This window comes from Anolis sagrei, chromosome 6 (assembly GCF_037176765.1).
Source record: "Anolis sagrei isolate rAnoSag1 chromosome 6, rAnoSag1.mat, whole genome shotgun sequence".
In the NCBI taxonomy this organism is placed as follows: Eukaryota; Metazoa; Chordata; class Lepidosauria; order Squamata; family Dactyloidae; genus Anolis; species Anolis sagrei.
This window is the reverse complement of record NC_090026.1, coordinates 36,242,453-36,314,541: the sequence shown is the minus strand read 5'-3', so window position 1 is coordinate 36,314,541 and position 72,089 is coordinate 36,242,453. Positions and strand designations below refer to the sequence as shown.

Genomic DNA, 72,089 nt, shown 5'->3' with positions numbered 1-72,089 from the left:
ACCCATGTTGGTATTTCTCTTTGACCTCACCTGTATTGGAGAAAAGCTTCTGTGTTATCTGTGCAAATATAGATCTCCAAACAATATTCCACCTGTCTTGGTTTATTCCCTGTGAATTTCCAGAATCAGCCAGATTTTTGGAAACTCAAGGAAGGAGATGGTTTTAAAAAAAGATCCTAGGAAATCCTTATATCAGCTTCCTACATATCAGCTTCCTTGTCTTCTTACACTCTATACCTCTAGTATCCCAGATATAACATGTGGTGAGTGGAGGATGAGGAAAAAAATCTGTGACTGGATGCTGTAGCAGGAATATGACTGTATAACCCAGAACCATAAAAGCCTGGTATTTGCCATCTGGAGGAGTCATAAATTAGAAGGACTATGTGTTGTAGTTTGGCAAGCATCAGATGATTTTTCTGAATGTTCAGAGGATGAGGGGGATAATGGGTTCAGTGAGTGTTCGGAGACAATTGCAGACAGCAGAAGTTGATGTTTGGAATTCCTCACCTGGTTCCCTGGCAGTAGAGGAAACTGAAAGTACTAGTTCCCTTGAAAAAAGGCCTTGGGAAGCTGAGGAGCTTCGAAGGGAGTGTAGATTAGACCTGAGAATGCAGGGCGTGAAAAACAGGCGAAGATTATTCTCAGAGAATTCGCAATAAGACTTTGAAGTCCAGATGTGTTCGGCATGATGTCATAGGTGCCTGGCAGGCTTAAATTAAGTGGTTTGGTTCCAGGCCTCTCAGAGGAGACAATGTTGCTAATGAGGATTCTGTCTCCTGTTCATGATTCCAAGTTCATGCTTCCTGTATTGCCAAGATTCCTCTTTCATGTTCCTGTTTATGCCTATGAACCTTTGGAGAAGTTATCTTGGGGGGGGGGGGGGGGTCCTGTTTCCATATTCATGAATACACCTTCGGATTAATTCTATGATTTTGGATTCCCTGGTTTTGGTGTTTACCCTGGCATTTTTGGATTAGTGCTACTAACTCTGGTTTCTTTTGTGTTTTATTTTATATTTTTATATTGTGTTTTATTTTATATCCTTAGTATCTCTTTTGGATTTGCCCCTTTTCCCTTTTTATATGCTTTCTTTAACAAACATTCCTTTATTGGATCACTGGACTCTGGTGTGGTGCTGGGTGAAAGGAGTGTTCCAGTGTTAGGGTGCAACGCTATGGTAGATTGAAGAAGTCCCTCCCAGAGCTCAGAAAAGTTACTTTTTGGAGTATAGCTCCTACAATCCTCCAAGCAGGTATTCTGATTGGGGATTCTGGAAGGTGCATTCCACAAAACGTGATGTCTCCAAGCTCTGGACTGTCTATTATGGGATTTCCAATTGTGGATTCTGTGTGTGTGTGTGTGTGCGTGCGTGCGTGCGTGCATGTGGTTGTGAAAATTCAGGTATGTATGATCTCAGTCAATATTTCATTTATGGAAACAATACAATTTTTGGTGACCTATTAGATGCAAAGTAGTTCCCAGAAATACAATTCTGATGCAGTAAAAAGTAGAGGATTTGAGATGTTTTAGAGATCTGCAAATAGAAGTAAGTGATATCTATTTGGTCCTGCTTTTTTTTCCCTTGTAATAATTTGTGGTGTCTCTCCCTACAGCTGATCCCAGTGCCTTGTGGCTGATGCAGGGCTGGCTTTTCCAGCACCAACCTGACTTTTGGCAACCAGCTCAAGTCCGAGCCCTCTTGCAGGGTGTGCCTCTTGGCAGGATGGTGGTGTTGGACCTCTTTGCCGAATCCAAGCCTGTCTACTCTTGGACAGAGTCCTTCTATGGGCAGCCTTTCATCTGGTGCATGCTTCACAACTTTGGTGGGAACCATGGCCTTTTTGGCACAGTGGAGAGCATCAACCAGGGTCCCTTCAAAGCCAGAGGTTTCCCCAACTCCACCATGGTGGGCATTGGCTTGACCCCTGAAGGCATTGAACAGAACGATGTGATGTATGAGCTGATGACGGACCTGGGCTGGTGTAAGGAGCCAGTCAATCTTCAGCAGTGGGTGGCCTCGTATGCCACACAGCGCTACGGCGCCACAAATGCGCAGGCGATAGAGGCCTGGCAAAGACTGCTGCAAAGTGTCTACAATTGCTCGGGTGTTTGCATCAACCACAACCACAGCCCGCTGGTACACCGTCCATCTTTGCGAATGAACATGGACCTATGGTACAATCAGAGTGACGTTTATGAAGCTTGGAGGCTACTACTGAGTTCAGCCAAAGAGCTTGGCTCCAGCAGCACCTTTAACTACGACTTGGCAGATGTCACGCGCCAGGCCATGCAGCAGCTTGTGAGTGACTATTACCAGGAGATCAAACAGGCATTTCAGAGCCACATGCTATCTCGCCTCCTTACAGCTGGTGGTGTGTTGGTCTACGACCTTCTCCCAGAATTGGACAATCTCTTGGCCAGTGACTGGCGTTTTTTGCTCGGCCGCTGGCTGGAGGATGCCCGCTCAACAGCCACCAGTGACAGAGAGGCAGAGCTGTATGACCTCAATGCCCGCAACCAACTGACCCTCTGGGGGCCCAGTGGCAACATTTTGGACTATGCCAATAAACAGCTGGGAGGCCTGGTGCTGGATTATTATGGGGTGCGTTGGAGCCTCTTTGTTTCCACCTTGGTGGAATGCCTCAACACGGGGACACCATTTCACCAAAACCAGTTCAACCAAGCCGTCTTCCAAGTGGAGAGGGGATTTATCTACAATGGGAAACGGTACCCAACTAAGGCTGTCGGTAACACACTGGAGATAGTCACAAAGATATTTCTCAAGTATTACCCTTCGGCCATGAAGCGTGGACATTTGAGATCTATGTGACAGAGGCTTCCTCTTTATAGTTCTTTGGACCAGTAATGCTACCAACTGGACAGGCCTTTCCTTGTCTTGGTGCTGTGTTTCAGAGCTGAGGCTCCCCAGCTTGTCACAGTACTTTCTTGAATGCACATATTATTTTCCTCTATTGCACTGGGATTGGGGAGGCAAGGGGAGGGGATGCTAGCTGTCAGAAAGACTTCAGAGGTAAAACCTAGCTGGAAGTACAGCTCTTTGGCCTGGAAAATTTGCATCCAAGCTCCCAGTGTTTGTGATTGGTGATTATGCTCAGGAACTCAGCACATGCTCTTAAGAATCAGTGGTACTTGTGATCCACATGCTCTAGAGCTGGCTCAAATTGAGCTCAGTACTCAGAAGTGGGGTATGCTGCTTTAGATTTGGAGGGCTATGGGTGATAACAGTGCCTTTCCTCATACCATTGGCATCCTAGCCTGATGCTCTTCCCTCACCACATTTCATTATCCTTTGCACTCAAGCTCAGTGTGGTTTCTTTATGCCACTTCCCCAGCCTCTAAAATACATCTGAAGGAGAGGACTTTTGTAAGTAAGTCAAGAAGTATTCAAGCATTTGAGAGTCTAGAGCAGGAATGGGAAACTTATGGCCTTCCAATGTAATTAAATGGAACTTTCTCTCTTTGCTATTGGGCAGGGCTGATGGAAGTTGTAGTCCAACAGTCTCAAGGACTATACATTTCTCACACCTGAGCTACTATGACCTTAGGGGGCTTGAAACCAAAAAAAGGAGGTAGGAAAGACAAGACACCGTTTCTTCTTGCTTGCCAGGAGAAAGACTTAAAAGATACCAAATTGAAAGCAGTGCTTGCCCTGGGATTCATTGGCTGAGCTCAGGGACAATTATAATAAAGGTAGGCATGAAATTGTTATGCAGAATGCTCTTTTCTGACAGGACAACCTTACAAGATGAGAGGAGAATAGTTGGCATTGTTGGGAAGGAAACACTTAAGTAATTCCTCTTGTGATGATGACTCTATGACTGACTTGAGGTGGGGTTTGGGACCTTCCGCACAGCACTTCTGGGTTTTTGGTATAAAAGGCAAATACAATGAAATTGTAATATCAACATTTTTATTTTTATTGTTTTATATATTCTTCAATCTGTCTTAACTCTTCAATGTGCCTTGTGGTCCTTAAATGACAAAGAGGCAAGTTTACATATTGGATGTATATATTTTGTTCACACAAGAAATGTTTAATCTCTGTAATTATGTTTGATTTAATATCTATATAAAAGTGTTTTTACCTGTGGTAAGAAAGACGCATAATGGGTTATTTTTGTACTTCACATTTTTTAAAAGGTAACGTGTATCTTGTGAATTCCAGAAACTATGCAGTTTATCATATTTACTGTATATATTTGAGTATAAGCCAACCCAATACAAGCTAAGGCACCTAATTTCACACTTGGGAAAATTTTGTTATTGTTCATTCGTTCAGTCGTTTTCGACTCTTCGTGACCTCATGGACCAGCTCACGCCAGAGCTCCCTGTCGGCTGTCACCACCCCCAGCTCCTTCAAGTTCAAGCCAGTCACTTCAAGGATCCCATCCATCCATCTTGCTCTTGGTCGGTCCCTCTTCCTTTTTCCTTCCATTTTCCCCAGCATCATTGTCTTCTCTAAGCTTTCTTGTCTTCTCATGATGTGGCCAAAGTACTTCATCTTTGCCTCTAATATTCTTCCTTCCAATGAGCAGTTGGGCTTTATTTCCTGAAGTATGGACTGGTTGGATCTTCTCACGGTCCAAGGCACTCTCAGAACTTTCCTCCAACACCACAGTTCAAAAGCATCTATCTTCCTTCACTCGGCCTTCCCTATGGTCCAGCTCTCACATCCATAGGTGACTATGGGGAATACCATTGCTTTAACTATGTGGATCTTCGTTGCCAGTGTGATGTTGGGAAAACTTATTAACTCATATATAAGCTGAGGGTGGGTAAATACTGCTGGTCACCTTCCTTCTTTCCTTCCACAGCCATAGTAGGAGAGGGCCTCACCATTGTGGGAGAATCAACTGAATGCCTTTAGTAAAAGGATATACATTTGGGATATCCATCAGAGGGAAGCTACCGAAAGCAAATTACTGGAGCACGTAATGCCAGCAACATAGCCTCTTATTGTTAATTCAACATACAGACACAGCACACACATAAATATTGAAGGGAACATGAAACACATGTGGAGATGAGTATTAAAAAGAGCCCAATTATTTTTGTAAAAGTTAATGAGCCACAGAAAATTCCTCGTAATCCTTTTATGATGTGGGGCATAGCAATGCTTGGGAAAGTTATTTTAAGTTGTAATTCTCTGAGTTTAAGTGACAGAGACACATATGCCATCATAACTCCCTTTTAGGTCAGGAAAAGTAATTATTGCAATGTACATATTTTTAGCAATAGTTATTTTAAAAAATCCTGAATGTCATATTATACAGTTTGCCCTAGCTGTGCCTCAGTCATTTCTAGCCATAGCTTAACCCCTCAGGCACTTTACTATGGGCAAAAGGGGTGGTGCAGGTATGTTTGGTCTGCCCTTGTGCACCTTTTCTAGGTGTGCAGGGCTAGCAAGAACACATCCAGGTGCATTCAGGCTAGGGAATTAAACCCACTCATTGTTATTGTGCAGTTGAGCAGGAAGTGCGTTGAAGGAGCAACCTGCACCTTCCTCATTGTTAGCATAGATTTAGTAGCGGAGACTTGTGTTTTGCTACTGTGCTTATTAGATTCTTAACTATTGTGACACTGGCTGTGATGCTAGGAGGAGCATGTAAGTTGCAGTCCTAAAGCATAACTTAAATGCTCCCTGTGTTAGGTACAAGTGGGAGACTTATTTCAACTCAAGGGCAGGATCTCGGGGCCATATTCCGCAAGTGGGTGGCATCAAGGTCATGGGACAGAGGCAGAACAATATGGTCACACCCTGGTAATTCATTTGTGCATCGAACATAGGAAGTGCAGTTCAATCCAATGCATGTAAATGCAGGAGGAAAACATAGTGAGAAAATGCCTTAGACTGTAAAGCATAGCAACTAAAACAGTGGTTTTCAACCTTCCTAATGCCATGACATTTCATGTCATGGTGACCCCCAACCATAACATTTTTTTTGTTGCATCTTCATTACTGTAATTTTGCTACTGTTACGAATCGTAATGTAAATATCCAATACGCCAGATGTATTTTCATTCACTGGACCGAATTTGGCACAAATACCCAATACACCCAAATTTGAATACTGGTGGGGTTGGGGTGGATTGATTTTGTCATTTGGGAGTTGTAGTTGCTAGGATTTGTAGTTCACCTACAATCAAAGAGCATTCTGAACTCCACCAACGATGGATTTGAACCAGACTTGGCACACAGGACTCCCATGACCAACAGAAAATGCTGGAATGGTTTGGTGGGCATTGACCTTGAGTTTTGGAGTTGTAGTTCACCTATATCCAGAGAGCACTGTGGGCTCAATGATGGATCTGGACCAAATTTGGCATGGATGCTTCATATGCCTAAATATGAATACTAGTGGAGTTTCACATAGACCTTGGCATTTGGGAGTTGTAGTTTATGGGATTTATAATACAATCAAAGAGCATTCTGAACCCCACCAATGATAGAACTGGGCCAAACTTCTCACACAGAAAACCCATGACCATCAGAAAATACTGTGTTTTCTGATGGTCTTTGGATAAAAAAAACCATCAGAAACCCAACCCTCGGGTTGAGAAACACTGAACTAAAAGGTGCTTAAATTGGGCAGCAACTGCAAGATAGCAAAATGGCCAAGAATGAGGTGGCGGGAAAGGCTACCCACCCCTGTTCTAGAGCATTGTGGGTGATCAAAATTAACTTGCAACTACAAGATCACAACAGAGACAATACATTGATGGTTGGCCAGAATTCCTGCGAAATGGGTGGGGGGCACCTTGCTCTCTCTCACCTCCTCCCAAACTGGACAATCTGGGGAATTGTTTACTGCTCTGGAAAGTTCTGCCATGGGCCAAGAGAGAAGAGATTCAATGACTAGAAAAGTTGTTCTTCAATTGCCTTTCCTATAATGTCTCACTTCCTGCCTGGGCTACGGGTGCTTTGTTTTCAGTTCCCTGTAGTCAAAGGAGGGCAGAGTTAAGGCTTATGGAGATACATCTTCCAAGCCTACGCAAACAAGAGCTCTCCAAAGTGTATATTTTCAAGTGCCATCCTAAATGCACTGCCTTCGTTTTAAAAATAAGGAAAATGCATTAGCATCTCTTTAAGAATAGCTGTGGACCTAAAGAAAATAAAAGGCAGGCCTTTTAAATTCAGAAGAACAGGCTTGAAGCATTACATGTGGTTGCAGGAGTGGTAGGAACAAAAGCTGGAGTACATATAACCCCCAGATGTACGGAGTATGAACCCTTTCTCAAAATCAGAGCATCTGCTTGGAGGGATGTGAATGGTCCCTTCCCCTACTTGCTTTATCTATAGCTATGAGGTGGTGATTCTGTTTACTCCCTCCCTTTCTAGCGACATAAAAAGGAGAAGGTTGCATGTCTCCCTAGACTTCGTATTCAGAAAACATACAGCAGAAGAGGTAAGGAATCTTTTTTATGAGTTCATCCATGGGATGGGGTTTGACTTAGGCCACTTCCACACAGCTGAATAAAATCCCACATTATCTGCTTTGAACCAGAATATATGGCAGTGTGGACTCAGATAACCCAGTTCAACAGATATTGTGAAATTTTCTGCCTTGATATTCAGGGTTGTGCCTTGATATTCTGCCTTGATATTCTGGGCTGTCTGGAAGGGTCCCGGGTTAACCCAAAATATCAAGGCATAAAACCCCACATTATCTGCTTTGAACTGGAATATATGGCAGTGTGGACTCAGTTAACCCGGGACCCTTCCACACAGCCATATAACCCAGAATATCAAGGCAGAAAATTTCGCAATATCTATTGAACTGGGTTATCTGAGTCCACATTGCCATATATTCAGGTTCAAAGCAGATAATGTAGGATTTTATTGTGGAAGGGGACCTCAGTTTAAAGCAGATATTGTGGAATTTTATGCCTTGATATTTTGGGTTATATGGTTGTGTGGAAGGGCACTTTGTTCAACTGGAAGCCTCTGGCTTTCTCTCAACAGAAATTAATGGTGTGAGTGGGAAGAAAGTCTTAAGCAACTTCCCTTGGTAGTAAAGTTCTCCACTACAACATTTTAAAAAGACACTGCAGGATTAACAAAAAAATTAGGAGAACAGGATGTGAACAATCAGCTTTGTCAAATTTAAATTTTATTTTTCCCCAGTCTGAATGTCCTTCAGATGTTTTGGACATTATTTATTTATTTGATACACTTGTATACCGCTAATATCTCAGCCTGTGCGGCGACTCATTGCGGTTTACAACTTGTTAAAATACAATAGTCACTTAAAAATATAAAATAAGATATCAAAATACAAGACATAAAACATACATAGTATGAACATACTTAGTATCGGGCCACCAATACAAGTCGAAAACATCTCATAGTTAAAATCGTAGTTCAGTTCGTTATCCTTGGTTGCAAGTCCATGGTCAAGATAACCTTACATCGGAAATTAGTTAAAAACTTGCTCGAACATCCAAGTTTTTAGATTTTTCCGAAATGCCATTAGCGAGGTGGCTGATCTTAGTTCAATAGGGAGGGCATTCCAAAGCCGGGGGGCCACCACAGAAAAGGCCCTATCTCTCGTTCCCGCGAGCCGCACCTGTGAAGCAGGCGGGATGGAGAGAAAGGCTCCTCCTGAAGATCTTAGGGTCCTGGTGGGCTGATAGGCCGAGATACGTTCGGATAGGTATGTAGGGCCAGAACCGTTTAGGGCTTTAAAGGTCAAAACCAGCACTTTGAATTGGGCTCGGTAGCTGATCGGTAGCCAATGGAGCTGGTACAGCAGAGGAGTTGTGTGCTCCCTGCGCCCTGCTCCTGTTAATACCATGGCTGCCGCCCGTTGGACTAGTTGAAGCTTCCGGGCCGTCTTCAAAGGCAACCCCACGTAGAGAGCGTTGCAGTAATCAAGGCGGGATGTAACCAGAGCGTGGATTACCGTGGCCAAGTCAGACTTCCCAAGGTACGGTCGCAGTTGGCGCACGAGTCTTAACTGTGCAAATGCTCCCCTGGTCACCGCCGAAACCTGGGGATCCAGGCTCAGCGATGAGTCCAGGATCACACCCAAACTGCGAACCTGTGTCTTCAGGGGGAGTGCGACCCCGTCTAACACAGGCTGTAACCCTATACCCTGTTCGGCCCTGCGACTGACCAGGAGCACCTCTGTCTTGTCTGGATTTAATTTCAATTTGTTCGCCCCCATCCAGACCGTCACAGCGGCCAAGCACCGGTTCAGGACCTCGACAGCCTCCTTAGTAGCGGGTGGAAAGGAGTGACAGAGCTGGACATCATCTGCGTACAGATGACACCGCACCCCGAAACTCCGGATGATCTCGCCCAGCGGCTTCATGTAGATGTTAAACAACATGGGGGACAATATTGAACCCTGAGGAACCCCACAAAACAACGGTTGTGGGGTAGAACAGGAGTCCCCCAGTAACACCTTCTGAGACCGACCCTCGAGGAATGACCGGAGCCACCGCAAAGCAGTACCTCCGAGGCCCATTCCTGCGAGGCGTCCCAGAAGAATACCGTGGTCGACGGTATCGAAGGCCGCTGAGAGGTCGAGAAGCACCAACAGGGACACACTCCCCCTGTCGAGCTCCCGACGGAGATCATCCACTAAGGCGACCAAGGCTGTCTCGGTACCATGTCCCGGCCTAAAGCCAGACTGCGCCGGATCTAGATAATCCGTGTCTACCAAGAATGCCTGGAGTTGTGAGGCCACCACACGTTCCATGACTTTGCCCAAAAAGGGAAGATTGGAAACAGGCCGATAGTTTACCAATTGAGTGGGGTCCAGTGATGGTTTCTTCAACAGCGGTTTTATCACAGCTTGCTTTAAGCTGGCTGGAAAAATGCCTTCCCGAAGGGAGGCATTAACCACCACCTTAACCCACTCGGCCAATCCCCCTCTGGCCTCCTTTAGAAGCCAGGATGGGCAGGGGTCTAGGATGCATGTAGTAGCTCTCATTCCTCCAAGCACCTTGTCCACATCCTCGGTTTGAACCAATTGAAATGAATCCATCAAAATCGGACAAGCAGATGCTCGTGTTACATCCTCAGAGACTGCCGTTAATGTGGCATCCAGTCCAGAGCGGATCAAAGCGACTTTGTCTGCGAAGAACCGAGCAAAAGCTTCACAGCGAGCTGCCGAGTCATCAGGGCACCCATCCTGGATGGTGGGTTTTAAAAGGCCTCTGACAACCCGGAACAGTTCAGCCGGACGGTTCTTTGCAGACGCAATAGAGGCCGCGAAGAAGGTCTTCTTAGCGGCTCTTATTGCCGCGGCATATGACCTTAAAAAGGACACAAACCGTGTTCGGTTTGGCTCGCTCGGATCCGAACGCCACACGCTCTCTAGTTCCCTCTTCTTTCGCTTCAACACCGCCAGCTCCTCAGTAAACCAAGGGGCTGGTTTAGCTCGGCTACTTGAGAGGGGACGTTCTGGAGCGATCGTGTCTATTGCTCTAGTCATCTCCCCATTCCAGAGAGCGACCAGGGCATCAACAGGATCACCAACCGAGGTGGCGGTTCCCATTAGTTCCACATTAGTTCCCATTGTCAAATTAGCTGGGATTGAGAAGGACTTGTAGTACAAAAAAAAAATCTGGCAATTCAATTAGACCTTGTATTTTAAAACAACGAGATTCCAAATGTATTAATTTAAATATTTATCATTGTTTATCAATATTTATGTATGGAAATGACAATAGTAATAGTACCAGCAGTAGTATTAATTACTACTACCCTGGACATTCTACAGCTATATAAACCTTACTTGCCTAGTTTCCAACAGAACTCACAACCTCTGAGGATGTCTGCCACAGATGTGGGTGAAACATTAAGAGCGAATGCTTCTGGAACATGGCCATACAATCCAGAAAACTCACAGCAACCCAGTATTAATTAATTATAGTTAAAGTCCAGAGTAGAATAGTATTGTATGTCTATCGCTGTAATACCGTCTAGTGAACATAGTGCTTTACTGCAATGATAAAGATTCTCAAGTGAGGGTGGACTACAATTTCCATCATACTTCATAATTGCCTATTTTAGCAGGACCTGACAGAAGAGTCTAACAACATCTGGAGGACTGTATGTACCACACTCCTGCTTTACAATGTCAGTACCTTAGAAGCTTATAGCCACAATGTGGACACCATAAAAAAACAGGGAAGCAATTGTTTTAACTATATGTACTTCTTGGGAGGAGAGCAATGACCAATCTTATTAAATAGTGAAGAGTAGAGAATCACACTGGCAACAAAGATCCGCATAGTTAAAGCAATGCTATTCCCCATAGTCACCTACAGATGTGAGAGCTGGACCATAGGGAAGGCTGACCGAAGGAAGATAGATGCTTTTGAACTGTGGTGTTGAAAGTGTTGAGAGTGCCTTGGACAGCGAGAAGATCCAATTAGTACATACTTCAAGAAATAAAGCCTGACTGCTCAGTGGAGGGAAGAATAGTAGAGGGCAAGATGAAGAACTTTGGCCACATCATGAGAAGAAATGAAGGCTTAGAAAAGACAATGATGCTGGAGGAAATGGAAGGAAAAAGGAAGAGGGGCCGACCAAGGGCAAGATGGATGGATGGTATCCTTGAAGTGACTGGCTTGACCTTGAAGGAGCTGGGGGTAGTGACGACCGACAGGGAGCTCTGGTGTGGACTGGTCCATGAAGTCACGAAGAGTCGGAAACGACTGAACAAATGAATAACAACAACAAACTTCAGGCTTACTTTCTGTTTATTTGTAGATTCCCGTCCACACATTTTGGACTAAGTAGAGAACAAAGACTTGGGATGGAGGCCGATTGCTATTTTTTTTAGGATAGGTGCTAGGAATCAATCCTATTTGTTTCATCAATTACCCAATGGTTTAAAATATGACTTAAGGAAATTCACTTAATTGTTATTTCATGCATTCTAGATATGAATCTTCACATCAGCAACTGGTGACAGCGCTTAATCACAGATTCTAGGAACTGTGGTTCACAAAGTAATTCTTCCTAGCTCAGCTTTAAAATATGTTTATGATCATGTGAACCTAGCCACTCTTTTCCTAAGAAAGATTGGCCCAGGACACACATTTATCTAAATTTTGCTCTTTCTTGTATCTACTCCACTTATCTAAAAATAGTTTTCCTTCTCTCAAGACAGAGTGTATTTTTCTCCTCGTTGCAAAGATATTCTAGGGATGCCTAGAAGCTTTGTGGCCTTCTGTAGAGCTGAGCATATTTGTAGTTTGATCCCTAAATCAAATTATAGTTTGGCCTTTCCTTTGCAAACCCAAGGCATGATCTTGAACTAGATACCAGATCAGCCACAATGACCAATATGGTTGTCTTTGTGACTTGCCTTCTTCTCTTCTCTAGTTACTCTTTCCTCAGAGGCAGCTCTTTTAGGAGGGATGAACCTGCATCTGCAACTCGTGTTCCTCAGCCTGCTGTGTCTTTATGCACAGGCTCAGGCACTTAAAAACCCCAAACAGTATGAGGAGTGGAAGGCACTGGACCAGCCAAAGAACAGAGATCTGGTAAGAAAGCTCGTTCCACATGAGAGGGGTTACATTGGCTTGAATTGTAAAATATGCAAATGCAGGCTTTGGCCAAGATCCTATATTTACCATGCAAAGTTCCACAGGAGGAAATCTACAGCTTTCTTCTCACCAGCCCAGAACTCTCCATTTTACCAAGATAGCCATTAAAGCCTTCTACAACACATTGGCCATAGGCTTCCCAATCCCGGTTTACCATTTGGTGGGACAAAGGGTGGTGCTTACTAGTAAATTGGTGCAGACTTGAATTGACTTGAAAGTCAATTTTTCAGAGTACAAATCTCAGAATTCCTCAGCCAACATGGCCACTACCCATACTGGCCAGAAAAATTCTGGAAGTTGCAGTCCTTACTCAGAATTAAGCTTTGCCCATCTTATCACCTAACAATTCCTAGAAGAGAGGTGTGTAAGATTAGAAATAAACAAGCCATCTTTGTGGCTTTACAGTTCCTGCTTGTGTGTGAGCCATACCAACTATTTTTACTGCAAATTGTCATCAATTACTTTGTTCTCCAAAACAGGATGCCCACTGCCTTTTCATCCCCATACTCTGCTGTCCCTTTTTGCCCTGTTGCTCTTCTTTTGTTTTCTCAAGAGATACTTCAGTTAAAAGTCAAGAGCCTTCTGAGCTCAGATTCCGTGTTTCTCTCAAGATCCTACTTCCTTTGAGTCGGAAAATGCCTCACAGGGCTCTGGGGGCTCTGAAGCATCTATCTACCTTACAACAACAACAACAACAAGAAAGCATAATTGTGCTTCAGCTTGATGCAAAAGCAGGGGCTGGATGTATCAACAGGTAGAATGGAGATCAGGTCAGAGATGAAGTGGAGGGACAGTGTTCCACAAGACCTGTTTTGTACACCGAAAACTAGCAAGTTGTGCAGCAGAGAATGCTTTTCAATCACCACTCTTGAGTCAAGCTTCAACTGCTTTGTACTCTTCCCCAGGCATAAGGTTGATAGAAAGAAAACAGGAGAGGCATCCTTAGTGGTTGTATAGAAGAGGTAATTTCAGCAGATGTCTCTTGTCGTGCAGTCATAGAATCATAGAGTTGGAAGCGACCTCATGGGCCATCCAGTCCAACCCCCGGTCAAGAAACAGGAAAATTGCATTCAAAGCACTCCCAACAGTTGGCCATCCAGTCTCTGCTTAAAAGCTTCCAAAGAAGGAGCCTGCACCACACTCCGGGGAAGAGAGTTCCACTGCTGAACTGCTCTTACAGTCAGGAAGTTCTTCCTAATGTTCAGGTGGAACGTTTTTTCCAAGCCATTGTTCCACATCCTAGTCTCCAGGATAGTTTCCCCTTCCTTTCTGCGTTTCCCCTTCCTTTCTGTTCCCTCACCCATATTGTGCTTCAGTAGTTATATTTATATTTTTAATGTACCAAACATACCAAGTTTGTATGAAAATGTGACACTATTTTCTGTGCTGGTCAATGACCGAAATAAATGATTTAGTCTCCAGGACAGCAGAAAACAAGCTTTCTCCCTCCTCACTAGTCAATTAATAAGCAACCCCTGCTGAAATGCACTCCTCTACACAAATCTTTTAAATACCGGTTTTCACTTTGGCAACCCAATACGTTTGGTCAGCAAACCATCCTGATCAGGTCCACAGAAGTAGTAAGATGTATCCTCAAGACCTTGGTGCTTGGTTTTGGATTTGGAGTGAGAATTTTGTGTCCATATTTGACTGGTTGAGACCCCCAGAGCCCTCCCATGTCTCTTAGCCATGCCATAAAGATTCAACCCTATAATGGATACCTGAATCTCCTGAGGTGGGATGATTCTTCATTTTAAGACAGTTTGCAGGAGACCCTTTCCCCTTTTTTTAACAGGAGGAGTGCTTCAAATAGAATTGGAAATGATAAATTGGCAAGTGAAGCCTGCAGGTTCTGGGGAGGTAGCAAATGGAGAAGGCATGCCCACCTTTGCTTTATGTTGATATGGTCTCATACAAAGCCATTATGACCCAACAGAATGAAGTGGTTATAAGGCAGAAGAGTCTTAAATAATAGACTCTACTATTCCAGGTTGAAAGTGAGAGATACCGTTTATGCATGTTCCAACATTAAAACATTTTTGAAATAGGAAAATCTGAACAACAGAGGTGAAACAGACTGGAACATTTCTTATTGATGTACTATATTATTTTGTTGGATTTAATGTAATCATAGTGGTTTTTTAACATATGAAAGTATTCAAAAAGTGCACACTTGAAGTGGTGCTATCTACTCTACCACCCTCGTATTCTGCCATCTAATACTTCTATCTCTGTATACCAAATTACAAATTTTCTTTATTAACAGGACAGAACTGTGCATGCTTCCAAATCTCATAATATGGTATTCCAGCCTCTTTGTTTTAAGGCCCCTGGTGGCTTATGGGTTAAACCCTTATGCTAGCAGGACTGAAGACAGACAGGTTGTGGGTTCAAATCTGAGGAGAGTGTGGGTGAGCTCCCTCTGTCAGCTCCAGCTCCCCATGCAGGGACAAGAGGGAAGCCTTGCAAATGGCCAATTATCTCACAGCAGAAGCGACTTGCAGTTTCTCAAGTTGCTCCTGACACACACACACACACACACACACACACAGTCTTTTTGTTCAGACACTCCAGTCTGTATGACTTAAAAACCAATGCAAGAGATGGATATTTTGAATCTAACCATTGGAACATTTAGATCCATATTATCTACTCTGACTCTGAACAGGTTCCCAGCGTTTCAGGAATCTCTTCCTGTCCAATCTGAAATTACCAGGGACAGAAGCGATTGACACGCAAAGCCTGCAATTCCTTACTAAAACCCCTTCTACACTGCCATATAAAATCCAGATTATCTGCTTTGAACTGGGTTATATGGCAGTGTGGTCTCATATCATCCAATTCAAATCAGATAAAGTGGCTCAACTGCTTGAAATAAATGGCAATGTAGATCCAGCCTAAGCTGCAGCTTTTCCAAAAAAAATGACAGTTCTCCAAGTGAAACAGTAGATGGCTCCCAAGAACTTGTTCTCCCTCCTTTCTTCTGTTGGCAGTTCAGAAGACTGTATTGTATTGCCTCTTTGGCTTGAGGGGAAAAGAACATTGGATTTTAACTCAAAGCACACACACAATAGCAGTTCCTTTTATGGCGAAGAATGTTATGGACTTTACCATGCTACACATTCCAACCATGCATATAATTGGTTAGGATGCATAGTGTGGAGAATTCTGGTTCCACAATGGTTGCCTCCACCCGCAAATGTTCGTGTCCAAACGGAAAGATTTTACTGCTTCATAATATCAGTGGCAGACTGGCTAAGTTGTTTTGGCCTTAAGGCAACTTTGCTTAGGACTGCAAATGCAGTAAATAGAATGGCATCATAATAGAATAGCATTGTACATCTGGAAGGGGGCTTACAAGCCATCAGGTCCAACCCCTTACTCAGTGCAGGAAGTCCAACCAGAGTATCCTCAGCAGGTCCACCTCCTGCCTCTTTTTCAAGACATCCAGAAAAAAAGGATCCCATCATCTCTGTAACTGATTGGTTCTATTGCCAGTGCTCTACTACCATCAAGATGTTCCTTCTAACGTTCAATTGAAATCTACCAATCTGTAATTTTAAACTATTAGACATGGTTCTACTCTATGAGGTAGTAGAGAACAAACCTACACCCTTCTCTCTATGGCTAACCCTTTCAATGTTTAAAAAGTTCTGCCTTATCATCTCTTCAGGTTAAAAATGCTGGTCAACATAGGCCCCTGCTACACTGCTACAGTGTTCCCTTGCTACTTTGCGATTCGCTTTTTGCGGACTCGCTGTTTTGCGGATTTTTGCCTCCTGGCAACGATGGAGTGTGGAAGGGGATAACTAGAGTGTTTCATATGATTTCCCATCATGTAGTTTCTCCGTGCCCTGCAGTCATATCTCAGCACTAAAGGCATCAACGTGGGGAGAACTGCTCCAGTGTTTGTCTGGGTCTCAATGAATCATAGCAACATCAGGATGGATGAGGCACAGGAAGAGCGAGATTTGGTGGTCCAGGAGCCCATGGCAAATGAATGAATAGAGAAGAACAACAGGTGAGTGTCAATCACAAAGTTCTTCTGCACTATATATTAGGTTCAATATGATATGTATTAGATGATGGTGTAGGGAATATCTGACCTTCCAGATGATGATGATGGAGGAGGACTCTGGCTCCCATAAGCCCCAGCCATCATGTCCAATGGTAAGGAATTTTGGGAGTTGTAGTCATACATCTAGACTGTCAAACCTGAAGATCTAGAGATGGATTCTAGCAGTGTATATTAACCACAGTTACTCACAGCTTGTTATTTAAACATATATACACAGAGAATTTTTTTTGTTTGAAAATTGATAGAAATCCTAGCTGAAGCAGCTGTTCCCAGATCAAGATGAAATGAGATTATTCCTTCTTACTCATTAATGGAGAACCTTTAATTTGCCTACTTGCTTCTAGCCAAAAGTTAATGTGGAGAAGAGTGGAGGTGCCACAACAACTGGGATGAGGGAGGTAGTTAGCTAAATGAACACATAGACTTTCTGGAAAATCTTTTAAAGTTGCAATACCAATTAAGCCTTGTTTATTGTAGCAAGCTACTGTTCTACTTCGCTGAGCTGGAATTTTCCAAAGCAGCAAAGCCCTCCCAAAACTGGATAAATTTGTACCCTCATTCTCCAGGCCCTGAGATCTAGAAACCCTACTTAAAGTACTGTGATTTTACCTTAACTGTTATGGCATTGTCATTGAAAAATTGGACCCCAGATTATGAATTACGAGGTTTGGCTCTATGGGGACAGGCAGCGCACTCATTTTGCCTTTCCCGTTTTGCTCTGTAGTGACTCTTCATGAATTTGCTTAGAATGTTGCTATACCACACCTTGGAATCCAGGAAACAATCCCTCAAATTACTACAACAATCCTTTACAATGAATTGGAAGAACTTGGGGGGAACATATAATGGGGTTGTGTCAGATCCCCTTGGTTCTTTTCCTCTTTCACCAGATACAATCTGAGTTATCTGTGGGAGCAATTCCTCTCCCATGTCCTCAGACCTATTGAAGTGGCTGTCATCCTAAAACACCCATTATTTATACTGGAATATCACCACTATATCATGGAGCCCCTGGTGGCAAAGTGGGTTAAACCCTTGTGCTTGCAGGACTGAAGACCGATAGATCACAGGTTCGAATCCGGGGAGAGCGCAGATGAGCTCCCTCTGTTGGCTCCAGCTCCCCATGCGGAGATAGGAGAGAAGCTTCTCACAAGGATGGTAAAACATCAAAAACATCCAGGTGTCCCCTGGACAACGTCCTTGCAGACAGCCAATTCTCTCACACCAGAAGTGACTTGCAATTCCTCAAGTAGTTCCTGACACAAAAAAACAAACAAACCATTGTATCCTCCGAATCCCAACCATTAAGCCCATCATGAGCCCAATATTAATTGCCACACTACATTCCTTTCTCAGGGGCAGATCAATGAATTGACAGGCTCTTCAAAATAAACCAAGGACAATTTATTAAAGTTTCCCAACAAAGCAAGAACCAAGCAGTGATGATGACAAACAGAGTCCTGGATCATTTAGGGAATAGATCCTAACTAAACAGTTTCTGAGCCAAGAGTCAGCACAACTTTGAATAGCTGTCAAATACAGTAAATATGCTCTGTGTTCACAATGGTCTGTCAGTTCTTTGGAGTGCTTTCTTCACTGACATCCTCTCTCACCATTGAGAATAAATAGCTGATTTTGCCTTCAACCTGTCTGTGTCTAATACGGCCTTCTGGGAAGCTAGACATGCCAGACCTCCAAAGGTTCATGTGTATGTTGAAATCACATAACAGCAATGTCATATGGATATGCAGTTTGGTGAGGCACTAGAGATTTCTGGCTAAGATTTCTAAATAGGCTTCAGAAAACTGCAAATTCCAGGATTCCATAAAATGGAACTGTTGCAGTTAAAGTGGGTCATAGCACTATAACTGTGTAGTGTAAAAAAGTCGTTAGATTCCAGTCTCCCAATGAAATTCAGCAAATGAGACACAGTGGTTGCACAAGTTTTTCTGGAAACACCATCTAAGTGGGAAGAGATGAATATTCTCATTGCATCCTGTTTGTTACAGCCCTGTTGCCTACTAGAGCAATTCAAATGTATATGATTAATTCAGTAAAGTTCATAACATTAATATCAAACCACAAGAAAGGAGATTCCATCTGAACATTAGGAAGAACTTCCTGACTGTGAGAGCCGTTCAGCAGTGGAATTCTCTGCCACAGAGTGTGGTGGAGGCTCCTTCTTTGAAACTTTTAAACAGAGGCTGGATGGCCATCTATAGGGGGTGCTTTGAATGCAATTTCCTGCTTCTTGGCAGGGGGTTGGACTGGATCACCCATGAGGTCTCTTCCAACTCGATGATTCTATGATTCTATCATAAAACTATGAAGAAAATGGGATTTTGTTTTCAAAATGACTAAATCCCTAAGAATGGCAGTTGTTACACATTCAACAGTTCTTGCATTGCAATGGGAAAAGGAAAAGATTGTGGCTTCACTCAAAAAATGTTGTGGCTTGAGACGGGTGGAGGGGAGCACTGTGGTGGAAATAAAAAAGGGGAAAATGTTTAAGCAAAACAATAAAATAACATGTTAAAGAGTGTGTTGTACAAAATGTAACAGTAATAACAAATGTATAACAAATGTAGTAATTGTGATAAATCAATAAAAATTATTATTATAAGAGAAAAAAAATGTTTACAAAATGAAATAATGTTCGGCAACTCATCTACATGTTCCCTATGTCTGTTCTGACATGTTTAGTTCTTCTGCAAATTGTTTCTCTTTTTTGATGCCTTCTCTCTCTCTATTTTTTATCATTCTATTCAGGTATCTTGCTGATGATGACCATCTTCGTTTTGCTGCTTTGGTGTTGCACTGTGGCTTTAAAAAAGAAAGAATTGCTAATGATTTCATATCCCTTCGCCCATCCTAAGCAAGTTCTTCGTAAACCCAGTTCATTTAAGAGTCCATGTGGTATAATGGTTACAGTGCCAAACCAGGATCATGAGAGACCCTACAATAAGTTCCAACTCGGTGTGAACCTTGTTGCTGTACCTTGGACAAATCACTATCTTTCAGACTACTTCACAAGTGTTAAAATTCAAAAACATAATTGTGTTGTTTGGCATTGGTATGCAAAGGGATAATGAAGCACCTCTGAGACTGAAATAATTTTTTAGCATAAGCTCCATTATAGAATTAATGAAGCTTGATACTTTAATGATCATGCTATGGAATTATGGGAGCTGTAGTTTGGTGAGGCCCCAGCACCCTTTGGCAGAGAAGGCTAAGATGATATAGAACAAAAACACTCATGATTCCATAGCGTTGAGCCATGATGTCAAACAGCATTAATTTTGTGATGTAGATGCACCGTTAGTACGTTATCACACAGTGTTATACCCTGTCTCTGATACCATTTGCCTACAAATCATTTCACATGACAGAAGGTGCATTTTGAAGGTAACCTGTAGGCGCTCATAGGGAAAGGATCTGCTAACAGTACCTTTTGTACAGTGGGAAACAATCAACTTTACTCAACCTTTATGTCTGTCTGCAGCTCATCCTCTGTGCAAGTGACATGTCTTTCGGAGCATGTTTTGGATGTGATCTTTTATCCTGTTTGATTCTCCTTTGATGAAACAACTGCAATGGCATTCCCAGTGGGAGTCGAAGAATGATAAAGCAGTTAACGTGTCCACTTCCCTGGGAATGCTTCCTATTTAAAAGATTGGAACTGCATAGCTCCACAGGGCCAAAAAAAGTTTTTACATTTCTGCATTTCGATGCAGGTCATAAACTTTTGTGGTTGTGCAAGATATGCCAAGTAAATAAATAAATGGAAGTCAGTGATGTGGGGAACATTGGATGGATTGGGAGGAGTCCTCCCTCTGCGGTGCGATAAGTCAAAGGCACATTATTTTATTGGATATAGAAAGGAGAGATTCAGAAGTGATGGGGTGGGTATATATCCAGTCCTTATTTAGCCTTCTTAAATCATGGGTTGGCTATTTTAAAAGCGCTTTCTGTGTTATGTGTGATAAAGTCCTTAGTCTACTTCATCAGACGAAAGCAGTCTTAAATGTGCTACAATATCTTTTTGTATATACATGCCCATGAGTATTGTGAGGATGAAACACTCTATGGATATTAATATATAAATGTATATTCTTACCTGCTGACAGTCTACCATGTACAATATGATGTTTTATGACCAAAGATGTCTGACATTTCGTCATTGACGTGGAGACACTATCAGGTTGGATCTACACTGCCCTATATCCCAGGATCTGATTCAGGATTATCTGCTTTGAATTGGATTATATGAATCTACACTGCCATATAATCCAGTTCAAAAGAAATAATGTGGATTTTAGATGGCAGTGTAGATGGGGCCTCGGTTTATACTGTCATATGAACCCAAACAAATCTCGTATAATGAAGTCGTCTCCTTTCTAAAGATATCTGAGAAGAAGGGAAAGGCAATAAACTATCGCATAAAGTACCTGGGTGAGGGGTGGAGGGAGGTATTAGGGTTTATGCCTGTTTTAAATTGTTCTTTGTGGCATGATGTATAAATGTATTCTGTGTATAAATGAGCAGCTATAAAATGCAATTTCAGCAATTTCGTTGAGGTTGTCTCATTTCATTTCATATATTCCTGGACCTGGTCTCTCAGGGCCCTTCCACACAGCCCTATATCCCAGAATATTAAGGCAGAAAATCCCACAATATCTGCTTTGAACTGGGTTATCTAAGTCCACACTCAGATAATGCAGGATTTTCTGCCTTGATATTCTGGGATATAGGGCTGTGTGGAAGGGCGCTCACTCTGTCACCTTTGCCTGAGCTCTCAGATGATACACACCAAAATACTCCTATAATATGAGAGTGGGTAGATGAGTGTGGACCCCAGATTGAAGGGTGCTATATGATAAAGCATAAGAAATATTAAGGGAGTGATTGTTATTGAGCCTTCCCAGGCATCAATAACAATCAGTAATCTGGGGGTAAACTTCACTAAAGACACAGAGGGTAAACATCATGCTTAAGAATAGTTGAATAATATGGATGGGTACAACACTTTGCCCTCACCATACAAGTTCCTCTAACCAGGTAGAAATGTGTGTGAGTGTGCATATAGAAGAGAAAGAGAGAGTTCTCCAAATTGGACACTTTGGAAATTAAGCCTGCCTTGATATTTTGCATACCAATTCCAAGAGCTGAATGTTGATGGATAGATGCCACAGACTGGTTCAAAGATATCCCAAACACTGAGACTTCAGGACCATTTTTTCTTGGTATCTTGGTTTTAAGCTCTATTCTTGGGGTTATTTGGGGTGCTGATTCAGAAGATTGCATTGGCTAGACCACATCAACTCTAGTTTCTTAGTCCCCCATATGCACTGCCATATAAAATCCAGATTATTTGCTTTGAACTGGATTACATGGCAGTGCAGACTCATATAATCCAGTTAAAAATAGATAATCTGGATTATTTGATTTGATAATCTGGATTTTATGGCAATGTAGAAAGGGCCTGAGGGCCCTTCCAGACAGGCCTTATTTCCCAGGATCTGATCCCAGGTTTATATGAATCCGCATTGCCAGTTAATCTGGGATAAACAGAAAACCTGGGATTAGATCCTGGGATATAGAGCCTGTCTGGAAGGGCCCTCATATTTTAGGCCCCTCCACACAGCCCTAAATCCTAGAATATCAAGGCAAAAAACAATATCTGCTTTGAACTGGGTTATCTGAGTCCACACTCAGACAATGTGAGATTTCTTGCCTTGATATTCTGGAATATAGGGCTGTGTGGAAGAGCCCAAGGTTTTCTATGGGAGAGCAGATCCCCGACTAGTAGATGCCATGTGTTCTGTATCCCATAAAGTAGAGCTGATAGGGGAAAACTATTGCCATTTTTGGAAGCAGCAGGTCAAATATATCCAGAACCAAGGCGAACATTTGAGACATCAAAATGTGTGTTGACTCGTGTGTTTAATGCTGATGCTTGGAAGTACTCCCATCTATGTTAGCAAAGTATTTTTTAGCATATTTCATTTCAGAAACAGGTTTTTTGCTAATCTAATGAGTCTTAATTGTCCATTGCTTCAATAATGTTGGCCCTTAGTCTTGTAGCTCTTTAATTTTATTTATTTATGACATTTATATGCCACCCTTCTCACCCCGAAGGGGACTCAGAGCATCTTACAAGATATATTTATTTATTTATTTATTTATTTACTTTATTTATATTTATATATCTCAAAGCGGTGATACACACACACACACACACACACACACACACACACATATATATTAGCATAGCACAATATCAGTATTATATATTACTATATTGTATTATACCATTATACTGTAATATTAGTAACATTCCATGTAATATAAAATAATATAAATAATATACAATATTATTTATTTTGCTTTCTGTGTTTCAATATCAAGTGGAGTTTAGCATATACCTGAATGCTTCCCTATATATATACACATATATACATATATACACATACATACTAGCTATCCCCTGCCACGCTTTGCTGTGGCCCTGCCTGGTGATCTGGAAAATAAAGTAATGAGAAAGTGTTGGTTTCTAATATACATAATTTCTGTATGCTTGTAGGTAAACAGTATTTCTTGTTTCTTTGTCAGTGTGATGTTTGGTTTGCCTACTTAGGAACATGCAACATCATTGTCCTTCTTTAGGGATCCCTTTCAAAACTATGATACTATGTGTGTGTGTGTGAATCATATATACCTATCTATATCTATGGCTGGATGGCTCTTTGTCAGGAGGGCTTTGATTATGAAGGGAGTTGGACTGGATGAACTTAAGTATTTTCTGTTAGTCATGGGGGTTCAGTGTGGGAAGTTTGCCCCGATTCTATCGTTCATGGGGTTCAGAATGCTCTTTGATTGTAGGTGAACTATGAATCCCAGTAACTACAACTCCCAAATGTCAAGGTCTATTTCCCCCAAACTCCATCTGTGTTCATATTTGGACATATTGAGTATTCGTGTCAAGTTTGGTCCAGATCCATCAGTGCTCTCTGGATGTAGGGGAACTACAACTCCAAACCTTAAGGTCAATGCCCACCAAACCCTACTAGTGTTTTCTATTGATCATGGGAGTTCTGTGTGCCAAGTTTAGTTCAATCCCATTGTTGGTGGAGCTCAGAATGCTCTTCGATTGTAGGTGAACTATAAATCCCAGCAACTACAATTCCCAGATGACAAAACCAATTTTTTTGAGTGATGGTCACTCCTTGGGTTAGTAGGTGTCTTGTGTCCAAATTTGGTATCAATTCATCCAGTAGTTTTTGAGTTATGTTAATCCCACAAACGAACATTACATTTTTATTTATATAGAAGATGTGGTTTGAGTGTTGGAGTACATCTACACTATAGAGTTAATCCAGATTGATACCCCTTGAACTGTCCTGGATCAAAGCTACAGGATCCTGGGATTTGGAGTTAGGGAAGCACCAGCACTCTTTGGCAGAGAAGGCTAAAGAGATTGTCAAACCACAACCAAGATTCCCTAGCATTGAGTCACAGCAATTCAACTGCTGTCAAATTGCATTCCTACAGAGATAGAGCATCAGGCAGTGTGGATGGAAGCCAAGAGAGGCCACGCCCCCATTTCGCCAAAGCCACGCCCACTCTCGTTGGCCACGCCCCCATCCCGCCCTTTCTTAGCTTTTCAATCTGAAATTGCTCAAATGGAACTGGATATAATAAGATTGCCTTTATTTAAAAGGTAATCTAAAAGAGCCAGGCTGATCCCACCAAAAGGACAATACAAAGCTTTTTAATTCAAATATTCAAATCTTTTAAAATATGTGATGCCTCTCTCTCCTTCCCACCCCTCAGTGAAGAAATGCTTCCGGTTCTGACGAAAGTCCTTCCGGGTCGGGCGAGGCTTCAGCTGGGGCTGCCCAGCAGGTGAGCGCCAGTTGGGGGATTTGGTCCTTCTTTCTTCCTTTCTGCTGGGAGGGCTGTGGGTTGTCAAACCTCGGGAGAGTCGTGACTCTGAGCCTGGCATCTGGAGAATTAACGCAATTTGATACCACTTGATCAGCCATGTCTGACAGCTACAGCTGGGAGTTGTAGTTGGGTGAAGCGCCTGAACTCTGTCAGAGAAGGCTAAAGATCTCGCAGGTCTACAGCTCCCGTGATTCCATAGCCTTGAGCCCTGGCGGTTCAAGTGGTGTCAAACTGCGTTAATTCTCCAGTGTAGATGCACCCCCACAGTGTGTCTCCTCCAGGTCTTCCTTTTCAGTCTCATTTCCTACATGCCTCCTTGTATTTTTAAAAGATTGGGGGCCCTCCCACACAGCCCTATATCCCAGAATATCAAGGCAGGAAATCCCACACTATCAGGAACTGTGGAACTCCCTGCTGCAGTCAGATCAACTTGAAGGCAGGGGTTTCTGTGTTCTTCCTACATGCCTCTTTGTATTTTTAAAAGATTGGGGGCCCTCCCACACAGCCCCATATCCCAGGATATCAAGGCAGGAAATCCCACACTATCAGGAACTGTGGAACTCCCTGCTGCGGTCAGATCAACTTTCTGTATTCGATGACAAGATAACCCAGTTCAAAGCAGATATTGTGGGATTTTCTGCCTCGATATTCTGGGATATAGGGCTGTGTAGAAGGGCCCTGGGAAAGAGAGAGGAGTGGGTGAAAAGGAGGCCTTTATTTATTGGCTCTCAGGTTGCATCTCCACTGGAGAATTAACACAATTCGACACCACTTGAACTGCCAGGGCTCAAGGCTATGGAATCATGGAAGCTGTAGATCTGGGTGTGTCCTTCCACACAGCCCTATATCCCAGAATATCAAGGCAGAAAATCCCACATTATTTGACTCAGATAACCAAGTTCAAAGTAGATATTGTGGAATTCTCTGCCATGATATTCTGGGATATAGGACTGTGTGCAAGCATGAGTTCATGGTGCCATATACACAGCCCTATATCCCAGAATATCAAGGCAGGAAATCCCACACTATCAGGAAGTGGGGAACTCCCTGCTGCAGTCAGATCAACTTGAAGGCAGAGGTTTCTGTGTTCGATGACAAGATAACCCAGTTCAAAGCAGATGTTGTGGGATTTTCTGCCTTGATACTCTGGGATATAGGGCTGTGTGGAAGGGCCCTGGGAAAGAGAGAGGAGTAGGTAAAAAGGAGGCCTTATACGTCTTTGTTTATTGGTTCTCAGGTTGCATCTCCACTGGAGAGTTAACACAGTTTGACACCACTTGAACTGCCAGGGCTCAAGGCTATGGAATCATGGGAGCTGTAGAGCTGGGCAGGTCCTTCCACACAGCCATATAACCCAGAATATCAAGGCAGATAATCCCACATTATCTGAGTGTGGACTCAGACAACACAGTTCAAAGTAGATATTGTGCGATTTTCTGCCTTGATATTCTGGGATATAGGGCTGTAGGGAAGGGCCCTGAGTTCATGGTGCCATATATTCCAGTTCAAAGAAGAAAATGTGAGATTTTATTCAGTTGTGTGGAAGGGGACCATATTTTCTGCTTTGAACTGGAATATATGACAGTGTGAACTGTCATATATTCTGGGATATAGGGCTGTGTGGAAGTGCCCTTCGTTCAAGGAACTGAGAATAGGAGATTGTAGAGCCTTGAGAAAAGGAGACAGGAGTAATCTATATAAATAAAAATGTAATGTTCGTTTGTGGGGTTAACATAACACAAAAACCATTGGATGAATTGCAGCCAAATTTGGCCACAAGACACTTACTAACCCAAGGAGTGACCATCACTCAAAAAATTGATTTTGCCATTTGCGAGTTGTAGTTGCTGGGATTTATAGTTCACCTACAATCAAAGAGCATTCCGAACTCCACCAGTGATGGAATTGGGCCAAACTTAGCACACAGGGCTCCCATGACCAACAGAAAAAACTGGGTTTGGTGGGCACTGGCCTTGAGTTTGGGAGTTATCGTTCACCTACATCCAGAGAGCACTGTGGACTCAAATAATGATGGATCTGGACCAAACTTGGCACAAATATTCCATATGCCCAAATATGGACACAGATGGAGTTTGGGGGAAATAGACCTTGACATTTGGGAGTTGTAGTTACTGAGATTTATAGTTCATCTACAGTCAAAGAGCTTGCTGAACCCCACCAACGACAGAATTGGGGCAAACTTCCCACACAGAACCCCCATAGTTAAGGCCATCTAGTCCAACTCCTTCCAGCAGGGCAAGAAAACGTAATCAAAGCCCTCCTGACAAAGAGCCATCCAGCCATAGATATAAATAGATAGATATGATTCACACACACACACACACACACACACACACACACACACAGATATAGTATCATAGACTTGAAAGGGACCCCTAAAGACAGACAATTATGTGTTGCATGTTCCAGAGTGTGCAAACCAGACAATCTCTACATCAACACTGACAAAGAAACAGCAAAAATACTGTTTTCCCACAAGCACAAAGAAATTACATATATTAGAAACCAACACTTCCTAATTCCTTTATTTTCCAGATTACCAGACTGTGCCACAGCAATGCGTGGCAGGGGACAGCTAGTGACTTTATAAAATAGCCTCACCCTCTAATCTTTCCTTTCAGCTGTTTTCCTGGGAGTTAATGTATTAAGAAGAAGTAGGAAGGAAATGCTCCCTGTTACTGATTTGCACATGTTAAATTGCCTATTAACTAATGTTAAATAGAGAGCTTTAAATGAACAAACAGAAGAAGAGAAGTAGGGAACTTTTAATTGGCAAAGTAACTATAGGTGCATGCATTTTATATTATGCATAAACCAGCTATTCTACAGGAAGCCCCATGCAACTCCTAATTAGATATGGAGGTGAGACAACAGGAAGTGAGGAAATCTATCCCTAGGAAGGGAAATTTACTCCTATAAGAGTTATCATGGGGAAAAGGTGTCTCTACTAAAGCTTTGTCACCAATCCTTGTTTTTACAACAACCAAAATTTCTCAAAATCCAATTGTCACACTGATAGAAAGTGGGGTGAAATCTTCTGAACAGACAGCAAAACAATTGATACAGGGGTGTTAACCCTTCCCCGTGCTATAATAATAATAATAATAATAATAATAATAATAATAATAATAATAATCTTGCTGGAATTATACTTAAAAATATACCTGTTCCAGCTTACATAGAATTCAACTTATGAACAAACTTACAGAACCTATCTTGTTTGTAACCTGGGGATTGCCTATATTCACATTTCATCTCACTAAGCCCAACAATTTAGAGCACATGTATCTTCATACCTCATGAAAGTGTCTTCTCAATGTTATTGAATGGCACAGTTGAATGGAAACGTAAGTTTGAAAAATTCTAATCCAGGTTCATGATCCGATATTTCAGTTTGTGTGTGGTAGGCAGTGGTTGCATTGTATAAAGTCTGTTTGTTGTCTCTCACTAACCTTTGTTTCTCTTCTCTTTTGCACAACTGTTTGGGTGTATTGCCTGCTGAGCAGCATGTCGGTTTTCCGTTCAGGCCTGCTGGTTCTCACATCACCACTGTCGAAACTTTCCTTGCGCCTTGTTCCCATTCTCACATCAGCTGCTCGGCTGGTACAAGACACCCTCTATATTCACCTGCAGCCAGGGCTCAGCCTGACAGGATCTACACAGCCCCGTTCCACATATGTTCCAGCTACATCTGAAGTCTACAGTCTTATCAGCAAGTTGTATGCTGATGCTGGCGTCCATCACCACCTTGATGTCCGGGTCTTGCTCACTAACATTCTCAACCAGGGAACATCTCCTCCAGTGCTTGGATCTGTACAGAATCTCTCCCAGCCACCTGAAGTGGTGCTCACTGACTTTGAAACTGGAGATGGTGGGCAGTCCAATCCAGTCAAGCAACGCTTAGAGCGCTATGCCACTAGCTGCTACAGTTGTCGACCCAATCTCATCTCTGTCCTGTTATACCCAGAGTATGAACTAGAATCTAGCGATGGTGATCTGTCCCCAGATGGTGATCTGTCCCCACAGCAGGAGACCAGTGTGAAAGACGAGCCCTTGCAGAGCTACAGTGATGTTGTCGTGGGAGGCACTTTCGATAGAATTCACAACGGTCACAAGATCCTTCTGAGTGTGAGCTGTATGCTGGCGGAAAATCGGCTACTACTTGGCGTCTCTGACAAAGATCTCCTGGAAAGTGGGTCTCTTTGAACCATGTATGCCCTTTTTCCAAGCTCCTGCAAAGCTGTTTTAAAAAATCATGAGCATTTAGGTCAAGATGGGGAAAAATCAGTCTTGCAGTAATTTTTGGACTGTAGCTCCAGTCTTTCTTTATCATTAGCTTGGTTAACTAGAGCTGATGGGAACTACAGTCCTAAAACACAAGCTACTCTTGATTCAGGAGAATTCTTAAAATACTCCAGATTCTTCATATATAATCTATGATTGGGAGCACAACTATAAAATCCTGGGGCAGGAGTTATAGTAACAGCAAGGGAAAGAAGGAAGATTACATGTTTTATAGCTCTTATTCTTTAAATTAAATGAAATTTAAGGCCTTGGAAAAACTTTTAGGAACAATGGCTTCAAACTACAGGAAAGGAGATGCCACCTGAACATTAGGAAGAACTTCCTAACTGTAAGGAGAGCTGTTCAGTGGTGGAACTCTCTGCCTGGAGTGTGGTGGAGGCTCCTTTTTGGAAGCTATTAGAGGCTGGATAGCCATCTGTCAGAGGTGTTTTGAATGCAGTTTCCCTGCTTCTTGGCAGGCGGTTGGACTGGATGGTCCACAAGTTCTCTTCCAACTCAATAATTCTGTGATATATCATTAGTCCCAATTAGAGTACACTCATTAAATGGGCTTGTTAAATCAACACTTAAATTCCTTTAATTCTGTGGCTCTTTTCTAGAAAGGCCTTATAATTGGGTCTAGCCTGTCGTTATTTACATACTGGCATCAAATGTTTAGAAATATGTAACATAGATAAATACTATCTTAATATCTTTATGTGTCCCAACATTTTTAGTCCTTTATACCATCAGTGTTTGATTTAGATGAATCATACTGGGATTTATATTTTATATATCAAAAATCTTTTAAATGTTGCTAATAAACAATTCCCATTTCCAATCTCCCTGTTAACATGGTCTCTAACACAATTAGAAATTTTAAAAACTTACATTAATAACTCGTATACACAATATTCCCCAGTTATAGCTAAAAGCCTCACCTTCCACATCCCCCTCTTGCATTTTTCAGGTGATATCTGTGAACAGTTCGCAAGAATCCACTATAGATGCTTAGGGTGTGTGTGTGTACATTTCCTCATTTTATATCTGTCAGCTACTGAGACTGCTTGCACCAGCAGTTTTTTTTAAACTGTCTCTCATATTCAGCAGGAATATACCACTTTCCAGGGTCCAGAACTACAGGTTTAACAACTAAAATGCCCTAGAGAGCTAAGTTTTCAGGTTTTGTTTGTGGATCCAGTCTGTCTGGTCCAACGGAATATGGCATAGGTCACTTGAAATTTAGAAAATGAATTCGCTGTGGTTTTTTAAAAAGTTTTTAGAGTCTGGTGGGATAGGAATGGAGAATCATGGTTCTAGAGTAATGCATATCCAGTACATATCTTTTGAGAAGTAAGGACCATTCAATTTAGTGTGGCTTTTTCCGAGTGTAACTTAAATATGCTTGAAGCCTCAAGTACCATCATATATACCACTGCTTGTTAAACTGTGGTTCCTGGCTCCAAAAGTGGTCCCTTTAGCTCAATGCTGGGGTTACGAAAAATTTGGTACAAGTTTTCTAATCATCACAGACTCACACAAATCTGTTAAGCAACAATGTGCAGCATTTACAGTGGGCTCTGCACAAAATGTACTTTATAAAAGGGAAGATCAGCCTTTTTAGCGAGCTATGCAAATGCTGATTTATTATCAGTAAATGTTTGATTTTTATATCTATTTTATATGCCTGGGTCACATAAAATTTGTCAGCAGAAAGGGAGTTGGGAGTGGAAAAGGTTTAAGAAGCCCTGATACATACCATACAGATATGCAGGCTTTGGGGAAAAAATAACATGTTTGCATTATCATACCTAGAACTCAGCAGATATTTCTAGGAAATAAGTCTCCTGGAACCTCTCCTCAACTCAATCTTGGTTTGGACAGGGTGCCTCTTGCACAAGAGCAGGAGAAGCATAATAAAATGCCTGGTCTTATCAGGTTCAAGATACTCTTGGAGCCATAAATCTTTGTGGTCAATTGTTTGCTTTTCCCTCCTTCAAGATGCTTGGTACAAGGGATTTTGCAGCCTGTCAAAAACCAAACAAGATGTCTGCAGCTGAATGACTTGGTCTGAGTGGTGCTGGGGCATTGAAGACCTAAAAGTGGTGGTAGAAGTGCAGTTGTCCCTCTACAATTGCAATTTTGACTTTTGCAAATTTAATTATTCACAGATTTGATAAAAAAATTATTTCTAGGAGAGACTCCAGTACTTAGAGATTCTCTAAGGTCAGCTTGTGGTCAGCTTCCTCCGGGATTTTCTAAAAAGAACTTCTCTCTAGGAATCTTTAGGATCCTAGATCCTGAATATGACCTATTCAGAGAAATAGGTCATAGAGTTGTGCTGGAAGACCTAGAGATCATTAGAAAGGTGAGCTGTAGTTTGGAGTTTTTCACTTTCATGAACCTCCAGAGAATGTGGAGAGATGACTGCATACCAAATCTTTCCAAATCCCCACTTCCAGACAATACTGCTACTTCTCTGTTTATGTAGCTTACTCTTATCTAACTGTCCATCCCTCTCTAGCACCCAGATTGTTTTGAGCATTTGTTAGAGAAGTTTGGAAAAATCCTTTTTTGGCCTACACCTCTCACAATCCCTCAGTCAGCATGGTAACCTTTGATATGCCACCTGATAAGCCAGGTAGCCGGGTCTGGTCAAGAATAAAAAGGTAAAGGTTTCCCTTGACATTAAGTTGCTTCCAACTCTGGGGGTTGGTGCTCATCTCCATTTCTAAGCCGAAGAGCTGGCGTTGTCCATAAACTCCTCCGAGGTCATGTGCCCGCAGAAGCAGCACCTATTGATCTATTCGCATTTGCTTGTTTTCGAACTGCTGTGTTGGCAGAAGCTGGCCCTAACAGCAGGAGCTCACCCCGCTCCCCAGATTTGAACTGCCAACCTTTCAGTGAGCAAGTTCAGCAGCTCAGCAGTTTTATCTACTGCGCCACCAGGGGGCCCTGAGGCTAATATAATAATGATAATAATAATAATAATTATTATTATTATTAATTTATTTGTATACTGCCCTATCTCCCAAAGGGGACTCAGGGTGGTTTCCAACATATAAGGCAAAATATTCAATTGCCAAAAAGGAAAACCATACAGACAATTTAAAATAAACATAAAAAAACATAAAATCCTACTAAATATACATAACTTTTTAAGAAGCCAGGCTTAGTTGCAGATTTTAAACCTTTTTTTTAGCTGTACCCTTTTTTCTTGGTACCATCAGTGCAAGTCTATGGCCAATTTCTCTGGGAAATTTAACAATCGCACTGGAGATCTTAGAGATTCCTAAAGAGAAGTTATTTCTAGAAACCTCTGGAAGAATGACTGGAGGAAGCTAACTACAGTCACACTGGGGTACTTAGAGATTCTCTTCTAGAAATAATTTTTTTTTTATCAAATTGGTGAATTTGTTGCACAATGCATTTTCTTGAGGTAAGGTCAGGGTGGGCCCCACCAATCCTGCATGGAGAGCTCTTCGTACATTCCAAAAAGTGACTCTTCCCTTCCTTTTGTCTTACAGATAAGCTGTTAAAGGAGCTGATCCTTCCCTTTGAACAACGTGTGACTCAGCTCAATGAATTTCTGGTAGATATCAAGCCCTCCTTGCTGTATGAAATATTCCCTCTGTTTGACTACTTTGGTCCATCCATCACAGATCCTGACCTGAAGTGCATTGTAGTCAGCAAGGAGACCCTCAAGGGTGGTCTGGCAGTCAACAAGAAGAGGGTGGAAAATGTAAGTGTGTGGCAGACCTTGTAAACAGATCCTTCATTTCATGGGGTTCATGTTGCCCTCATTCAGGAATTAATGTTTTGAATCAACATGTGAAATGTGGGGCACCTAGTGCCTTTTCCCATTGTGACTTTCTTCACTTGGAATATGACAAACATGAAGAGAACTCATTACTGTTTAACATGGAGAGTCTCCACATGGGATAGAACTTGTTTTTCAGGCATCTTTGATCAAGCAGGGAGTGTCCATGCAAACAAGAATCAGATTATTACTTTTCATGTGAGGAAGGGCAAGGCTAAGCACTGTCTCTTCATAAGTTAGATGCAAAATGATACGTAATGGTTGCTCAGGACTATAGTTTTGATATGAACTGGAGCTCTTCTGCACTGGTACACAGTTTCTCTGTGAATGTTTCTATTCCCTTTTGAAACCATTCTTGTTCGAAATATATCACCATATATTATATCAAGATCCTCTCAACAAGTGGGTTGTTGTAATAGTCAAATGGGAAAGGAGGAGCGGTATTTTGGCCTTGAGTTCTATTATAATAATGATGGTGCCTTATTATTGTTATTATTATTAAAGTGCCAATTATTCTATAGTTCCTTAACAACTAGGATATTAATTAAGTGATGGTGCCTTATTATTATTATTATTATTATTATTATTATTATTATTATTAAAGTGCCAATTATTCTATAGTTCCTTAACAACTAGGATATTAATTAAGTGATCTTTTTCATCTCTAGTTTTTTTCAACATTAATTCTGTAAATTCATCAAAAGGAGAGTACTGTAATACTCATCCCTTGTAGTAGTTGGTTTATATACACATTTTATTTATTTGTTTGTTTGTTTGTTTGTTCACGACATTTATATGCCGCCCTTCTCACCCCGAAGGGGACTCAGAGCGGCTTACAAGTAAAAAGTCAATACAATATATTATTTTATTACCAAAGCACAATATTAATATTATATATTACATTGTACTATAACATTATACTGTAATATTATTAGTAATATTACATTTAATATAAAATATATAATTATAATATATTATTCGTAGTATTATATTGTGTTACATTATAATATTATCAATATTATATGTATATACAATATGTTATATTATATTATATTATATTATATTATATTATATTATATTATATTATATTATATTATAAGCACAGTGCAGGAGACAAGATAGAACTGCCTTCCTGGCCCCTCTCTTCACTCTGATCTCAGAGAAGCAGTTGGTGCTGGGGGGCGGGGGCTCCCAACTGATGACACTGGAGACAGTTTGGAAGTTTTCTTCCAGACCATCAAATTTAGTAGCAATTAATAGGTTGGTTGCTCTTATGTTTAACTTCTGCTTATCCACACATTATGGTAATGAATTCTATAAGGTTAAGAATACATAGGTAAACAAACTCTTTCTTGTTTCATATGAAGAGCTCAGTGGAATTTATCTGAAATTCACACTCAAAATCATATAACAAATATTGCTGATGCAGAATGCAAGCCTTTATAATATTTTAAAAACAGCTTACTGTGTAGCTAGCCCACAACTAGCTAACTTTTTGTTCAAAATAACATTTTGAACAAAAGCTCAGCATATTCATACTTTGGCTGAAAAATTGGGGAGTTGTAGTATATAAATATAAATATCTGACGATGTTTAGAACATCATGTTTAATTTAACAATTTCATTTGCAGAGTGAGGGAAAGCAGTGTGTAGTTCTTGTCAGGGTTTCTTTCTCAGCCATGAAGCTTCCTGACATAAGCGTGATCAATCACTACCTCTCAACAAGTGGGTTGTTGTAATAGTCAAATGGGAAAGGAGGGGCGGTATTTTGCCTTGAGTTCTTTGAAGGGACAGTGGGAATAAACGATTATAATAATATAGCAAAAGAGGGGATTTTCACATATTTTCAAAGCCCCCCTCCCAGGTTAACAGACTGTTATCTCAGAATAATACATTTAAGATATTAGTTAACATTCTATTAAAGTGCATTACATGGGTATCCTTTTGCATAACTTCAGATTAGAAGAGCGATTTATTATTTATTTATAATAATGTAATAATAAAGCGTTTTTTCTAGACCGCCCTCTCTCCCCAAAGGGACTCAGGGTGGTTTACACACACAAAAATGGGGAGCGATCCCCAGAATGGTATGAGCTCCCGCTGTTAGCCCCAGCTTCTGCCAACCTAGCAGTTCAAAAACATGCAAATGTGAGTAGATCAATAGGTACTGCTCTGACGGGAAGGTAATGGTACTCCATGCAGTCATGCCAGCCACATGACCTTGGAGATGTCTATGCATAATGCCAGCTCTTCAGCTTAGAAAAAGAGTGAGCGCCAACCCCCAGAGTCAGACATGAGGGGAAAACTTTTACCTATATGTAATGAATAAAAGCAAAAAATATATTAAATATAATTTTGACGTTCACCAATAAAGGAAGAATGTATCATCCATACAGTTAAGCAAATTCAGTTGCCAAGAACTATATTTTTGAGGAGCAGCAGAGCAACTGAAAAAGTAACAGTGACTTGGCTTCATATCTTTATGTTTCTTCTTATTCACTAATACCAATCTCTATTACAGGGTCTGTCTGAACTGGCCCTTCACACAATCAAGTTGGCCATTGACCCTCAGCATGCCAGTTATGAGGAGGAGAAGATCAGCTCCTCCAGCATGCGGTGCAGGTTGCTTGGGACTCTACTGCGTCCACCAAGGGTGAGTTACGTTCATTCTGTTATTGTGTGTTCTATGGGGTTGTGTGTTGTAGCTTGTAAAGGGTTTGCTCCCTGACTTTTATACTTGCATGTTATCTCTTGCAATGCTCTGGAGTTCCCATATAATGCTGCCCTTAAATCCCTGGTTAGCTAACCCCCCCCCCCCCCCCTAAATTTCCCTTAGTTGACAGGAAAATGGCAGGATTCTATTATCAAAGGGCTGGAGTTGATACATTTCCTACAGGAGGCTCACAATGCAATTCTACTTATCCATTTATTTTAGTGGGTCAGAGTCTTATCTGAGGGTAACAACAACAACAACACTTTATTTATATTCTGCCCTTCTCTCTGTGGAGACTCAGAGTGGATTACAGTGTAAACAGATACCAGTAAACATTCCATGTGTTGTTACAATACGATGATACAAACAAACACAAACAAAGGCAGAGGCTTCTCCTTTCATTTCCGGCTTTGGAGGTGGTGCTCATCTCTGTCTCTGCTGGAGGTACTGTTCTCCATTTCCAAGCCGAGGAACCTGTGTTGTCACCTCCTGGTTATGTGACTAGCATGACTGCTTGGAGCTTCTTAGGCCTTTTCCCATCAAAGTGGTACCTATTTATCTACTCACATTTGCATGTTTTCAAACTGCTAGCTTGGCAGGAACTGGCCTAATAGCGGGAGCTTGCCCTGTCCCACGGATTTAAATTGCCAACCTTCAAGTCAGTAGTACAAGAGTTTAAGTCATTGTACCACTGAGAATAGCAGCCTTTATTCCAAGAAAAAAATAGGGTGAATGAATTGACACACAGGGAATGGAAGACATTTAGGTTTTTATCCAACAAGATTTATTTTTAGTAATATGGATTACTTTCTGGGGAGACTCTCCACTGCCATCATTCCAGTTTCAGTCTTTCTTTTACTCTGTCTTTTATTTTCCAACTTCCATTAATGCAAACATGAGAGGTAAGCCTATTGTGGATAGTTAGCATAGTGCTGAAGCATAGAGAGAGCATGTGTCAGCTAAGTATGCAGTGTAGTAGTTATAGAGGTAGAGCAGGACTTGGACAACCTATTTCCTAGCACACTCATCCCTAAGCCTTGAAACTTGCTGGGTGACTTTGAATATAGAATCATAAAGTTGGAAGAAACCACATGGACCACACCTCCAGGTGTTTCAGACTTCAACTCCCGGAATCTTACCAGCTGTTAGAAAGTCCAAAACACTTGGAGGCCCAAAGGTTGGGAACCACTGACTAGTCCAACCCCTTGCACTTTCGAAGCACCCCTAACAGATGGCCATCCAGCCTCTGATTTAAAAGTTTCCAAAGTGGGAGTGTCCGCTACACTCTGAGGCAGTGAGTTCAACTGTTGAACAGCTCTTACAGTCACAAAGTTATTACTTATTTTTTTCTATCTAACCCAGGGGTCCTCAAACTAAGGCCCGGGGGCCGGATGCAGCCCTCCAAGGTCATTTACCCGGCCCTCATTCAGGGTCAACCTAAATTTGAAATGACTTGAAAGCACACAACAACAACAATCCTATCTCATTAGTGAAAAGCAGGCCCACACTTCCCATTGAAATACTAATAAGTTCATATTTGTTAAAATTGTTCTTCATTTTAATTATTGTATTGTTTTAAGAGTTTTTTGCACTACAAATAAGATATGTGCAGTGTGCATAGGAATTCATTCATGGTTTTTTTTTTTCAAATTATAATCCGGCCCTCCAACAGTTTGCAGGACTGTGACCTGGCCCTCTGTTTAAAAAGTTTGAGGACCCCTGATCTCACCCATCTCACAAGCTTGATGAGAAAACAACATTGGAAGGAAAGGAGCCATGTACACTGCGTTAATCTCATTAGAAGAAAATTGGAATAAAAATATAACAAATATTAAATGTCAAAGGATGCCCCAGAAGAAATATAACAAATGTATTGTCGAAGACTTTCATGGCTGGAATCACTGGATTGTTGTGAGTTTTCCTGGCTGTATGGTCATGTTCCAGAAGCATTCTCTTCTGATGTTTTGTCCACATCTATGGCAGGCATTCTCAGAGGTCGAGGGATCTGTTGGAAACTAGAGAAGTGGGGTTTATATATCTGTGGAATGTCTAGGGTGGGAGAAAGAACTCTTGTCTGCTTGAATGTTGAAAATGGCCCCCTTGATTAGCATGTAATGGCCTTGCAGCTTCAAAGCCTGGCTGGTTCCTGGGGGAATTCTTTGTTTGGAGGTGTTAGCTGACCCTGAATGATTGTTGCCAGGAATCCTGTTTTTTTAGTGTTGCTCTTTATTTACTGTCTTGATTTTAGAGTCTTTTAAAAACTGCTAGTCAGATTTTGTTCATTTTTAAGGTTTCCTCCTTTCTGTTGAAATTACTCACATGCTTGTGGATTTCAATGGTTTCTCTGTGTAATAGACGATTGGAAACACATAGCTAAGTAACCACAGAAAGAAGTTTTCATGACCTTTAAACATTAGGATTGAATTTACAGAAGAATGGTTGTTATATCATAAATGTGCACAATGGAGTCTCTTCCCTCAAACCATTCTCTCTTCTCCCTCTTCCATTCCTGGTCACAGAAAGGACTATTTCCTCCACCCCATCTTTACGTTATCGGCCTCACAGGTGGATCCGGTAGTGGCAAGAGCTCAATTGCACAGCATCTGGTTCGTCTTGGTGCCTTCCATGTGGATATGGACCATCTAGGACATGATATCTATATGCCAGGAGGCCCTGTATATGAGCAAGTGGTGGAAGCCTTTGGAACAGGTATTGCTAAGTTCTAGGGCAGCAGTATTTAAAGTCAGTGTGCCTTTAAAAAAAAGTTATATGGTAGGCATATCAAGAACTCCACCTAAACCAGTGTTTCTCAACCTTCCTAATGTTGTGACCCCTTTATAGAGTTCCTCATGTTGTGGTGACCCCCAACCATAACATTATTTCTGTTGCTACTTCATAACTGTCATTTTGCTACTGTTATGAATCGTAATGTTAATATCTGATATGCAGGATGTATTTTCAAATTCCAAATACCCGATATGCCCAAATTTGAATACTGGTGGGGTTGGGAGAGATTGATTTTGTCATTTGGGAATGTTGGAGTTGCTGGGATTTATAGTTCACCAAAAATCAAAGAGCCTTCTGAACTCGACCAATGATGAAATTGAATCAAACTTGGCACACAGAATTCCCACGACCAAGAGAAAATACTGGGAGGGTCTGGTGAACATTGACCTTGTGTTTTTAGAGTTGTAGTTCACCTTCACCCAGAGAACACTGTGGACTCAAACAATGGCGGATCTGGACCAAACTTGGCACAAATACTCAATATGCCCAAATGTGAATACTGGTGGAGTTTAGGGGAAATAGACGTTGACATTTGGGAGTTGTAGTTGTTGGGATTTATAGTTCACCCACAATGAAATAGCATTCTGAACCCCACCAATGATAGAATTGGATCAAACTTCCCACACAGAACCCCCATGACCAACAGAAAATATTATGTTTTCTGATGGTCATTGGTGACCCCTCTAGCACCCCCTCCCGACCCCCACAGTGGTCCCGACCCCCAGGTTGAGAAACACTGACCTAAACAATCTCTTTACTCCCAATCCTCAGTCAGTCAGCTTTATTCTCTATAAAACAGGCTGGGAAAAACCAAGGAATTCTTGTCTCTTTCCCCCCCCCCCCCCCCCAATTACTCAGTTGCCTTTTTACCTTCCAAAATCTACATGATTTATCAACATTTTACCAGGAGCAGCCATAACATCACTGGAGCTCACTCAGTCATTGAAGAAGTGAAGATAATACTTGACAGGAAGCAAAAAAAAGCTAATAGTGAAATATGACTTTGAATCTCTTTTTAAGAGAGAAGCAGCAGGGTATAAATAATAATAATAATAATAATAATAATAATAATAATAAAAATTCCTTAATATATGTAAAATGTTAATTACTACATAAGACCCAGAGAAAATAACACTGATTTTCAGTACCATTTTAGAACTAAAGTGTCAGTTGGAGACAGTATTTTTCTTCTGCTTTCATGAGTGAAGCTGCTTGTTTTCTACTGTTCTTTCCCCCAGAAAAAGCAACTTGTCATATAAGTAGCCTTTTAGAAACTTATCTTCTTTTGTGCATCAGACAGAAATGATCACTTCATGGAATACCTTCAGCTTCAACAAAATGGCAATGGATAGAAGTTAATTGTGTTGAAGGATTTCAAGGCCGGAATCACTGGGTTGCTGTGAGTTTTCCAGGCTGTAAGACCATGTTCCAGAAGCATTCTCTCCTGATGTTTCGCCCACATCTATGGCAGGCAACCTCAGAGGTTGTGATTTCTGTTGGAAACTAGGCAAGTGAGGTTTACATATCTGTGGAATGTCGGATGGGAGAAAGAACTCTTGTCTGTTGGAGGCAAGTGTGAATTAATAATTTTTAAGTAATTTTTTATTGATTAGCCCTTAGGCCATATCACAATAACAAACAAAACAACAAGGCCTGACAAGACCCGATCACACTCCATGTAGTAAGTTAAAATAAGACACATAACAATACAGTAAATAAATATGATAAGACAAGACATGATAAAACTGATAAAACTGAGTATATACATCATATTTCCATGGAAGCAGTAAACAAGCTTGCTCCCTCCTCCCTGTGGCTTCCCATGTATAAATATGTGAGAGGAAGCCACAGGGAGGAGGGAGAAAGCTTGTTTACTGCTTCCATGGAGATTAGGACAAGGAACAATGGCTTCAAACTACAAGAAAGGAGATTCCATCTGAACATGAGGAAGAACTTCCTGACTGTGAGAGCCGTTCAGCAGTGGAACTCTCTGCCCCGGAGTGTGGTGGAGGCTCCTTCTTTGGAAGCTTTTAAACAGAGGCTGGATGGCCATCTGTCAGGGGTGATTTGAATGCATTATTCCTGCTTCTTGGCAGGGGGTTGGACTGGATGGCCCATGAGGTCTCTTCCAACTCTTTGATTCTATGATTCTATGATTCCTTATCACCCCTACAATTTACCCCGATCAGCCCTATATATGTGGTTCTCAAGTGTGAATGTTGCAAATGGCCACCTTGATTAGTGCTGAATAGACTTGCAGCTTCAAAGCCTGGCTGCTTCCTGCCTGGGGGAATCCTTTGTTGGGAGATGTTAGCTGGCCCTGATTGTTTCATATCTGGAATTCTTCTGTTTTCTGGATGTTGTTTTTTATTTACTGTCCTGATTTTAGAGGGTTTTTTTAAAATACTGGTAGCCAGGATGGGAGAAAGAACAGACAAGAGTTCTTTTTCCCATCCGACATTCCACAGATATGTAAACCTCACTTGCTTAGTTTCCAACAGACCTCACAACCTTTGAGGAAGCCTGCCATAGATGTGGGTGAAACATCAGGAGAGAATGCTTCTGGAATATGGCCATGCAGCCCAGAAAACTCACAGCAACCCAGAAGTTAATTGGCTGCGAAATAGGACTGAGCAGCCTTATCTGAACTCTTAAGGGGACATGGCCTTTGAAGGCTCTCCTGCCTTCGGAGGAGGGGGGGGGGATTATGTAATTTCTTACTTTCTTTCTTTTTGTTTACACTCACTGATGACGTACATTTCATTCTTCTTTGCAGATATTTTGAAAGAAGATGGAACCATCAACAGACAAGCCTTGGGGGCCAAAGTATTTGGAGACAAGGTAAAAACAACCTGAATTTGAGGTCAATAGTTAACTTTGGACTTTGAACTTAACATCGTCCAAATGGCCCTGGTTGTCTTTTGTTCACCTTTGTGCCACTGACGCATCTTTTCCGCACAAAATTGACAGCCCTTTCACCTTCTTTCTCTGGATGTTTTCCTCTGTGTATGTATGTGGGTGAAAGGTACTGATAGGGAGCAGTGTGAATAAGAACCATTTCTGTACAGTAAGTAGTACAGCGTGGCCTTTTCCGCTGGAAGCACTGGAAGAAGGTCAGGCTGGGATGCTTCTCTTTCATTAAAGCATAGTCCAATCCTATGAGGCTTTAGCCTTTCATTCTGCACACAGGTAAATGTTCAAATTCTCATTTGCAGCTTGCCTTTTCAAATTATAAAGTTATTTTAACTTGATTGCAGCTAAACACACACAGTGAAAAAGGTTGGTAAATTATTGTCCCTCCAGATTTATTGAAGTACAGTTCTCACAGACCTTGGCTTGTGTGTCATGCGAGTTGTATGCTAAATATATAGAAGGACAAATGTAAGATCATTTAGAATTGATGCAAAGAAATTATACAAATAGCCTGAAAATTCAGGAAAATCAGATCTATATGGGATTAATAGAATCATAGAATTGGGAAAGACCACAAAGGCCATCTAATAATAATAATAATAATAATAATAATAATAATAATAATAATAATAATAATAATAGCAGCAGCAACAACAACAAGCCATTCAAACCAATGCCATCAAAGCCAGAATTGAAAAGTTGACAACAGATCCCAAATGTAGACTCTGCAATGAAGCAGATGAAACAATAGATCACATCCTAAGCTGCTGCAAGAAGATTGCACAGACAGACTACAAGCATAGGCATAACACCGTTGCTCAGAGATTCATTGGAACTTGTGCCACAAATACCATCTGCCTGTGACAACTAACTGGTGGGATCACAAGCCGGAAAAGGTTACGTAGAATGAACACGCCAAACTCCTCTGGGACTTCTAGATTCAGACAGACAGAGTTTTGGAGCACAATACTCCTGACCTCATGATCATGTTAAAAAAGAAAGTATGAATTGTCGATGTTGCAATCCCAGGTAACAGCAGGATTGCAGAGAAACAACTGGAATAGCTGACACGATATGAGGATTTAAAAATCGAACTGCAAAGACTCTGGCACAAACCAATAAAGGTGGTCCCAGTGGTGATCAGCACACTGGGTGCAGTGCCTGCACTTAAACACAATCGGCGCTGACAAAATTACCATCTACCAGCTGCAAATGGCTGTTCATGTGGTTTAACTGTGTTATAGTTGGATAGGGTATGTTTTTATTATTATGTTCATATATGGCATTGAATTTTGCCAGTATCTGCAAGCTGCCTGGAGTCCCCTGCGGGGTGAGAAAGATGGGGTATAAATGAAGTAAATAAATAAAAACATACATACATACATACATACATACATACATACATAATTAAAGCATTCCCAACAGATGGCAGAGGCCATCCAGCCTCTGTTTAAAAACTTCCAGAGAAGAAGACTCCACCACTGTTGGACAACTCTTAAGATCAGGAAGGTCTTCCATAAGATAATACGATCATGAAGGTCTTCCATCCCTTTTCATGTAATTCTAGTATCTGAAGCAATAGATATAGACTCTGTATGCTGTTCATACCAGGTATTTCCTAAATGGACAATATTTCACTTTGCTCTTGCACAAGTCCCTTTAATTTCATTAAGATTGTATCTTTGTGAATGGTGTCCCAGGCTAAGTTGCATTCCAAAACCATTACTTGGGTATGCCCTTCTCTTGTGCATTGCATTAGAACTACCCTGACACCATAACCCCACAACCTAGCACTACATCATGGAGTTCTCCGTTGTTACTTTGAACATTCTTATTTCCAGACACTTTTCTTTTCTTCTGACAGGAACAGCTGAGGATGCTCAACAATATCATGTGGCCAGTGATGGCTCAAATGGCAAAAGAAAAAATTGAGGAGGCTGCAGCACAGGGTAAGAATAGAGTTGGGATCTAAGAACTAAGGTCCCTTCCAGACAGGCCAAAAATCCAAGAGGAATTGTGAGATCAGCAGGGGTGGGCATTGGCACTGCTAGCCTCCCCTTCCTGCCCTCCATTTTCCCGTGAAATTTCCAGAGAAGACTCTGACAAGGCCTGAAGCCTTTATCTTTCCCCACCCCATCCCTTTGAAGAACCAGAAGAGGGTTTTGGGTAGGGGAGAGGGCTTTCTCCTCCAAGGCCCTCTGTTAGTACTTCCAAGTAAGGGGAAGAGAGGCAAAGGTTGCAGGTCTGCATGGAAGACTTCCTCCAATAAGTCGAGAGGGAAATGGGGGGCAGGAGGGAATCCAGATAGGAGGGAGAGAAGGAAAACACTATCTTTTCCATGTCTGCATGTTTACACAGCCATGGAAAGGTGCATGTTTCTCAGGAGGAATCAGGTTTAAAGGGCAGCTTTTAAACACATGTTTTCCAGCCTTTAACCCGATTCCTCCTGATTCCTCCTGTATTTTGGCTAAAAGACATTCAGCCCCCCCCCCCCCCCCCAGTTAACCTGATTTAACCTGGGTAGAAGGGCACTGAGAGTGGGGCAAACAGGAACATGAAGTAGTTTTGAAACATAAACATCAACAGTTAATCTACAAAACCCAGTTTAAAGACAGCTTTCCAACACAAAGTCCAGCCACAAATGTGAATTCCCTTGTTATAGAGACATGGATCTGTTTTTGGAGGTCTCTCTTGGTCTCTGTACCCTTTCAAATCCAAACTGCAGTTTTCAGATTTGATTGGCTTCATTTTGATTTGGGCAGCTTTCAAATTAGCAAGGTTTGGTATATTTGCCAGAATTAGGACATCTCTGATTCCCATTGGTTCTGGCTTACTGTGAATATTGAGCTTCTGTTTGTGGACAGAGGTGGACAAGCTAAAAGTAGAGGGTTTATATTGATATTTAAATCTTGCAGTAAGTACCATATATACTCGAGTATAAGCGGTGTTTTTCAGCCATTTTTAAGGCTGAAAAAGCTCCCCTTAGTTCGTACTCAAGTCAAAGCTATTTATTATTTCACTGGGTTTTTATTATTTTTATTACATTTATTATTTCACTCTATTATTATTATATTTATTATTTTGCTCTATTTATTATTATTATTATTACATTTACATTACTTTATTATTACTACATTTATTATTTTACTATATTTATTATTGTTATTATTACATTTATTATTTTTTATTAATAACTATTTTTATTGAAAATAATTTGTCTCCAGAAGATAGGAGACTAAGGAAATTAATTAAATAAAATCACAGTAAGTTTACAGCAAAAGTGTGAGAACAATATGTAAAAGAAAAGTAGGAGAAGGAAAAGAATGAAGATCGAAATAAAGAAGGAAGAAGAAAACAATAATAATAATAATAGTATAGTCCCAAAAGTGTAAAAGTTCTAGATTACTTCCAGGTTGCTTCAGATTGTGTTAACAACTCTTCATTTGTTGTGTATTCCATCGAATTGCCGTATTATTACATTTATTATTTTACTCTATTGTTACATCTATTATTTTCCTCTATTATTATTATTATTATTATTATTATTATTACATCTATTATTTTCCTCTATTATTACTGTTGGTATTAACATTTCCATTATTTTCCTCTATTGTTGTTGTTGTTGTTATTATTATTATTATTATTATTATTATTATTACATTTATTATTTTCCTCTATTATTACTGTTGGTATTAACATTTCCATTATTTTCCTCTTATTATTATTATTATTATATTTATTATTTTTTTCTCTTTATTAGTATCGGAAGGATACATAAGCACAATTGTATTGAAGAAGGTTAGAATAATGGTTTAATCATAGTCGGACAGTCTTAATCTTAAATTCCAGTGTTATGTAAATATTCAAAAATATTTAAACTACTGATACCTCAATTGAAGTAAATGTATTAGTATCTATTTTTATTTTGAAATTTACCAGTAGCTGCTGCATTTCCCACTCTCAACTTATACTCGAGTCAATAGGTTTTCCCAGTTTTTTGTAGTAAAACCAGATGCCTCAGCTTATATTTGGGTCAGCTTATACTAGAGTATATACGGTATATTGTGATGTCCACTAAGTCAGTAGTTGTTCCTAACAATCTTGGTTTGTTTGGAAGCAACAAACTAGGATCGCAGATCTCATGTAGTGCTAACCTAGTCATTACTGGGCTTTGTAGCCTATTTTGTGAGCAAGAGAAGCAAGCTAGAAGCAAGTAGGCTGAGTTAATCAGCACACTGAGCCTGAATATATTGGGGATCCTGATTTATTCTGAGCTATGCAAATATGGTCAAAGTGTTTTTGTGCTCTTCCTATCCACCCTAAACATTTCTCAACTTTGCCAATGCCTGAACTGCAGGAAAATCCGTGTGCATCTTGGATGGAGCCGTGTTGCTGGAGGCAGGCTGGACAGACCTAGTTAATGAGGTCTGGACAGTTATCATCCCTGAGGATGAGGTAGGCATTGCGTTGTTCGTGCATAATTTCTGAAACGAAATGTGTGGATAACAATGTACATCTTGTTTTTCTTTAACTCTGAAGGGTCGTTTGGCTATGACAGGATAAAACACAACCCATCAAAGCAAAATACAAAAGCAGTAGCACCAATAATAATAATAATAATAATAATAATAATAATAATAATAATAATAATCTTTATTTATACCCCACTACCATCTCTCCAAGGGACTCGGTGTGGCTTACATGAGGCCGAGCTCATAATACAACAATACAAGCAATAACAACAACAATACAAGCAATTAAAATCAAACAAAACAATAAGACAATAACATAAGCATTAACAGTAGGACAACACACTTTAAAAACTATGGGTAAATATAATTTACCTAACATTATTCTATAACAGTATCACATAACAATGTCCCATTTCTATCCTTTGTAGTCTAGATTCAGGCAAGTTTTGAGGAATTAACCTTGGTTGCATTAATAGATGACATCTACTGTGTATTAGACAAATTGTGCCAACAGTTCAATTCTACTAGACTTCTTTGTTGACATCTGATGCTATTGACCATGGCATCCTTTTAGGGCATTTCACAGAATCACAGTGTTGGAAGAGACCACAATGGCCCACCCTCTACCATGCAGGGAAATGCAGTCAAAGCACCCCCAATAGATGGCCATGCAACTCCTGCTTCAAAATCTCTATAAAAGGAGAATCCGCCACCCTGCGAGGCAGTATTTTCCACTGCCAAACAGCTCTTTCCATCACAAAATTCTTCCTAATGTTCGTATGGAATCTTCTTTCCTGCCATTTAAACCTGTTGCGCCATACAATATCCTAATCTGCAGAGCAGCAGAAAACAAGCTTGCTGCCATCTTCCCAGTGTGACATCTTTAAAATATTTAAACATGGCTATAATGTCCCCTCTCAACCTTTTTTTCTCCAAGCTAAACATACCCAGCTTTCTTAGCCATTCCTCATCGGGCTTGGTTTCCGAACACTTGATAATTTTGGTTTCCCTTCTTTGAACACGTTCCAATTTGTCAATATCCTTCTTCAATTGTAGTACCTGGAACTGGGCACAGTGTTCTAGGTGAGATCTGACTAAAGCAGGATAGAACGGGATTAGGTCTTCCCTCAATCTAGACACTAAACTCCTTTTGCTACAGCCTAGAATCACATTGGGCTTTTTAGCTGTCACAATCACACTGTTGACTCAGTTTGCCAGAATGTCACATTACAGCAGTGTAATGCAGTAAGTTCAACCCTGTTTGTGAACACAGAAGTGGCTGCTGGCAGCCTTGTGATAGCTAACCTGTAGATTCCCCAAACTGCTACTTTTTTTCTATGATTTCGGCATATATATGGCGCCATTAAGAGAGGTGGAATTTTGTTGGGGGGTAGTGGTGATATGGCATCACAATGATTTTTTAAAGTAATAATCTTTGAGATTTTCATTGAAAAGCAATACAAAACGAAAATAATAATATTGTGTGAATTGGATAAAATAACAAAGTGAGAAGAAAAAGAAATAGAGAACCAGAACTTTGTGTAGAACATACAAAAGATTCAAAGACAAAGACAAAAAAAGTGAAAAAATTAAAATAGATATTTTGACTTCCTGGTATCTTCTAGGGGTCTTCTTACTTTTTCTTTTCTTCTCTCTTTCTTCCTCCTCTCCTTCTCCTTATTTTCTATTTTTTTCCCCCTTCTTCCTTCTTTTCTATCTTTCTCTTTATTTTCTCCAATTATTAGATCAAAATTATCTTTTTTTTGTTTCAAGTATTCAGTAACTTTTTTCCAATCAGTTTCTTCCATTTTTATTCCTTTTTTGCTCTGTCACATGTCCGCCACATGTGAAAATATGAACCTTCTTTTACTTTACATTTCCAACAGTTTGTGCTCGTGTTGTTGTAAGTTTTTCCCAGCTTTTTCGGGGTCATATACCATCTATATGATATTTTCACCCAGTTCTCTTTCAGGTCTGTTGCGTATGTGAATTTTATCTTTTTCTTCCAAATTTCCTCCCATTCTTCTTTTCTGATGTTTCTTCCTATATTTTCATTCCACCTTTTCATATAATTTTTTCCTGCTTTGAATTCGTTGACCATTCAAATAATTTTTTATATATCTTTGTTATCAGTTTTCCTTCTGATTTAATTATTGTATCCCAAAAAAATTTCTTGCGCAAATCCTAATTCTTTATCTTTCTTATCTCTTTCTTTCATTTGCCAATATTGAAACCATGATTATTTTATCTATTGTGTTTAATTCATGTTGTGTTTTTAATATTAAATCTCCTTCTTCCAATGTTGATATCCAACTGATGCCTAGGTGGCTGTGAAGCTGTTGAATGTGTTCTTGTGTGTAGTGGTGTATTGGATGTATATTAACAAGTGCAGCTTCAGTCCACATAAGATGGAGGTATTCTGGGTAGTAGAAAAGCAATTTTAGGATTGGGTTTATAGTTTATTGGTCCCTCTGGTGGCACAGTGGGTTAAACCACTGAGCTGCTGAATTTGCTGACCAAAAGGTTGGCAGTTCAAATCCGGGGAGCGGGGTGAGCTCTTGCTGTTAGCCCCAACTTCTGTCAACCTAGCAGTTCGAAAACATGCAATGAAGCAAGAATATTACTTATTAGGAATAACAGATTTGGATTTAATATTAGACTCTAATGAAGACATTTTATTCACATATTTGACGACAGCTGCCAGGATTATATACGCGAAACACTGGAAAAAGAAGGAAATACCAAATATAGAAGAATGGATAAATAAAATAAGGGAGATTAGAGACATGGACAAATTTAGTTTTTTATTAAAAACTTGGGAAACACGGTGAGACAGACAAACTGGACACAGAAGAATATGAAAAAATGAAAAAATTAAAAGTAGCATTTAAAGCTGCTTCTTTTCCAAATGGATATTTTAGAAGAATGGATTTAATAATAGACTAAACTCAAAAGCTTGGCTTTAGTGCCTCCAACATTGAAGAGGGGTTTTTTTATTGAACAAGTTTTTAAAGTGCAAAGGATTAGATGGAAGTCACCCGTGGTTTTTTTCTTTCTTTCTTTTTCATTTTTTCCCCTCCTTTTTAAATCTTATTTTTCTTTTCTTGCTTTTTATACACAGTATCGTTCCCCCACTTTAAATGTATAACCAAGCTACCCCCCCCACTTTTTCCCCCTTTCCTTGTTTACCCTAAATAAAAAAAATATATTAAAAAAACATGCAAAAGTGAGTAGATCAATAGGTACCGCTTCGGCAGGAAGGTAATGGCGCTCCACGCCAGCTACATAACCTAGGAGGTGTCTATGGACAACTCTGGCTCTTCAGCTTAGAAATGGAGATGAGCACCCACCCCCTGAGTCGGACACGACTCCACCTAGGGCCTAAGATCATCTGAGGAAACCCTGCTCATTGTTCCCCCACTGTCGCAATCACATCTGGCAGGGACAAGGGACAGGGCCTTTTCTGTGGTGGCCCCTTGGCTATGGAACTCCCTCCCGAGTGAAATTAGATCTGCTGCATCCCTCTTGACCTTCTGGAAACAAGTAAAATCCTGGTTATGGGATCAGGCTTTTGTAAATTAGGCTGACTGGCTGACGTGACGACTTATATAGAACTGACTGACTGCCCCTTGGATGTTGATTCAAACCGGGAACCGTTGACTGCTTGATTGTTTTATACTGTTTTATATTGTTTTGTACTGTTATTATTATATTGCTGTTAAATTATATATTTATGTTTTTCTGATGTGGGCGCCATGGGGTGCTGATTTGTTAGCCGTCCTTAGTCCCTCTTCGGAGGTTGAGATAAGATGGGTTATAAAAGCCCGAAATAAATAATATATAAATTTTCCATCTCTCTCTCCTGCCTCTCCCTACTCCCCAGGCCATAAAACGCATTGTTGCCAGAGATGGCATAAGTGAAGAAGCTGCCCGCTTGCGGCTCCAAAGCCAAATGCCCAACAGCCAGAGAGTGAAACAGTCGCATGTTGTCCTTTGCACAATGTGGGAGCCAGAGGTTACCTGTGAGCTGGTAAGAGGGTGAGGTGGGGAGCGATCATCCTTCCGCTCACTTCAATGAGCCAGTCTCTTGAGCCCCGTCGCTGGTGACCTTAATGAATAATATCATTCCTTTACAGACAGAAAAGGCTTGGGCCCTGCTCCAGAAACGTCTCAAAGCCAAGTAGAGCCTTGTATCAAGATGGAAATCACCTCTTCATCCTGCTCGTTCAGTGCTGCCAGACTGGAAGAATGTACCCTGGGTGATCAAGGGACCACAGACAGGGATGGAGATGTGGAGCCAAGAGATCAAAATGCTTGGTGATGGTGGTGGGAGGGAGAGAACAAACATGAATTCCCTCTGCTTTTTCCCTGTTACAAAAAGCTGAGGGAGGCGCATGAACAAAGTGGAAACGGGCGCTGGCCAAGCAGGAAGGAGCAGCAGACCCACACCTGAAGCCAGCAATGGTTGCATGATTCGGATGGAGACCAACATTTCAGCATTGCTGCTTACAATAGAGGACACTCAAAGGATAGAGGGTTGGGAAGCCTCTCACTAGCTTTTATTTCCCCCATTCTATACTGTGTGCCCTTTGCTATGTTAAGCTACACATAAAGACAAAATCTCTTGATGGCTCCATCTCTTTGTGATCGTCTTCATTCTGTGTATTTCATTGGGAATCTACCTAGGGATGGGCAAGTAGCCCTTTCTCTTCAGGGCCACCTTGATTTGTCCCAATTCTATCTGATAGGTTTTGGTGTAAAGGATTTACAAAGTTGGCATGATGATACTTGTGAAGTGTGTTTCCAAAAGGTTCCAAATGCAAAAATAAATAAATAAATAAATAAATAAAAATGAAAAAATAGTTATAGGTGGATAATGTTGATCTGTTGTGTACAGATCAACATTATCAAAATTATCACTTTGGTACAAGACTTGGAAAATTGCATTTCATAGCAAAAGGATGCATATCCTCAGCACTTTATTTTGATTCCTGTGAAATATTTTCAAATGGATTTGGTATCGGGTTGTTGTTAAGTTTTTCGGGCTGTATGGCCATATTCCGGAAGCGTTCTCTCCTGATGTTTTGCCTGCATCTATGGCAGGCACCCTCAGAGGTTACGAGGTCATTTTTGGATTTGGTTTTTAAAAAAACAAAAAAAACAAGCCCCATATATAGTGTTATGGTTTCGGTTAATACAAGATTGAAAAAATATTCACCGAAAACATCAAATTTGAAATCAACATCTATATAAATAAATATATAATGTTCATTTGTGGGAATTAACATAACTCAAAAACCACTGGACGAATTGACACCAAATTTGGACACAATACACCTGTCAGTCCAACAAGTTACCATCACTCATAAAAACACTGAAAAACACAGCGGAAAAGATTTGAAAAGCCAAAAAATAAAAACTACATTACATTACAACGTATGCGCATAACCACATAAATATATATACACACATATATACACACACAAAACACATATACACAGACTGGGCCACAGCAACGTGTGGTAGGGGACGGCTAGTTTAAAATATATACATAGTTTGTTCCAGAATGTGACGTAGTTTCCAGATTACCCAAGGGCTGTTTCAGTGTGGATCACTGGCACACACTACAATTGTAGCTTACATGTTATTAGTGGTAAATATTGGGGATAATGAATAGATCACTACCTGTTGGGTTCACAACACATCAAGGGATAGCAGAGTTTGGGAGGAGTATTCCTTGAGTTTATTTAATGCTTTAGGCAGGCAAAGATTCAAGCAAAAGAAGAAGAAGAATAACAATGTTTGTTTATTTATGACTTCATGCATTTAATTATACTGGCACATTTCCTTTGAGGGTTAAAAACGACAAAAATTTTTTGGAGAGTTTGTATCTTAAAACTTTAACTGTTTCTTCACAAACTATGCTGCTCCACACAGTTCTCCTCAATAAGAGTTAACTTTAAAAGAAAACACAAGCCTCAACAATGTACTAACTTCCAACATTAGCTTATTTAAAACATTTAAATTCTACCCATTTCACGCAACAGGGGACTCAGGGTGGAGCACAACATATATATATACGGCAAACACTCAGTGCTGGGACATAAAACTATAAATATACACAAACATTAAAACCACCGGGTTGTTTTTTTGGACTGTATGGCCAAGTTCCAGAAGCATTATCTCCTGACATTTCACCTACATCTATGGCAGGCATCCTCAGAGATTGTGAGGTCTGCTGGAAACTAGGAAAATGGGGTTTATATATCTGTGGAATGTCCAGGATGGGAGAAAGAACTCTTGCTGTTGGAGGTAGGTGTTAATTTTTCAATAGGCCACCATTAAATAGTATTTAATGGTCTAGCAGTTTCAAGGCATGGCTTTTTACTCTAACAACTACCATGTCAAACTACACAGAGAAGCCAATGAAATCCACAAGTATGGAGAATTTCAACAGAAATTCTCTCCGAAAACTATCCTAGTCATATTTCACCTGTTCATGGTCAGCATTATTTTTAAATTTTTAATTATTACATTTGGCCCAGCCATAGATCTCTTAAACATTGTTGTGTTACTGTTAATGTTTATTGCTTATTTTTTGTTATGAGTTTTATTTTATTGTTTGTATCACTGTTGTTATTGTTTTTATTACTGATGTATTGTGGGCTTGGCCTCATGTAAGCAGCACCGAGTCCCTTGGGGAGATAGTAGTGGGGTATTATTATTATTATTATTATTATTATTATTATTAAGGGAAAAAAACAAGAAAATTAACAAAATCTGGCTACCAGTATTTAAAACTCTAAAATCATAACAGTAAATAAAGAACAACTCTCAAAAACAGGTGAACTCCAGACAAGAAACAATCAGGGACGGCTAATCAGCTCTGAACAAAGGATTCCCGCAGGCATTAAAAGGCCACACCTTGATCCACCATCAAAAATTCAAACCTAATAATGTCAACGCTTTGGACTACAGTGCCCAGCATCCTCTAGCCAGCAAGGTCTCTGTGGATCTCGTATTCAGTCTGGACTATCTGCATGTGAATCACACGACACTAGGGAAGCGTGACAGAAGGCACACACCAACACATCCCATAAAGAGATTGTTCCATTTTAATTGCATTATCTCTATTGTGAAGTCAATTGTACTTCAAAGCCACTAAAAGAGTGTCACTCCAACAAACTTCTATAGTCTCTGCCATTTCCTAGGGTGACCAACCTTTTGATGCTATCGGCTTTATGGGACATGGCGTGAAGGTGGCACATAGCAGGGGTCTGTTTCAGAATTGAAAGAGGAGAAGCCATGGGTTGGTTTGTTGTTGTGTCCGCATGTTTTCACACTCAGTTCATTTTATGACACATGAGGATGAGGAATGGAAATATAGGGCTTTGAGACTGGTTACTTTCACCCTATCAATTGGCTGAGCGGGAGGTGTGCTGGGAGCTGTAATCCAAAGTAACATTTTCAAGCCCAAGAATTCCTCATTTTAATTCTTATTTAAATATGAATTCATTATTGAAAAGATACTAAATATACCAAGCCAAATTTGAGTAGGTTTGTGTGGCCTGAATAGTGGCCAAGGTTTATTATTGTGCTATGAGTGTGCATCAGCTTGTTTATGCAGGTGTGACAGACTCCTATAAATAGGCTGTCCCCAAACCTCCGGTCCCTAGGAATTTTGCCACTCATCCTACCCTTAACCTTATAAGTACTCCTTTGCCAGATTGGGTTATTGGGCCTCAGGGTGAACCAAGTGGAGAACAAACTGTGCTACTGTGTGAGTTCTCTAGCTGTATTATGTGTGGACCGACTAATTCAGGCTTGACAGAGTGTAAAACAACTATAGGTTTATCAAACCCAGTAGAAAAATATATTATCATCTACTCTAAGCTCCCCAAAACTTTAGTAGGTCACCTTTCTTTCCCAAATCCAAAACCTCTTCTACAACAGCCCCAATCTCTCTCAGCTTCAGATCCCATCTATGTCTTCAAACCCTATCAGTGTCAGTTCAAACCAGTCTGATCACACAAAGGTATCATGTTCCCCTATGGCTTCTTTTATAGCAGTGTTTCTCAACCTGGTGTTCGGGGGGTCATGAGGGGGTGTCAGAGGGATTGCCAAAGACCATCAGAAACCACAGTATTTTCTGTATTGTCGAAAGCTTTCATAGCTGGAATCACTGGGTTGTTGTAGGTTTCTTCGGGCTATATGGCCATGTTCTAGAGGCATTTTCTCCTGACGTTTTGCCATAGATGCAGGCGAAACGTCAGGAGAGAATGCCTCTAGAACATGGCCATAAAGCCTGAAAAACCCACAACAACACAGTATTTTCTGTTGGTCATGCGGGTTCTGTGTGGGAAGTTTAGTCCAATTCTATAATTGGTAGGGTTCAAAATGCGCTTTGATGGTAGGTCCCAGCAACTACAACTCCCAAATGTCAAGGTCTATTTTCTACAAACTCCACCAGTGTTCACATTTGGGCATACTGAGTATTCGTGCCAAATTTGGTCCAGTTCCATTGTTGTTTGAGTCCACAGTGCTCGCTAGATATAGGTGAACTACAACTCCAAAACTCAACATCAATGTCCACCAAACCCTTCCAATATTTTATATTGGTTATGGGAGTTCTATGTGCCAAGTTTGGTTCGATTCCATCATTGGTGGAGTTCAGAATGCTCTTTGATATTAGGTGAACTATAAATCCCAGCAACCAACTCCCAAATGAGAAAATCATTCCCCTCTACAACCCCACTAATATTCAAATTTGGGCATATCGGGTATTTGTGCCAAATTTGGTCCAGTGAATGAAAATACATCCTGCATATCAGATATTTACATTACAATTCATAACAGTAGCAAAATTACAGTTAGGAAGTAGCAACAAAAATAATTTTATGGTTAGGGGTTACCACAACATGGTTGTGGCATTAGGAAGGTTGAGAAACATTGTTTTACATTTTCCCTGATCCATGTTTAGTGCCTAGTATTTTCTTATCGCCTATTTATGAAAACTGTTAACCTAATGTTTACTGCATGTTTAGCATTCTCCTTCCTTGCCAAATACTATATTTTATTTCACTCTCTTCAAAACTGAAAGAAATGGCCTAGCTGCCATTTGGAAATCTTTCTGTTTATAGTCTACTAAGTAGCACTGGCACGTTTATTTTAACAGCACTGCTGGAATCCACTGACACAGTTTATACACTGTACTGTCCCTTTGGGACTACAACTCCGGGAATTTCCCATGAGCATGTTTCTGGAATTTTGATCCCTAACTACAATACTTCTTTGAAAGGAAAGCTGTATGTTCGGTGCTAAGAAATGTTTCTCTTCAATCATACTCAACAGTGGTGTATTTCTGAAACGTTTGTGCTGTGTTTCTGCATTTTATTTTATTTTATTTTATCTTATTTTATTATTTTTTGTATATATACTATATACACTATGTCATTACAGTGAGAATTTGGTATCTGCTGGGGTTTGGTTCCAGAACCCTCTGTGGATTCCAAAATCCATTGATGTTCAAGTCCCATTACATTCAACAACAGCAGCAGCAAAACTTTATTTATATACCGCTCTATCTCCCCAAAGGGACTCAGAGCAGTTTCCAAGTAACATAAACAGTACATACAAGAAAAAAATGGCATAAACATAAAATTTACAAGAAAATATAAGCATTAAAACCACAATAGCACATATATTTAAAATAACCGTGTCTGATCAAGGCGTAAATGGTGTAAGAATAGTGTAAGAAAAAGATGTCCCTTGAAAAGTTTGCTTTTTGGATCCCTCTCCAATAATATTTTCAAGCTATGTATTCTCAGTTGCTTTCATGGCTGGAATCACTGGGTTGTTATGAATTTTTTGGGCTGTATGGCCATGTTCCAGAAGCATTCTCTCCTGATGTTTCACCTGCATCTATGGCAGGCATCCTCAGAGGTTGTGAGGATGCTTGCCATAGATGCAGGCAAAACGTCACGAGAGAATGCTTCTGGAACATGGCCATACAGCCCAGAAAACTCACAACAACCCACTATTTTCAAGCTGTGAATGGTTGAAAGCATGGATACAGAATCTGTAATGGACTGGATGAGGACAAGCAAACTGAAACTAAATCCAGACAAGACAGAGGTACTCCTGGTCAGTCGTAAGGCCGAACAGGCCATAGGGTTACAGCCTGTGCTTGACGGGGTTACACTCCCCCTGAAGGCGCAGGTTCGCAGCTTAGGAGCGATCCTGGACTCATCGTTGAGCCTGGAACCCCAGGTCTCAGCGATGGCCAGGAGAGCTATTGCAAATTAAAACTTGTGCACCAGCTGTGCCCGTACCTTGGGAAGTCTGACTTGGCCACAATGGTCCATGCTCTGGTTACATCCCGTATAGATTACTGCAACGCTCTCTACGTGGGGTTGCCTCTGAAGACTGCCCAGAAGCTGCAATTTGTCCAGCGCTCGGCAGCCAGGCTACTGACGGGAGCTGGGTTCAGGCAGCGCACAACTCCCTTGCTGCACCAGCTCCACTGGTTGCCAATTAGCTTCTGAGCACAATTCAAAGTGCTGGTTTTAAGCTATAAATCCCTATACGGTTCCAGCCCAGTTTACCTGTCCGAACGTATTCTCCCCTATGAACCATCAAGGACATTACGATCTTCCGGAGAGGCCCTGCTCTCGGTCCCACCACCTTTGCAAGCGTGTTTGGTGGGAACGAGAGACAGGGCCTTCTCTGTGGTGGCCCCTCGGCTATGGAACTCTCTCTCCTGCAGAAGTATACTGTATACCATGCAGCTGTGGACAAGTCTACATAGGGACCACCATACACAGCGCCCAAACATGAATCAAGGAACATGAAGACACTGCAGACTACTTCAACCAGAGAAATCAGCCATAGCAGAGCACCTGATGAACCAACCTGGACACAGCATATTATTTGAGAACACAGAAACGCTGGACCACTCCAACAACCACCATGTCAGACTACACAGAGAAGCCTTTGAAATCCACAAGCATGTGGACAATTTCAACAGAAAGGAGGAAACCATGAAAATGGACAAAATCTGGCTACCAGTATTAAAAAAACTCAAAAATTACAACAGCAAAACAACAGAAGGGAAACAACGTGGAATGAATTTATGGATTTTGAGTTGGCGAACGTTGAGCATTAGACTGGTTTTATTGATTGTGATGTATAATTGATGGTTTTAATTGTTTTAAAATTGTTGTTGATATATGTTTTTCTCTTATTGTTTGTGTTGGCATCGAATTGTGCCTTTTTGTAAGCCACCCTGACTCCCCCCTTGGGGGTTGAGGAGGGCGGGGTAGAAATGCGCTAAATAAATAAATAAACAAACAAACAATCTGGGACATCTAATCACCTCTCAACAAAAGATTGCCCCAGGCACTGCCAGGCCATCAATTTATTTATTTATTTATTTATTTATTTACTGTATTTGTATACCGCCTTTCTCAGCCTAACGGCGACTCAAGGCGGTTTCCAACAAAACAGCATACAAAATATCACAATACAATTCAACATTACAATTATATAAATCACAGCAACAGTAAAAACAAACTGAAACATTCACACCTAGCTCCAGCAGACAAGAGTCCTTTGTCTCACCCTGGTCATTCCACATATATATAAACCCTTTTTCCTAGTTCCAACAGACCTCACGACCCCTGAGGATGCTTGCCATAGATGGAGGCGAAACGTCAGGAGAGAATGCCTCTAGAACATGGTCATACAGCCTGAAAAAACCCACAACAACCCAGTGGTTCCGGCCATGAAAGCCTTCGACAATACATTTTAAACTTTGTGTTTTCTCAAATACATTGGTTCACTCCTGATAGGATAAATAAATATTGTAACTCTAGTGATGTCACTGGACCTGGAGTGGAAGCTGTATCCTTGACTGTGCTGCCTATCCGAGAAGGAACTAACTAGTGGTTGCTTCATCCAGAAGAAGGCGTGGAAGCAGGAAGGGGACTGTCTCTGACGGAGGCACACACACCCCTCTTGGGCGGGGACGGGGGCAGGGCTTGGAGGGTGCTTTAAGTCCGCAAGAGCCGGGATCAGACAGACCTAACTTGGGCCGAGTAGAAAGAAGTTGAAGCATGGCAGGGAGAGGGACCGCTTTCATTGTGATCCGCTTTGGCTCCAACCTGGCGCGCCGTTCCAAAGGAAACCGGTAAGACATGCCCAATATGCCCAAATTTGAATACTGGTAGGGTCGGGAAGGGGTTGATTTTGTCATTTGGGAGTTGTAGTTGCTGGGATTTATAGTTCGCATACAATCAAAGAGCATTCTGAACTCCTCCAACGATGGAATTGAACCAAACTTGGCACAAAGAACTCTCATGACCAACAGAAAATACTGGAAGGGTTTGGTGGGCACTGACCTTGAGTTTTGGACTTGTAGTTCACCTACATCCAGAGAGCATAGAATCATAGAGTCAAAGAGTTGGAAGAGACCTCATGGGCCATCCAGTCCAAGCCCCTGCCAAGAAGCAGGAATGTTGCATTCAAATCACCCCTGACAGATGGCCATCCAGCCTCTGTTTAAAAGCTTCCAAAGAAGGAGCCTCCACCACACTCCAGGGCAGAGAGTTCCACTGCTGAACGGCTCTCACAGTCAGGAAGTTCTTCCTCATGTTCAGATGGAAATCTCCTTTCTTGTAGCACTGTGGGCTCAAACAATGATTGGCACAAATACTCACTATGCCCAAATGTGAACACTGGTGGAGTTGGGGGAAAACAGTCCTTGACATTTGGGAATTGTAGTTGCTGGGATTTATAGTTCACCTACAATCGAAGAGCATCCTCTACCCCACAAATGATAGAATTGGGCCAAACTTCCCATATAGAACCCTCAGGACCAACAGAAAATGTTGAGTTTTCTGATGGTCTTTGGTGACCTCTCTGGCAAGAGAGTTAGCTCTGAGTGTCTTGCCACTTCTGCTCAAAACAAAGGATTAAAGGGGATTTATTCTAAGGCTAAGCCTAAAAATTTCCATTTGCTGTCAGCAAGATTTTTTTTTGAGGTCGGACAACTTATTTGACTTTCTAGTACTAATTCAAAGTTAAATAACTACTAATTCAAGTAAGTACTATGTTAGTCTAGATCAGTATGGAAAGGAATCTTGTAGCACAGGCATGGACAAACTTTGGCCTTCCTCCAGGTGTTTTGGACTTCAAATCCCACCATTCCTAACAGCCTCAGGCTCCTTACTTTTCTCCCTCAGCTGCTTAAGCCCCTTTCTAACAGCCTCAGATCCCTTTCTTTTCCCGCTTAGCCACTTAAGTGGCTGAGGAGGAAAAGGAAAGGACCTGAGGTTGTTAGGGATTGTGGGAGTTGCAGTCCAAAACACGTGGAGGGCCAAAGTTTGCCCATGCCTGTTGTTGTAACTTTGAGACTAATTGAGAAAAAGAAAATGATGTCATCAATTTTTGTAGGCTCAGTTCAGACTGATGAAGTTCTGATGAAGCTCATGCTACCAACTTCTTTCTCCTCCTTAGTCTCAAATGTGCTGCAAGGTCTCTCCATGATACAGGTTGAGCATCCAAATTCTAAAATACTCCAAAATTGTCCACAATCTCCAACCCACTCATACAAAAAACGCACAATCAACCATTGCCAAAACATTTTGTAAGAGCCACCGGTAATGCAGTGGGCTAAACTGCTGAGCTTGTTGACCAAAAGGTTGCAGGTTGGAATCCGGGCAGCGGTGTGAGCTTCCACTGTTATCCCCAGCTTCTGCCAACCTAGCAGTTTGAAAACATACAAATGTGAGTAGATCAATAAGTACCACTCTGTCAGGAAGGTAATGGCACTACATATAGTCATGCTGGCCGCATGACCTTGGAGGTGTCTACAGACAATCCCCAGCTTCTGCCAACCTAGCAGTTTGAAAACATGCAAGTGTGAGTAAATCAATAGCTAGCACTTTTGCGGGAAGGCAAAGACACTACATGCAGTCATGCCGGCCACCTAGCCTTGGAGGTGTCCACGGACAACACCGGCTCTTCCCCTTAGAAATGGAGATGAGCACCAACCCCCAGAGTCAAACATGACTGGATTTAATGTCAGGGGAAAACTTTTACCTTTACGAATGTAGGTGTGATTCTTGAATGTTTACACTATAATAAAATTGCCCAGGAAACTCACAGCAACCCAATAATAAAATTTGCTTGCCACAAAGATGCCACAATACTTTATATTGTACATAAATGAGGGTTTATTCATTGCTTTTCTAACCATTGGTGTTTCCTTCCTGATTTTCCCACAGACTGGGTTTGCCACATTGCCGGCACTTAAGCTGCAACAGGAACCTTGCTCCTCTGAGTGCGAATGCCTGCCCTTTCCTGGACTCTGCATCAGGCACAAGGCAGCAAACCCGTCCTTTTCTGAGCCTGGCAGCCCCACTACTTGCTGCCAAGCGAATAGAGTATGCAGAAGTCCGTCAGCTCCCGTAAGTATGCCACATTATGACCTGCTCTAGCTTCATCCTTAAAGAAGCAGTGGACTGTCTATATTCTGTGTAAGGGGCTGGGAGTCCAGATTATAGGATGAATGTCCAAACTGAGGATGCCAAGGAAAAAGCTTAACTAAAACTCGACTCCTTAGCATGTTTTCCACATGAAGGGAGTTAAATCTTTCTTCTCTCCCTATGGAGAGGCACGGAGTCAACATAAAGTCAGAACTTGTCCCTGGCTTGCCGTACTATGAATATGTTGGGGAATCTGAGCTGTTAGGCTCAAAAATAACCCTCATTTAGGGTAATTCCACCAAAATGTAGCAGAGTACCAGGAGTAAAACTCCATAGCCAGCAGAAACTTACGTGTGGTGAGAAGGGATAGCCTTCTAATCTTTATGATGGCTCCGGATTGCAGAGTTAGAATTTTAGGTTCAAAAATACCTATTAAAATAAAAAAATACATTCTTGATAGAAATGTCTTGGAGCTAACTATCTTTTTAAATCTCATCTTCAAAAGAAGGTAAAAGGTCAAAAAGTCCATGCAGCTACATTTTGCCTACAGGCCAAAAAGTCTGTGCAGCTACATTATGTCTGCGGGAACAAGAGACAGGGCCTTCTCTGTGGTGGCCCCTCGCTATGGAACACCTTCCCTAAGGAGATTAGATCTGTTCCTTCACTCTTAACGTTTCAGAGACAAGTTAAGACATGGTTTTGTGAGCAAGCGTTTACAAATGCAGACTAACTGACATAGAAAATGGAATCACTTGACAATGGACTTGGACAACTTTTTAAACTAGAAAACGCTGATGATAATGATGTTGGTTTTATTGTTTCTATTGTGGTTTTATATTGTTTTAATGCTTAATTTGTATTTTGCTATTATGTTAACTGACTTGTAAGCCACTTTGAGTCGCCGATAGGCTGAGAAAGGTTGTATACAAGTATAGTAAATAAATCTATATAAATAAAAATGTAATGTTCATTTGTGGGATTAACATAACTCAAAAACCACTGGACGAATTGGCACCAAATTTGGACACAATAAACCTATAAGGCCAATGAGTGACCAACATCTATAAAAACAACAAAAAACTCAGCAGAAGAGACTTAAAAAGCCAATATATATATATATATATTGCAATGCATGCACGAAACCACATATATACACAAACACACATATATACACATATACACAAATATATACACACATATGCTTATATATACACACAAAACACATATACACAGATTGGGCCACAGCAACGCGTGGCAGGGGACAGCTAGTAAATAATAAATGAATACATTTTTCAGAATGCTTTCTCACTGGGAGAAACGAAAGCAGAAGAGACAATGGTGGGCATTAAAACTTAAGCTTAAGAGGAACTTCCCTCACATAATTCCATTACTACAACATCAAAGGGGGAGGAGACAGTGGCCAGCAGTGGGAAACATGCATAGGAATGCGGGGGAAAGGAATCCCCGAACTTAGTCCTGTCTCTAGTCTAGCTACTCACTGAGGACTAGAAACTTCATGACACAAAGATTTGTGCAGTCCAGGGATGAAACCCAACAGAATATGTTTTTAGTGATTACTAGCCGTCCCCTGCCATGCATTGCTGTGGCCAAGTCTGTGTAAATGTATGTTTGTGTATATATATGTGGTTTTGTGCATGTGTTGTAATGTATTTTTTTTGGGGGGGGGGTTGTTTTTAAGTCTCTTCTGCTGTGTTTTTCAATGTTTTTATGAGTGATGGTCACTTGTTGGCCTGATAGGTGTATTGTGTCCAAATTTTGGTGTCAGTTTGTCCAGTGGTTTTTGCGTTATGTTAATCCCACAAATGAACATTAATTTTTTTTATATAGATGATGTGAATTCTAGATGTCAAAATGGTCTTCATAGTGATATCTCGCTCAAACTGAACAATTCCCATAAATATTTGGAAGAGTGTGGACATGTGTAACGATCATGTCTGTGAAAATCTTTGTCCTTTCCTATTTTCTCCTTCACATCCAGACTGTTCATTCATTCTTACTCATCCTGTCCCTTACTTCTCTGCCTCTCTCAGGTATTCTGTTGACCAGATGTACGACATTGTAGCAGATGTGGGCAGCTATCAGCGCTTTGTACCTTGGTGTACCTCCTCCCGTGTTATTTCCCATCGTAATGAATTCTCAGAGGCGGAACTGGAAGTGGGATTCCCTCCAGTGGTAGAGCGCTATGTGTCTGAGATTTCTGCAGTGCCGAATTATCAGATCCGGGTAAGGAGCATTGTCAGATTGGAGCAATATTTGGGGGATGTTTTCTGGATGATGTATTGTTGGGGTCTACTATGCCCTATTTGGTTTTTCCAGAGGATATACTTGTTCCCTGGGAGTTCTGTCCTCAAATTCCATCTTCTCAGTCAGAGATGTCACTGGGGCAGGACTTTGGAGCACATATCCAGTGTCCAATGAGCAGGAAATATTGAGCGAGTGGGCTTATTAACAAAAGACCCTTCCTATGAATGTATAGCAGAGTAATTTATTAGCAGTAGTGTGACCCAGCACCAGTAGCCTGAAGTGATAAAAAGAACAAAAACACACAGACCATTGTTATCTTTTCTTAGTAGTAAAATAATATAGTTACACAACAACGTTTCCATAACACAAATAAACAAATACATAGTAGCTTTACACACAGCAGCCTTCACTCTGGAGCTTTCTTACACAAGGCTTCTCTTACACAGAGGTTTACCTCACACTCCTCAGGAGGGCACTAACTTTGGCCCACTAACTCTGACAGTTTTCGACCTACTCACTCTCCTTAGGATGACACTAGCTTTGACCCACTGACTCTAATAGGCTTTACACACAGCAGCCTTCAAACTGGAGCTTTCTTACGCAAGGCTTCTCTCACACAGAGGTTTACCTCACACTCCTCAGGACGACACTAACTTTGGCCCACTAACTCTGACAGCTTTCGGCCTACTCACTCTCCTTAGGATGACACTAGCTTTGACCCATTGACTCTAATAGGCTTTACACGCAGCAGCCTTCACACTGGAGCTTTCTTACAAAAGGCTTCTCTCACACAGAGGTTTATCTTACACTCCTCAGGAAGACACTAAATTTGGCCCACTAACTCTTAAAGGTTTCGGTCTACTCACTCTCCTTAGGATGACACTAGCTTTGACCCACTAACTCTGATAGGCTTCGGCCTTCTCACTCTCCTCAGGATGACACTAGTTTTGGCCCACTGACTCTAACAGGCTTTGACCTACTAACTCTTTCAGTGCTTGACTCATGCTTTTGTAATAAAAAAAACAGTTAATTTTTAATATTCTGACAGGAAAAGCCTAAAATGTCAAGCCTTGCACCATTTTAAAGTGAAACTATATATGTTACCACCTAAGGATGAAGCTTTCCACGAGACTCTTGTGTCTAGCATTATATGTGTGTGCCTTCAAGTTCCTGTTGTCTTATGGAAACCTTATGAATTTCACAGGGTTTTCTTAGGCAAGGAATGGGCAGAGGTGATTTTGGCTTCTCTCATAGAAACCTATAAGTTGTAAACTTGGCAGAGAGCTCAGCATTCTTCACCCTTCCTAGAGAGATGACTCAGAGTATCAGTGACACAGTGATGAAATATGAAATGCAGATGCTTATCACAATATGCACAAAGGAGAATGAAAAAATACAGGTAGCTGTGTGGGTTCATATCTACAGATCAGTTGTAGTCAATTTTTTCCTATATTAGAAGCAGGTCTTTTCTAAAGCTAATCACTCTTAATTGCCCATTCAAGGCCAGGCCATCCCAAAATAACAATAATATAATATAATAAAACTTTATTTAAACCCCGCCATCATCTCCCCAAAGGGACTTGGGGCGGCTACCATGAGGTCAAGCCCATGTAAATTACAATAAGGCAAAATAAAATACATACAGACAGACAATAGCATCAAATAAAATGGTTAGCAATAACAAAAATTTGCATTAAACACATTATAACTGATTTTGATTGGGAAAATTCAACTCCATGCCCTTCCAAAGACTGCAAGTAAAACAAAACTTGTGTGGCAAACAATGATCTAAATCCTATTGCTAGTCCTAACAAGTATAGAGGCATTACATGGAGTGGATTTTCTTACATATTGACTCACTGTTTATCTGTTGATTCAGTGGGTCTAATTCAGACTAAACAACAGGGTTCTGATGTCATTGTCTTTGCTAATCAATCAGTGTCACGTTCCAACTCTGAGTGATGGCTCCTCTATACCACTGTCCAATTTTCTTTGGTTGTGAATATATATACTAGCCGTCCCCTGCCACGCGTTGCTGTGGCCCACTCTGGTGGTCATGGGGGTTCCGTGTGGGAGGTTTGGCCCAATTCTATCGTTGGTGGGGTTCAGAATGCTCTGTGATTGTAGGTGAACTACAAATCCCAGCAACTACAACTCCCAAATGTCAATATTCTATTTTCCCCAAACTCCACCAGTGTTTACATTTGGGCATATTGAGTATTCGTGTTGAGTTTGGTCCAGATCCATCATTGTTTGAGTCCACAGTGCTCTCTGGATGTAGGTGAACTACAACTCCAAAACCAAAGGACACTGCCCACCAAACCCTTCCAGTATTTTCTGTTGGTCATGGTTGATCTGTTTGCCAAGTCTGGTTCGATTCCATCATTGGTGGGGTTCGGAATGCTCTTTGATTGTAGGTGAACAATCCCAGCAACTCCAACTCCCAAATGACAAAATCAATTTTTTGAGTGAAGGACATACATTAGGTTGTTAGGTGTCTTGTGTCCAAATTTGGTGTCAATTCGTCCAGTGGTTTTTGAGTTCTGTTAATCCCACAAACGAACATAACATTTTTATTTATATAGATATGTGTGTGTGTGTGTGTGTGTGTAGCAGTGCTCCATGGAGTCATGCTGGCCACATGACCTTAGAGATGTCTATGGACAATGCCGGCTCTTTGGCTTAGAAATGGAGATGAGCGCTAAACCCTAGAATCAGACACTATTGGACTTAATGTCAAGGGAAAATCTATCTATCTATCTATCTAAGTTGAAAGTTGGAAAACACTAGTGCTACTGATTAGAAGAAACCTCCCAAAATCTCCCTTTTTGAGCTAAGTGTGACCTTGCCCTGCTTGGGTTTATGGCGTTTTTTTTTTTATGACATCTTCCATCATCTTTGATCAGAGATTATGATTCTGGAGGTCATAGTTCAAATCTCTGCTTGGCCACTTCACCTAAGGCAAGTCACACTGTCTCAGCCACAGTGAAAGGCAAAGGTAAACCCCTTCTAAACAAAATTTGCCAACAAAGTCCCATGATAGCTTTGTCTTAGGGTTGTCATAGGTTCAAAATGATTCAAAGCACACAACAAAAGAAGTAGTGTAGTGGTTTGAATATTGGTCTAGGACTTCGAATGACCCAGACACTGAAACCCACTGGGTGTTCTTGGGTGAGTTATAGTCTTATAGCCTTAGACAAAGACAATATAAAATGTGTTCTGAAGAAATTTTGCCAGAAAAATTCTGTTAAGGTAACCATATGTCATAAGGGCCCTCTGGTGATGCAGCAGGTTAAACCGCTGAGCTGCTGGACTTGCTGACCAAAAGGTTGGTGGTTCAAATCCAAGGAGCGGGGTGAGCTTCCACTGTTAGGCCCAACTTCTGCCAACCTAGCAGTTTGAAAACATGCAAGTGTGAGTAAATCAATAGCTAGCACTTTTGCGGGAAGGCAAAGACACTACATGCAGTCATGCCGGCCACCTAGCCTTGGAGGTGTCCACGGACAACACCGGCTCTTCCCCTTAGAAATGGAGATGAGCACCACCCCCCAGAGTCAGACATGACTAGACGTAATGCCAGGGGAAACTTTTACCTTTACTAACTATATGTAACAGCACTTGAAAGCACACAACAGCACTGAAGTCTCAAGATATAATTGAAGAGACCAAGCTTTGGGATGCCTGAGCTTGGAGCTCATCGTGCCAATCTGAAATTGACAGAGCTGTCAATGTCTCTTAGAGAACGCTGGCTTTTGTGGGTTTTAGTGACTACATTGAACATCTGTTAGTAGCGTTTGGCCCAGAATAACCCATTGCCTCACCCCAACTTTTTATTTGGGAGCTGTTAAACCGGTTTGGATCTAGTTTCAGCTAATCATACAGCAGTTTCTTGACTCACTTCCCCAATCTTACATTGGCATTCCTTCACATGCAAAGCCTTAACACCCTGGCAGAAAAGATTTCATCATGTTTTTTTCAGAAATTACGACAATGCTACTATAAGCTTTGTCAATGGCTATGTGAAACTTCAAAGCGTGACTTCATCAGTACCTAAATTTGTTTCTATGTCATACGACACTGTTGCCATAGAGTGTGTTAACACTTCAGTGTGACAGGCTCCTGTGTTGAAACTATTGACAGGCAACTTCCCATCAACCAGAAGTTTTACTGTCTATTCCAACCCATTTCTGCTACATTCAGGTTGCCAAATCCAAATATTGGAAGTGATAGAGAGGAGTGTATCTGTGTGATTGTGTGTGTGGCATGGCTCTATGGCCTGTCAAAGGAGTCGATTCCTGCTCTGTTTAATGGGTCCTTTAGTTCAAGTCCAATTAAAAGATAAAAAACAAAGAGGGAAGAGTAGAAGGAAGAGGTGTGACTATGGTGAATTTTCATCCCTTCTCTTCCTCCTCCTCCTCTTCCTCCATCTTTTACCAAGTCTGGGGAGCAGAATAGCTCACAAAAGTTAAATGAGTGGAAATAAACATTCCTCCCCAAATGAATTTTGGTTCATTCCCAAGATTTCTAACACTGCAAACACTGAAAATAACTCACAATCACAAATCTGCTATGTGCTATGTTTTAGTTCTCTAGGGAACTTTACTTGTATGTTTCTTGGAATGCCTACATTGAATTCCTAAATATTTAATTGAAGGCTTCAGTGACTGCAATGCTAGAAATCTGGGGACTGAAGGAAAACTTCATTTGGTGAGACAGAATAGTTACTGGGAGGAGGCAATGGCTTCATTTTGCCTCCCCCAATGTCTAAACTCCAATAGAAATGTTGACATTGGCCAACAGTTAGTCCCTGGTAGGTTTCCCAGATTCCAAGGCCTGGCGCTGTTCTCCAGTTCTTTGGGTGAAGGACACAAGTTTTCTGACATAAGCATGATCCTCTAATACAGTGGTTCTCAACTTGTGGTTCCCCAGATGTTTTGGCCTTCAACTCCCAGAAATCCTAACAGCTGATAAACTCGCTGGGATTTCTGGGAGTTGAAGACCAAAACATCTGGGGACCCACAGGTGGAGAACCACTGCTCTAATATACATACTTACGTACATATAGCTCCTTGTAGCCACGGCTGCCTGTTTTCTGTTCAGAACTTAGAAAAGTTTCGTTCTTTGGACATCTATGACATCACCAGAACATGAGTCAGATGTTGATCCCCAAATCTCAGGGCCAAGGATGCTCCAGTCCTGGCAACCTTTGTGCCTGGGCACAAAAACACAGTTGGGAAATGTATCATAAATTATTCTTGAATTTAAATTATTGCACATACCATTTACCCAGTATTTCCCCCTCTCCTTGTCTCTTTCCTTTTGGTGACATAAAGGGAACTTGGCCAGCAAGCGGACTCTGCTCTTCCTTCATAGGAGTCTCATTATACGCATATGTAAGGCTTCTTCCTCTCAGGCTTCTTCCTCTCTGCTGCCGGGGAGGATGAAAGATTGCCTAAATTCTTACATAAGCAGACAGTTACTCAAAGTGCAATTGGTGCTTCTTTTTTTTTGTTTGATCTGATTTCTCAACAGTAGGCACTAACCTGATGTTGCTTTGTCTACTTTGCAGGCCGTGAGTAAAGATGGGCAATTATTTCAGCATTTGGAGACACTGTGGCAGTTCAAGCCAGGAAAAGCCGACACCTGTATGCTTAAGTTTTACGTAAGTACCCTTTGTGTGCCAGTTGTCGGTTGGGGGTGTGCCTTCCAAAGCCAATAGAATGAGTGATAAGGGTTGATAGTTCTCAAAGTCCAGTTTCATTGCAAAGTGATGTAACGTGAGGTTTTTACGGTGGCTTTGTAAACGTGTCATTGATGGATTAGATAATCTTAGATTACACTTTGAAAGTCTTAATCGTCTATCACTGATTGTCTTTTAAAGTTTTTAGAAGTCACAACCACAAAGCCTAGAAACGTGCCTGTAGGTAGCGAAACCTGTTTTTTCACAAAATTGGAATTTGCATCCAGCACCGAATAGCCACTGATTTTCTTTCCTTTTTGTGAAATTGTGGCATTCCTTTAATCCTTGAATGTACCATTACGATGTGCCACATGTTTTATTTCAAATGTGTCTTTTTTTAGATAGTTCAACTGAAAGGAAACATTTACTTTCTTTACAAAGTTTTCCAGAGTAGATATTTATTTATTTTTTTACTTACTTACTTACTTATTGTCTTTGTATACTGCCTTTCTCAGCTTTTCAGCAACTCAAGGCTGTTTACAGGCAGCAAGTCAATATACACAATATCAAAATGCACATAAACACATTAAATACAATATAAAACCACAACATAAATATAAAACCACAACTGAGAGATGGTATTGAGATTACAGCAGGACATGCCCAGTTTCCACTAGCTATAGTTTTACAAGGTCTTTTACTTTCTCTGTCAATGAGTGCTGGTGCCACACCAAACTACAAATCCCAAGATTCCATCGCCATGGAGCTAAACTGGTGTCAAACTGCAATAATTCTATGGTGTAGATGACCTTCAGTCAGATTACCAAATATCTGACTGAAGGTTATCTACACCTTCAGTCAGATATTTGGTAATCTACATGTTCATTCACCCAGTTTAAAGTGCAGTGACCCCTAAACCAGACATATTATTTCAACACAGGAGAGAAAATATTTCATAAGCACTTATTTCTCTACCTCAGTGGTTCTCAACTTTCCTAATGCCACGACCCCTGAATACAGTTCCTCATGTTGTGGTGAGCCCAAACCATAAAATTATTTTATTTCCTACTTCATAACTGTAATTTTGCTACTGTTATGAATTGTAATGTAAGTATCTCATATACAGGCTGTATTTTCATTCACTGGACCAAAATTTGGCACAAATACCTGATATGCCCAAATTTGAATACTGGTGGAGTTGGGACGGGAGATTGATTTTGTCACTTGGGAGCTGTAGTTGCTAAGATTTATAGTTCACCTACCACCAAAGAGCATTCTGAACTCCACCAATGACGGAATTGAACGGGACCAAACCTGGACACGTATACTCAATATGCCCAAATGTGAACACTGGTAGAGTTTGGGGAAATTAGATCTTGACATTTGGGAGGTGTAGTTGCTGGGATTTATAGTTCACCTACAATCAAAGGTCATTGTGAACCCCACCGATGATACAATTGGGCCAAACTTCCTACACAGAACCCCCATGGCCAACAGAAAATACTTTGTTTTCTGGTGGTCTTTGGTGACCCCTCTGCTACTCCCTTGCAACCCCCTGGGGTACCAACCCCCAGGTTGAGAAACACTGAAACAGAGAAAAGAAATAAATAAATAAACTCTACAATTCCTCACAACTAACTATGGTGAAACAGTCATAGAGTCATAGTTGCCCATCTCTACTGGACAATCTATGATTTTTCTCTGAACAAGCACAAAGTGACTCTCATACTATAGTGAAAACTTGCCTTAAACTTAGGACTAACTGGAGAAAACTTGATAGTATAAATAAGGTAAAAAGAAATTATATAACAAATACATTGCTCTTTTCATGATATAATTACCTCTGCTTTCTGTGGCCAGTGCCTTACTCTGTTTATTAGGTGAGCTAGGTCTGTTGAAGATAGTGTCCAATGAAATGGTTTCTATCAGCACATACTTAAAGAAGCATGACCCCCCCCCCCCCACGTATAAATACATGTTCATACACTATGTGTCGCTATATTAATTCCCTTAATCTTATTTCCTTCCTCCAGGTCTCCTTTGAATTCAAGTCAGTTCTCCACTCGCAGTTGGCCAACCTCTTCTTCAGTGAGGTAGTCAAGCAGATGGTATCAGCCTTTGAGAAGAGAGCTGAGAAGCTATATGGACCACAGGTCGTAGCCCAACCACGCAAGGCCGTTCGCTGCACGTGACAATGAGACCAATTTGAATCTGAGACTGCGGAATCCATCTTGTCCTAAAAATCATAACGTTGGAAGAGACTGCATGGGCCATCTAGTCCAACCCTTTCTTGAGAAAAATATTCCTATTTACCGTCTGAAGTCTGGATCTCTTCCCAGAAACCCTTGCCTCACCATCAAGCCTTTAAAGGACATTACTTTATTTATATCTATTTAACGTATGAAACCATCAAAGTAAATTATTTCTCTGATTAAGTTATTTTATTGAAAATATTGTCAGAAGTAATTTATTAGATATTTAATTCAACTGGTCTAAGGATGATTCCTTGTTTTAAAGAAGACCACTGGGACGGACTAAAACCAGCATACTTGGAGAAGTTTTTAAAAGCTTTATTTTTTTCTCATAGGAATACAATATTTTTGCATTTGCAGATTTATTTTAAATATCAATAAAAGCTATATTTATTCTTACTGGCTTTTTTCCCTAAGGTTCTCTAATGTTAAACCATTAAAGGGTGCTCCAAAATAACCGTTACCTGAGAAAAGCTAGACTAGCATTTAAGCTTGCTGATGTTGCCCCCACCCCCCAATGTCCTAGGGGACAGCATCTTATTTATTTATTTATTTATTTATTTATTTATTACCATATTTATATTCCACCTTTCTCACCCTTGAGGGGACTCAAGGCGGCCTTACAGCAGGCAGCAATTTGCTGCTATACACACATATACCAAATAAACAATTACAATTAAAATCAATCAACTAAAATATGAATTATTAAATTATTATTATTATTATTGCTTATTAATAATAAAGGTTTCTTTATTTCCTGGAAATTCACTACAAACTGACAGTCAGTAGCTTGGAATTTGGCACTAGTCCTCAGACCACTATGTTGAGTAGCACCATGTTGAATAGCACTAACCATACCATAAAGGGACCAGATTTTGTCTGATCTTGGAAGCTATGCAGTTAGCCCTTAGTACTTGAATAGGCGACTGCCAATGAATTCCAGGTGTTGTAGGCTATATTTCAAAGGAACCAATTGGTGTTCCTTGCTTAAGAAACCCCTATAAAATCCATAGGGTCATCATACATTGACAAGCAACTTGAACACACATAGAAAATCTTGGTTAAAAGTCCCCCCCTCCCCCCCAATTATGTTGCAGTTGTCTATTCCTTTTGGAATGCCTTCAAGTCACCTGCCAGCTTATGGTAATCCCATGAATTCCATGAGATTTTCTGGGAATTATTGTTGCTGTTGTATTGCCGAAGGCTTTCATAGTCGGAATCACTAGGTTGCTATGAGTTTTCCAGGCTGTATGGCCATGTTCCAGAAGCATTCTCTCCTGACGTTATTATTATTATTACATTTATTTATGCCCTGCTTTATTTCTCCCGTAGGATACTCAAAGCGGCTTAACACAAAAAGCATTAGCATTAGGTATTTATTTATTTATTTATTTATTTATTCATTTACAGCTTTTATATTCCGCCCTTCTCACCCCACAGGGGACTCAGGGTGGATTACAGTGTACACATATATGGCAAACATTCAATGCCAATTTTTGACATACAAACATATACAGACATACACAGAGGCTATTTAAGTTTTTCTGGCCGCCAGGAGAGCTGTCGCTTTAATCGTCCATCTGCGACGCTGATGAAGCATTTCCGCATGCTTCCCTGCTGGAATGCTTTTGCTGGAGTCTTCTTTATGGCCTCATAAATCAGTTAATTTAGCCTCCCCACACTTGAAGGTGGTACCTAATTTTGCTACTTGACAGATGCAATTGTCTTTCGGGTTGCAAAGGTCGACAACAGGCTACACAATTGGTTGGAAACCCACTCC

The 72,089-nt window shown here is 40.9% G+C and overlaps 3 protein-coding genes across 3 annotated transcripts in view; all 3 read left to right on the top strand.

The window, feature by feature from the left end:
• NAGLU (N-acetyl-alpha-glucosaminidase) overlaps positions 1 to 4,124 on the top strand; it is a 13,549-nt gene extending 9,425 nt beyond the window's left edge. The window contains exon 6 of the mRNA XM_060780952.2: positions 1,617 to 4,124. Coding sequence (XP_060636935.2) covers positions 1,617 to 2,833 — 1,217 coding nt within the window. The 3' untranslated portion in view covers positions 2,834 to 4,124. The remainder of the gene's footprint in view (positions 1 to 1,616) is intronic.
• A 20,187-nt stretch (positions 4,125 to 24,311) lies between these two features.
• On the top strand, positions 24,312 to 50,262 carry COASY (Coenzyme A synthase). Its single transcript, XM_060780950.2, has 11 exons — positions 24,312 to 24,389; positions 24,503 to 24,574; positions 28,144 to 28,829; positions 32,449 to 32,663; positions 35,263 to 35,394; positions 37,974 to 38,163; positions 41,018 to 41,082; positions 43,019 to 43,103; positions 45,512 to 45,609; positions 49,510 to 49,656; positions 49,763 to 50,262. Exons 1-11 carry the CDS (start codon positions 24,352 to 24,354, stop codon positions 49,808 to 49,810), a joined length of 1,776 nt encoding a protein of 591 aa, XP_060636933.2. The 5' UTR covers positions 24,312 to 24,351; the 3' UTR covers positions 49,811 to 50,262.
• Positions 50,263 to 57,689: 7,427 nt separating this feature from the next.
• LOC132778211 (coenzyme Q-binding protein COQ10 homolog B, mitochondrial-like) lies at positions 57,690 to 70,708 on the top strand. Its single transcript, XM_060780949.2, has 5 exons — positions 57,690 to 57,813; positions 59,912 to 60,094; positions 62,164 to 62,356; positions 67,947 to 68,039; positions 70,091 to 70,708. The coding sequence occupies exons 1-5, from the start codon at positions 57,740 to 57,742 to the stop codon at positions 70,247 to 70,249; spliced, it is 702 nt and encodes a 233-aa protein (XP_060636932.2). The 5' UTR covers positions 57,690 to 57,739; the 3' UTR covers positions 70,250 to 70,708.
• The last annotated feature ends 1,381 nt before the right edge of the window (positions 70,709 to 72,089 follow it).

Coding starts and splice junctions, on each gene's coding strand:
- LOC132778211 (XM_060780949.2), top strand. CDS start 57,740: ATGGCAGGGAGAGGGACCGCTTTCATTGTGATCCGCTTTGGCTCCAAC. Junction 60,095..62,163: donor GCAGAAGTCCGTCAGCTCCC/GTAAGTATGCCA, acceptor TGCCTCTCTCAG/GTATTCTGTTGACCAGATGT. Junction 68,040..70,090: donor CCTGTATGCTTAAGTTTTAC/GTAAGTACCCTT, acceptor TCCTTCCTCCAG/GTCTCCTTTGAATTCAAGTC.
- COASY (XM_060780950.2), top strand. CDS start 24,352: ATGGAACTGGATATAATAAGATTGCCTTTATTTAAAAG. Junction 43,104..45,511: donor TGAGGAGGCTGCAGCACAGG/GTAAGAATAGAG, acceptor CCTGAACTGCAG/GAAAATCCGTGTGCATCTTG. Junction 49,657..49,762: donor CAGAGGTTACCTGTGAGCTG/GTAAGAGGGTGA, acceptor ATTCCTTTACAG/ACAGAAAAGGCTTGGGCCCT.